The sequence below is a fragment of the Bos indicus x Bos taurus genome, chromosome 1, assembly GCF_003369695.1.
Source record: "Bos indicus x Bos taurus breed Angus x Brahman F1 hybrid chromosome 1, Bos_hybrid_MaternalHap_v2.0, whole genome shotgun sequence".
NCBI lineage: Eukaryota > Metazoa > Chordata > Mammalia > Artiodactyla > Bovidae > Bos > Bos indicus x Bos taurus.
The window spans coordinates 141,346,150-141,407,507 of record NC_040076.1 but is presented as its reverse complement, the minus strand read 5'-3'; the positions used below and the strand labels follow the sequence as shown (position 1 = coordinate 141,407,507).

Here is a 61,358-nt window from a genome sequence, read left to right as displayed (position 1 = left end):
CCACTTCCCTCTCCCTGTGGGCTGGTGCAGCAGGAGGATGTTAGCGGCTTTGGCTTCCTTCTGGGCCCGGGGGCCACGGTGAGTCCCAGCTTGGCTCCAGGACCTAAGTGAGCCATTTACCTGGGAAGGCTGTGTCAGGGGGCGCGCTGCTCCGGGGAGCCTAAGGAGGACAAAGAGAGGTGCACGTTCTCGGAGCCGATAAACGGCTGAGAAGTAACAAACAATCGACACAGTTTATCCATCACCGAGTATCTGCGCACTGCCTGGAGACCGTCACCAACCTGAGGCAGACACCCACACTTCAGGGACCGGCAAACTAATCCGCAGCAGCGGTGCTGGGACCCTGTCCCAGGACAATCTTCGCAGCTGCTTATCCTTTGCCTGCAGGGTCGGCCTGTCCCCACGGTGGGACAGAGGCAGTTCCCAGCCCCAGGCTGGCCCGCAGGGTCAGTGAGCCGTGCTAAATGGCTACGTGGAGAAGGGGACATCTCCTCGCAGCCCAGCACAACCGGCGGGACCGCCTATTGAGATGCACCGGCCGAGGACCCGAGAAGGAGGAAGCGGATTTAGGAATTCTTAGCGAGAAGGACCAGCAGCATCCCTGTCGGTTTCCTCCTCACTGACCCTCCCCTGCTCACTCGTGCTCGGCTCCCAGGCACGTCAGCTGTCTCTTATCTGAGCATCAAGCCCTCGGGGCTCTCCTAACAAAAAACGTTCCGCCTGGAGCGCCTGCGGTGTGCCCGGTGCAGCGCCCGCGTGGGGCGGCCCCCCGTCTGGGCTGACTGATTCCCTATCGCATTGGGCACCCAGGCACTGCGAAGATGCGGTTGCAGGGACTCTCACGATCACAACTTTCCAAGTGTGAGATGTAAGGCTTGCACTGTTATCCACCTAATATTTTTCTTTAAATCAATCCACTTTTATTTTTACCTAAAATGTATTAACAGTGAAAGTTGATGCTTTGATTAAAAGTTCCCAGTGATATAAAAAGTATTGAAGCTGGAGTGAGTTCAATCATTTCCTTGAATATGAATGCTTACAAAATACAGATAAAGTTTCTCTGTTTACTAAGAAACTCACTACAGCTCTTTTAAGATGGAAAATTCACCCCAGTATGCATTGCTTATGTAATATTCTAACAAGGTTTATTGTATTTTAAAGTTAACATTAAAAGTTTTGCATTTCAATTATATATGCCTAACTCATACAGGGGCTTCCCTGTGGCTCAGATAGTAAAGAATCTGCCTGCAATGCAGGAGACCGGGGTTCGATCCCTGGGTCAGGAAGACCCCTGGAGAAGCAAGTGCCTACCCATCCCAGTATTCTTGCCTGGAGAATTCCATGGACAGAGGGGGCCACAGTCTCCTGGGGTCGCAAAGAGTCGGACAAGACTGAGAGACTAACACTTAATCACTTAACCCATACTGCCTCTCTCCCTACTGGTAACCACTAGTTGGTTTTCTCTCTCTATATATATATGAGTCTGTTTTGATTGTAAGTTGCTTTCATGTTTGGAAATACCAACCTTAACTTCCATTAACATAAATACCATAAATGACATAAATAACATAAATACCATTAACATAAATAGTGATTACTCTCCTATATTCCCAAAAGTCTAGAACCCACCTGTCTTCACAGTTCATGTAAAGGAAACTGTTTTCCTTTTACAGATGAAAAACTTGACCCTCAGAGAGGGATGAGTGGCAGACATGAGGACCCCAGTACAGCTGGAGGAGCAGCCGGGCCAGTCCAGCCAGCCCTGGACCGAATCTTTGGCTCCATCTACTTGCAGCTGGGGGCTAGCACTGCAGGGCCCTGTGGGCTCTGGATCCCCAGTTTAGGAGGCCAACACTGAGCCTGCGGCAGACACTCCATAAATATTTGTCAAGTGAAGCAAGCAGGTGATTAAAGAAATGAAATTGGTGTGTTTTATTACTAGACTGGTGTGGACTGTTAGTCACCAAGCCTGCTGAACTTCCTGTAGCTGAGACTCCGGAGTTGATAGGAAGCTGAGAGAAAGGTAGCAGAAGGAGCCCAAGAGGCTCATTTTCTACCCAATTTTGTTTTTTTCCCCCTCAAAACAATGAGCATGTTATATGTTTCAACTTGTCTTTATATATCTTAAATCCCAATTATTTTAAAAATGTTAGTTACATTTGCCATGAGCAAGCTTGAGATAACTATTTGCCATGCTAGTCTCAGGGAGATCAATGTTGATTTCAAGATTATATGGAAAAGGATACAGCCTCCTGATCTTCCCAAGAGGCCCTGGAACAAGCACTGCCCTGTTTCAGTGTGTGAGTACTTGCCAAAGAGAAGATAAAATGGGGATCAGGTACTGGCTGTGAACTAAGATTATGTGCCTATGGGAAGGTAAGGTCTGTGACAGCTAAGGCTTCCACATACTGCCCAAGATCAACCTCTCCTTTTTAGTGACTAACACAAAAATACAGTTGATGTCATTAAAATGCTCCTTCTCATCTCCCCATCCTACTCCCATTATTCATCTCTTTGGCCAAAAATAAATCTCTCACCGCTCAGCCATATACTCGATGAGTGGTATTTTAGGCATGGAAGTTCACAGTCAGACTTCTTGACCTCTGATCCAGATATCTTTCCAAGAGCAGGGAGCATTCAGGAGGGGAATTGTTTTTTCTCTCCCAAAAGTGGAAAAGCATCTTTTCAAATGGTCGCTTCTATATGTAAAAAGATGCTGCTCTCTAGGAAAAGATGAGAACCTCTGCTGTCTTAGGAACGCACTTTAGATTTTCTGCTGGGGTAATTGAAAAACAAGTTACTTTCAAAGTGGAAACTTCCGTGTGAAAAAGTGAGACATGAATCTCCAGAGAATTATGCTGAGTGCAAAAAGCCAATTCCAAAAGCTCCCACGCTGTGATTCCTGTGTGGGAACATAAGGTAGTTTGAGGTGGATACACGAATCTACACAAGTGGTAACATTGTATAGAACTTCTTACTAACAAAGAATATAGGAGAAATCTGAATAAGATGGGCGGATTGTATCAAAGTCAATATTTACTTTTTTCTATTTTTGCAAAATTTCGTAAAGTGATAGCACTTTGGCAGAGTGAATTATTTTTTACAACTGCGTATGGCTCTACGATGATCTAAACACATACGCAGGCCCGCAGCACACACGAGGGCGCCGCCAGGTCCTTCTTTCGCTGGGCGCCGTGCGACCTCACCTGTCCGGTGGGTCGTTCTGCCCAACCTGGTGCTCGGGGGGCGGGGCCGGAGGGGGGCGGGGCTGGCGGCGGACGTGATGTCAGCGGGCGGGGCGCGCACCTGGCACCTGGGCGGCCGCGGCGGCGCGGGGCGACGGCTAGACGCGCGCGATGGAGGGCGAGAGCCGGGGCCCGTGGGCCCTGGGGCTGCTGCGCACCTTCGACGCGGGCGAGTTCGCGGGCTGGGAGAAGGTCGGCTCGGGCGGCTTCGGGCAGGTGTACAAGGTGCGCCACGTCCACTGGAAGACGTGGCTCGCCATCAAGTGCTCGCCAAGCCTGCACGTCGACGACAGGTCAGCGGCCCGGGCGGGGGCGGCTGCGCTGGGCGGGCGGTGGGGAGCCTGGGTTCCGGGCGTTCCCGTTCTCTCCACCCGAGTGGCCTCCGGGGCAGCCTCGGCAGGAAAACCCAGCGCCGGGAGAGGCCGTGAGCCCCCGGCGGGGTGGGCGCCGCTGGCCGGGTGGGAGGGACGCCGGGGGCGCCTTGGCGAGCTCCGGGTCTATCTGACCTCCGGGGTCCCGGGATGCGGCTCCTACGGGAGACCCTCGGGGAGCTGCGTTCGCCTAAGGAGTTGTTGAGTGCCTTGTATTGTTCCCTGGCTTCCGGTGAGCCCCGGATTTTCAGGGTCCCGAGCTCGCCTTGCATCTTCGACCCTCGGTGGCGCGTCCGGTCCGCCCAGGTCCCACCCAGGCGCTGCGGTTTGCTCCCGGCTTAGAAAAATTGCCGTGTGGGGATCTGGGCTTTGTGAGTGAGTTAGACTCCATTCGACTTACTTAGTAATTTACTTTGGAGCACAAATTGGTGGAAGACAGTAATTATTTCGGTCGGAAGCACTGGACTTGGCTTGGCCAGGCTTCCTCAGAGCCCTAGCACTTGAGAGTCGCTACCTGGCTTGGGCCTGGCGGTGGGTCCGGCAGGTGGCCCGGGAGCCTTGTGACAACACTCGGCGCTTTCTGGTCGCACACTGCCTTTTAGGCTGATTTCATGTCCAGACCAGGCCTCTGGGGAGCGGCCTTGCACTTACCTGCTTTGTGGCCGGGCCAGGGCGCCCTCCTAGACCCCGGTTTCTCCATCCAAAGCTGGGAGGATATCTGCTTGTTCCTCGGTAACACGGGCGCTCAAATAAAGACAGTTGGAAAGGACCAGAGCTGCCCCAGTTAAATTCAGCCGGTGGATTATGGTCTGTGTGTACTTTTAGGGGAGAGGGAGGTGGGAGGAGAGTCTTGAGAAGCAGCTCTTTTTGGCTGGGGGTTGTTCACTGTTTATGGTTGCATTTTAATAATTTATAAGCTTTAGTTGAGTGCATCTAAATTACTTAGCCTTTGGTGAAGTTTGCATTCAACATGCAAGTTGTGTGGCATTTGTGGTTTGTATGGAGCCATGCCACACAATGCTCGTTGCAAAGTTGGGGCTCTTTGCAACCCCATGGACTATAGTCCACCAGACCCCTCTGTCCATGGAACTTCCCAGGCAAGAATACTGGAATGAGGTGTCATTTCCTACTTCAGGGGATCTTCCCCACCCAGGGCTCGAACCCAGTGTTTCTTGGGTCTTCTGCATTGACGGGCGGGCTCTTGGAGAGCTGTCTCTATAGTCAGCCCTGAACAGACACAGACTAGGAAGGTGACTCCTTTGCTATCTCAGAGACCTGGTTCCTAATCCTCGGCTTATTGAGTGATGGGGCCTACAAACTCCAGCTCCCCCCGCCTCCACCCCCCATCACCCCCTCCCCAGTGGTGACAATGCTCATTTCCAGGGTGGCCATGTGTACCCCCTGGACTGGGGTACACAGAATCACAGTGCGAGCTGCCACAGCCCGTGGTCCCCGATAGGAGGAAGCCCTGGGCATCTTTTGTGTTTTCATCCTGGCCTAAGAGATTATACAGCAGAGCTACTGGTGGCTTTTTGCTCTAAGCCTCAAATTTCAGTAGAGTGGTGACAAGTGTCATGCACATATCACCGGCTCAAAGGTGAGCAGCCTGAGAAGCTCTGCCTCGGATCCTGGGAGCTTCTCAGTCTGCGAGGGGCGCTGTGGTTATTTTGATGAAATCTGAATCACTTTGAATGCCAGCTAATAGTTGGATACTGAAAGGCAAGACTCTTGCTGCTGTGTAGATTTTTATGCTCTCGGGGACATTTATTTGTCTGCTGGAGTCTTCTGGCCGTTTTCCTCATCAGTGAGGGCTTTTAACATCACCTTATTGTGTTGGAAGAGCAGAGTAAACAAGCAGGTCCCCAGGCTGACTCATCAGCCCTCCCTAGGATCTGTTATTTCCAGCATCCAGGCCCTTGTTTCTAGGGTGGCCCAGTTGGAGGTCGGGTTTCTCCACGTGAGGCAGGCCACTTAGAATCTTGCATGGCCTGGTTGAAAAGTGTTTTGTCCTGTAACTGGAAGGCTTTCCTGCCCTGCCTGAAATAGGCAGGTGGAGGCATGTGCTGGGCAGCTGGGTCGAGGTCAGCATTGCCCAGCAGGAAGAATTCACCTCTTGTGCTTTGCCAGGCTGAGTCAAGCAGGCTGGCTTCTGCGTTAGCAGCAGATTCCTCTGATTGAGAAGATGGTCAAACCCCTGCTCTTTGTAAATAAAACTCTTCAGAGTTAATTATTGACGCTTTGGTTTGAGATTCTCATTCAGAGTTCATGCCCCTCCCTCAGTGGTGCAGGGGGAGCAGGCTTGCATCCCTATCTTGGAATGGTGGAGTGTCCGGCCAGATTTCCACAGGTTGGCTCCATGCTCTTTTGGTGAGCTGCACACCATCCTGACCCTTCTGTTTGCAAGATGTTTCCTGGAGCGGGGAGTTGATTTGACTGAGGCTCCTGGGTGCAGCCCCCAGCCCCGTGCCCCTCCTGGCCAAGTCTTGTCTCACCTGTTTTTAGGCTGGTGCTTCTCACCCCTGCCACGAGGGCCTGACTTTTCCTTCCAAGGGCCTTTTCCACTGGTTACATTGGGACCCACTGCAGGCACACGTGTGGGCTTGTTTTCATCAGCTGCTTCTTCCTCTAGGGAGGCTGGGGTCTCCTGGCCCCAGTCTTCATGCCACACCTTGGCCACAGCGGGGCCTGATCCCCGGCACCCATCGAGGGCTCCTCAGAGGAGCAGGCTGCCCCAGACTATGTGAGCAGGTACTTCTCTGTGAGAAAGTCAGGAGCCGCCTGGTCCCAGACACCCCTTGAAGTTTGCAGCAGGCAGAGGAACACCTGCAAGGTAGCTTCCAAGGGGGACCTGGGAGAACTGATGCCCCCTTCATCTGCATCTCCCCCTCTCATGGGGACGTCTGGTAGTCTGGTAGCTCAGGGGAGACGTGTGTCCTCCCAGCTGACCCTCATTAGGGGATATTGAGGTTTGGGGCAGAGCTTAGTTGAGGGGGGGCATTCCCATTTAGGTGAGAACTAGCCCTGCAGGCCCGTTCCTCTGGCCCCCACCCCTGGCTAAGAGGAAGCCCGGGATAGCTGAGCACCAGCAGCTGCTGGGTGATTGGCCGAGGCTCGTTGGGGCGAGCCTGAGCAAACCTCAGGTTTGTACATACAGAGCCGACAATCCGACAAGCCTGGTTCTTGTCAGTTTTAAAAATAGCAGCGTGGGAACCCCTTGCAGGCTCCCTGGGAACGTAACTGGGTTGGTGCACAGAGAGGAGGCTGGGCCGGGAGGCTCAGGAATGATTAAATGGTGCTCCTGCTGCCTCTTCCCATAGGTGCTTCCCAGTGCTCTCCCTCTGAGGAGCTCTTTGTTACCAGGTGCCTCCCTGCACCTCCACCCTTCCTCCTCTGCCCGCAGTTTCCTGCGGCTCCTTTTTCAGAAGCCTGAGTCCCAGGACCCATTTTCTCCCCTCCTCCCCACAAGGTACTTGCCTCTGGATATGGCTGGATGTCTTTGGAATTTCTGCTGAGACTGGAGGAGAACCCCATGGCTTCTCCAAAAAAGGGCCTTTGGAAATAATCAGTTTGGGACTTCCCTGGTGGTCCAGTGGCCAGGACTCCTTCTGATGCAGGGATGCAGGGAACTGAGATCCCACGAGCTGAAAGGCAGCTCAGCTCAGGCTGTGACAAAAGATCCCGCATGCCTCAACTAAGACCCGACACTGTCAAATGAATATCAAAAGAAAGAAAAAAATGATCAATCTGGTGAGATTTCTCATCTCTCCCCACCCTACGCCTTCTCTGGGGTGGGGGAAATGGGTTTCAGCCAGAAGAAAGATTGTACTGACCTAAATGGTGCTGAATAAGTGACTTTAACAAATTAGACCCCAGCTTGGTGTTCCGTCTTAGAGCAAGAAGGGCGGGGCGGGTGTGCTTTCCCCCATTCCTGCTGGGAAACAGCAACCCTTCCCCAAATGGGAGAAAGGAGATGTGATTGAAATGATTACAGAAGAGAGACATGACGCCAGCCCTACTGAATTATGCCTAATTGTAGACACGCTTTTAGCACGTCACCATTTTGGGGTTTAATGAAGACTGATGTCGGTGTTCTTTGGAAGGAATGATGCTAAAGCTGAAACTCCAGTTACTTTGGCCACCTCATGCGAAGAATTGACTCATTGGAAAAGACCCTGATGCTGGGAGGGATTAGGGGCAGGAGGAGAAGGGGACGACAGAGGATGAGATGGCTGGATGGCATCACTGACTCGATGGACGTGAGTCTCAGTGAACTCCGGGAGTTGGTCATGGACAGGGAGGCCTGGGTGCTGCAAATCATGGGGTCGCAAAGAGTCGGACACGACTGAGCGGCTGAACTGATGTCAGTGGACTCTGGTGGCCGGAGCTTCCCCGCCTCGCTTGGTGGAATGGGATTTGATGGTGAGGAGTCTGGGCACCTGTAGGCCCCTGGCCCGGTCCTACACCTGGGTTCTGGGACCTGTTTGACAGTCTCTCCTGGTCCTTAAGTAATAGCAGCCATTCACAATATCCAATCTCCATCCTTTGTGTGTTGTCATCAGCATAAACTGGAAACACTGCTTCGAGGAAAAGTGCATTTAAATTGATGAAAACACAGTCATGGTTTCATTCTGTGTACGAAGCACTTTCCTATCTTTTCCAGCAGCTCCCGGAAAGGGCCCAGCCCAGCCCAGACTTATTGAACTGCTGATACTGCCAGGTGTGGGGTGGGGTGGGGTGGGGTGGGGTGGGGGGTCCTGGCATGGTACCAGAGGCCTGGGGAAGAAAGACCTAGAGGATAAATGGGACGGACACCTTTTGTGTCGACCTTCCTGAACCTGAACAATGAGGGTGGTTGGGGGGCTCGGTCAGCCCGCCCCCAGTTCCATGTGAGGGGCTCCTTCCGGGTTCCCTTGATTCCCCTGCTGCGTGGTCCTGGAACCCCCTTCCCCTCCCCGGTGGGTGCAGCCAGGGTAGGGTCCTCGGCTTTAAGGCGTTTCTGACTGAGCAGTCACGGAGAAGGTGATTTGTCCCTTGAAACGCAGACTTCATTTCCAGGATATCTCACCTTCCTCCTCCAACTGTCGTGGGATGTGTGGTCAGTGGTCACACTGACCTGTGTCAGTCACAAAGCCTGCCTGGTGTTGCTTCCCAAAAGGGTACAGGCAGTCTTAGAACATTCCAGCCACAGTCAACTCTATGGAGCAGACAGCCGCAGGGCTGCCCCCCAGCCCGCTTAAACAAAGTCAGGTTAATGGGGTCTCAGTTTGGCGGGAAGGGCCCCGGGGCAGGGGAATGAGCTGGGAACCTGCTGACCTCGGCTGGTGGGGCCATGAGTGATCTGCTGCCAGCGGCTCCTCTGAGCCTAACGAACTCTGCCATCAGAAGTCACCTGGGTCTTATGTATTCAGCCCTTTGGGCAAATGGAAGCAAACACTTTTGCTGAGAGGCACAGAGCCGCTCTTTATAAGACCTTCAGCCTCAGTGTAGTTGACAACCTCCTTGGCTGTTGTCAGGCTGGCAGGGGGGTGGGGCTGGGGCTGGCTCTCAGAATGTCCTCTGAGTGACTGGCCTGTAAACTCTGGAACCAGCAGTGCCTGGAAGCCTGCAGGCCTGTGGGGGGACTCCCGGTGAAAGTGTGTCTCTGTCCATCCCGTGGCCAAACATATGTCAGGGCCACGTGAGTGCTGCATGCTGGACTCGTGCTGGTGGGGAGCAGTGGCACACCAGTCACTTTAAAAGAACATAAAGGAAGGCAGGAGGACCAGACAAGTCACAAAACTGATTCTTCAGTAGGGAACAGAAGCAGCCCCAGTGCTGATCCCCACCACTGGGTAGTGTCAGAGGAGGGTGCTTGAACTGGTTAGTGTAGGTGACGTGAGGTCTCCCCAGAGGAGGAAGAAGGGGATGGGCCAAGGGTGCCATTTCCGATCCTTAAGTGACCTGTGTTGTTGTTCGGTCGCTAAGTTGTGTCCAGCTCTTTGTGACCCCATGGACTGCAGCACATCAGGTTTCCCTGTCCTTCACTACTTTTATTTTAAATGATGCTTGATCCAGCCCTTTTCTGGTATAGATGTCCCTCGAGATCAGGTACAGGGCTGGGGTCTGCCTGCAGGTCATCCTGGAACCCAGCGAGCAGCGTGGCTGCAGGGAGGGGCTGGCTGGGACCAGGCATCTGAACCCAGGCTTCAGCCCAGCCTGGGACCCCCACAGGGGCTCTTGTGAGCATCCTGCTGTCTGTCCATTCATTGGCTCTTTAACCAGAGTGCTAAGGAAGTGCATCAAACTAAGGCGAGTTAGCTCAGTTTTGTTTTGTAGTCGTGTCTTTATTTACTCCTGATACCTGTCACACTTGTGTTTGAGGCCAGTAAGTAGGCTTCTCTTGCTCCTTGAACCTGATTAGAACTAACCCACGCCAACCCTTCCTACCTCCCACCTCCTGCTGCTTCCCTGAATGGGGAGCCACCTAGTAATTCCCAGTAGCGTTCTAGGACCATCCTTGTTCCCTTCCTCTTCACATCCAATCTGTCACCAAGCCTTAATGATTCTCATTCAGAAATGAGCCCCACATCGACCAGCCTGCGCCCCGATGACCTCCCTGAGTGGGTCACCCACCCTAAGTGTGTGTATCCCCTCTGCTCCTGTGGTTCCTAGCCTGGGCCGCCCTGCAGAAGTGGGGCTGTGACTTCCTCATAAGCCCTTACTGCTGCCTGCCCTCTGCCCACCCAAGTTAGGGACCCCCTTTATTTAACCTCCCCAGGTCCCTGCTCTTTCCCCTCAAAGATCTTGGATTTTTCAACAACACCTCTTTTTTGGGGTAATTTTCCATCTTCTCCCCTAGAAGGTAAATATCCTGAAGGCAGGGAAGGGTCTCCTTGTCATCAGTTCTAACATGTAGAGGATGCTCAGTAAATATATGTCAATAAATGAATTTTAATTGGATACGGATTAAAATTAAAGCAAATGCTGGGAGTACTGAAGTGGGCGATTCCAGGCTGTAGTGGTTTATTTTAAATTTGGCTAAAAATGCGTTAGCTCTGTTGCCGGGGTTGTCAGGCTTAACCCTTGGCTTTTGGGGCTGGATAAGTCTTGGCCTTGGGGGCTGTCCTGTGCAATGCAGGGTAGGGGGGTGGGCAGTGCTCCTGGCTTCTCCCCACTGGATGCCAGCAGCCCCCAGCTCTGACAACCCACATGTCTCCAGGCAGTGCCCAGTGTCCCTGGAGGCAAAGTTGCCCCTGGGTGAGAACCACTGGTCTACATCCAGAGATCCTGTCCCTGAGACGCCCACTGTGGTGAGTGTTCACGGGGCGGGGGGCTCCCCTCCCCAAAGCAGGGGCTGGACAGGTAGGCAGAGGTGCTGAGATGCTGTCCAGCTGAGCCCACTGGGGGCAGAGCCAGAGCCGGTGTCAGCGTGTCACGGCTCTTCCTTGCTGGTGACCCCACCCTGGGAAGTGCTTTCGTGCCTGTGAGGGGAGCCTAGGAGTGAGCTATGGTCACAGAGAGGAGGCTGGTCAGTGAGAAACAGACTCATTTTTCTTGGTGGTTTCTGATTCTCCAGCAGGCTGAGAAGTGGGACCGGGGGCAGGCGGGGCGGGCAGGTGCACCCAGACTCCGGAAGAGCCCCTGCAGTGGGAACCAGCCATCCTGGGTCTGGGTGAGGTGGCTGTTGTGGGAGTCTGCCTTCTGATGGGGAGGGGTCCCTGCGGCCTCTTGTGCTGCTTTCTGCTTCAGTTCCTAGCCCTCCATGGGCTGTGTGCTTCTGAACTGTCCCTTAGGAGCTTTGGAGAAAACAGATTCCTGGCACCCACCTGGAGCCCATTCCCCAGGAGCAGGGCTGAGGAATCTGCATTTCAGCCAGCTCCCAGGTCCTTTCTGCGGTGGCCAGACGCTGTCCTTTTGGGCCTCAGCCTCGTCTCCTGAATGCACCCTGAGACTTTGACCCATCACACTAACCCTGACCAAGGCCCTGGATGCTAGGCTGCAAGGCCATGGGCTGCACCAGGAAGTGACATAGAGTGGGGTTGGCCGATTTTCTGACAGGACAGAGCGAATGTTTCAGGCTCTGCAGCCCACGGAGTCTGGCCACGCATCTCTGCCTTGAGTGTAGAGGCTGCCCTGCCCCTGGGGACATGAATGGATGGGCAAGACTCCCAGCCAGAGTTCCTTTAGAAAATAGGAGCTGGCCGTGGACAGCAGTTCGGCAGTTTCTCAAAAGGTTAGACATAGAAATACCACATGACCGGGCTACTCTCCTTCTCAGAGTATATCCAAGAGATAGAAGCGGGGACTTGAACCACCTGTGTGTATAAATGTACAGCATTAGTCCCAGTAACTGAAAGGTGCAGACCAGCCAAGTGCCGATCAGCAGATAAGCAGATAAACACAGCGTGTCGGTTCCTATAGTGGAATGTTACTCAGCTCTGAGAAGGGTGACCTTCTGGCGTGTGCTTCAACATGGGTGGACCAGGAAAGCATGATGAGTGAAACAAGCAAGTTACTAAAGGACAGGTATTGTATGATTCCACTTATGTGAAGTCCATAGAGGTTCTGGGAAGTGGAAAGGAGGTTGGGGGCTGCGAGGAGGGTTCCTGTTGGGGTGGGCACAGACACTTTTGTTGGGATGATGACAGAGTTTGGGTGGAGAGAGTAGTGTTGATTGTACAAGCTCGTGAATGGATACTGATGCCTGTGAATTGCCCACTTGTGAATGGTCACAGTGATAAATACCGTGTTACATGTAATTTACTACAGTGGCTTTAAAGAGAAGGAGGCTTTTGGACAGTGGTCTCTGCAGACCCTGCTCGAGACCAGTGCTCTGTGGATTTCAGTGTGGGGTTGCAGTCAGGAATGACAAGGCCGGATGGAGTGATGGGCTTCAAAAAGAAGGGGGCTGAGCTCTTTGGGTGGACAGTTCATTACAGCTTTTAACCGGAACATCCCTTCTGTCATCCCAAGTGAAGGATTTGTCAGCTTCGGCCGCCGCCTCTGAAGCCCAGAGCCTGCACTGGCTCAGTGCTGCCTGAGAGTTTTCAGATCATAATCAGTCTCTGTTTTCACCTCTGATAACCCCAAAACATGTAGCTGTGTTTGAATAACCATGGAACTGAAGGCCTTGGAGGGCCCAGAAAGTCCCCTACATACGAACGTTTAAGTTGCCAACTTTCAAAGATGTGAATGTGCCCCTGTGTGCTAGCTGTTGTGCCATACACTGTAGCTCTCAAGGTCCTGTACTGTAAGGTTAAAAGATGTTTTCTTTCTTAATTTGTGTTTGTTTTTTATATATTATTTCTGAAAAGTATTTATAAACCTAGACAGTATAGTACTATATAGCCAATTGTGTTAGTTGGGTACCTAGGCTCACTTTGTTGGACTTACGAACATGCTCTCAAAAGGAACTCTATCGTATGTAGGGGTCTCACTGTATTTAACACTAAAGTGAGCCCTGTGTGTATGTGTGCACACACACCCATGCATTTGTACATATGTGTACGTGCATTTTAGCAATTTTGTCAGCTGTATGGAGCTGATTGTCTCCTGGCTGCGGTGCCCGTGTTTGCAGCCAGGCAACTGCTGCCCACCATGTTCCTCATGTCTTTGAACTTTTCCAGGGAGCGCATGGAACTTCTGGAAGAAGCCAAGAAGATGGAGATGGCCAAGTTCCGTTACATCCTGCCCGTGTACGGCATCTGCCGGGAGCCCGTGGGCCTGGTCATGGAGTACATGGAGACCGGCTCCCTGGAGAAGCTGCTGGCCTCCGAGCCACTGCCCTGGGACCTGCGCTTCCGCATCATCCATGAGACGGCCGTGGGCATGAACTTCCTGCACTGCATGGCCCCGCCGCTCCTGCACCTGGACCTCAAGCCCGCCAACATCCTGCTGGATGCCCACTACCATGTCAAGGTGGGGGTGCGCGGGCAGGGCTCGTGCTCTGGGGGTGCAGGGGGAAGCTGGACCTCAAGCCCGCCATCCTGCTGGACACCCACTACCATGTCAAGGTGGGGGTGCCCAGGGAGGGCTGGGTGCTCTGGGGGTGCAGGGGGAGGCTGGCCCTCAAGCCCGCCATCCTGCTGGACGCCCACTACCGTGTCGAGGTGGGGGTGCCCAGGGAGGGCTGGGTGCTCTGGGGGTGGGGTGGGGAAGGTGGTGGAACCTCAGGGCCAGTGAGAAGGTGGAAGAGGTTCTCCTGCAGGAAAGAACTTGAAACAGAGGCTCTCTCAGCATCAGGACCCCCACTGTTGTCGTGTGTGGCTGGTCCGAATGCCCCTGATGGTGTAGCTGGAAAATGGGCTCTTAGGAACACAGGTCACACTGCCCCACATTCTGGATCAGGACTCTAGGAGTCCGGGCTTATTGGCCATCTGACAAAGTCAGGTTAGAAAGTGGACCATGGAGGCTGACTCTGTGTGAGGCCCGGTGGGGCTGTGTTTCCCCTTGGTGGTTCCTGGGGTGATGGGAGTCTCAGGGTGTCATGGAGAGAAGCCCTGGAGGGACGCCTTCTGTTGTCTTCACTCAAGGCCTGTTAGTTCTGATCTATTTTTCGGTAAGTTTATAAAGCAGAAAAGCATGAGGTATAATATAACTAAAAACCAGGGGCCGCCCGCTGGGATTGGCCATTGTTAGTGTGTTCAGGTTTGCATTTCTTTGAAGATCTCTGTCAATGGAGGGCACGAGGTGACCTGGGTCCTAGGGCTCACCCAGCCGCCACGGCCTCCCCATGCCTCAGGAAGGCAAGTTGGTGGGAAGACCCGCACACCACGGCCTGGGTCCCCTCTGGCTCCTTGGCATCCTCACTCAGCCTTGGAAGGAAGGCTGGTCCCCCGCACGCCGCACCCACCGCCCGCATCCTGACTCTGCAACAGGCACAGAGCCCTGGCCAAGTCCACCTGTGACCCATGGGGAAATCAGTTTTCACATCAGATGTTTAGTTACAATGTGTCCTTAAGGAGATGTCACTCAATAATCAGATTTTAGCAGAAATTCGAAGTACGCTCCTGCTAAAGTGAAGCAGGGAATTGAGAAAACAGACATCAGGTGGGTGGTTCCTGGTCCACCCAGCTCTAGCACCCCTGCAGTCCTGCTTCCTTCTGGGTGGGGTGCTGGCCTCACGTGTGGACCCTCTGCCCCCTGTGAACATTACAGGGTTGTGACTGGGAACCTGGGGTCCATGGGCACCCAGTCAGTGTGAGACCTTGGATCTCAAACTTGAATATGCCCAAGAACGGGGAGGTGAGGACAGGTCCCTGCTGTTTGCAGAGGACCCTACCTGCAGGAGCTGCCGCATCTCCCAGGGGAAGCACCACATGGACGGTGGCTCCTGCCAAGCTGGGAAAGTTGAGTCAAAGGCCCGTGTTGTCCCACTGTACATGGTTGAGCAGAGGTTAGAACCACATTCAGGCACCCTGGAGCCCTTGGTCCGTCACCGAACCCGCTGCCACACATGGGGTGCTCACAGACATAATGGGTAGCAGGCGTTGTCACACAGGGGTGGAGTGGGCAGTGGTGGTAGGTGCCCAGGCAGCCCCCGGGTGCAGTGTGAGGAGACACTGTAACTCCAGCTCAGGGTGGGGGTGTTCCTGGATGGGGCTGGTCTCCAGAGGGGACCAGTCAGGATTGGGGGGCACACACGGAACAGCTCAAGATGGGGGTGTCACTGGGTGGGACTGGTCTCCAGAGGGGGACCAGTCAGGATTGGGGGGCACACACGAAACAGCCTTTTGGTGGAGGAAGTCATGGAAAGTTCTGGGTTTTAGGGGCAGGGGAAACAGACATAGTTGGATTAGAGTACAGGGTGTGGGAGGGTTGCTGAGACATCGCTGGAATAAAATGCGCCTTTCTTAGGGAGTCCCCAGTGGGCACAGCCCGGCCTTCAGAGCTGTCTTTTCAGCATCATGGACCACAGTGGGCCCGGCGGGGCTTATATTTCAGCCCATTCCCTCCCCATGGTGCAGGTTCCTCTGCTGATAGCCGCGTTTGGGCCAGGAGGCCACGCCCTGTAGGACCATGATGACCTTCCTCCCAGCACCCTCCTCAGCAGCACAGCCTTCCTGTGCTCTGCCCCTGGCGGGTGGGGTGATGGCCCTGTTGTTGGGTCGCCGCGCCTGGCCCATGGAGTTGGAATGGCCAGGACACAGTCCCTCTGTTCTGTCCATACCAGATGTTGACCTTCTTACAGGGATGGTCCTGATGCTGGGCCCACAGTAGGACCGAACACTCGCCCAGCAGGGTGGAGAGTGCCACTCGCCGGCACCCGGGGCTGGTGTCCCTGTGGTCTGTGTGTTTCTGCGTTGGCTCTGAGGCTCCTCGGTTTGAGCACTTTCTCCCTCCGCTTTCTTCTTCCTCCACTTGGCAGCCCCTGGCTTGGCAGGCCTGGCACTTTTGACAGTTTTAGGAAGTGGGTGAACATTCTGTCAAGGACCATGCGGCTTGTCATGGAGGACCTGGGATGGCTGGGAACAGCGGGGGAGGGATGCTGCCACTTTGAGGACACAGCCAGGGTACCGCCCCGCTTCCCTGGAGAGGTCAGGAACGGACTCCTCCATGACTCCCTATTTATGGGGCGGTCACCACACACAGCCCCAGACCAGCAGAAAATCTATTTACGGGCTGCGTTTCTTTCATCCTCAGGAATGGCTCAGTGGGAGCTTGGTCTGAGGTTCTAAGTCATCCACTGGATTTCTGGGCAGTTCTTCGTTGATGGTCATTTGCAGTGATATAACTGGAATCTGCAATCTTGAAATACGATGATAAGTTAGTTGTCACTCCACCCCCTTCCCTTGATCCCTCCAGACTCATTAATGTCCATAGATAGGAGGATTGGAACTGAAAATTTCACAGCAACCAGTATGTTTTGGAATGAGTATTCAAGACGCTTAATATTAAATGAATACTTGATATTAAGTATACGAAGTGTCACTACTAAAATATTAATTTTAGTATAAGCAGTAAACCCATTTCAACTTCATAATGAAATAACTCGACTTAAAACCTCAGGCCACACTTGAGGCCCAGGTTGCTCAGCCCAGACTGTGTTCAGAGGGACACCCAGGGTCCTGTCCTCTGTGGCCCACAATGGCCTTCTCCCCGAGGTGGCGCAGCCCGCCCTGCCCTCGGTTACTCTGTTAGCCTCGTCCAGCTGGGCCCAGCAGGGGAGGGGCTGTGTCTCGGGGCCTGTGTGAACACTGGCTCTGGGCAGTACCACAGTGGACACTAAGTGTGAATTCATTTGTGAATTGTAGACACTTACTGTTCACCGGGATTGCCACACTGTCCCTCTCTCCAGGAACCTGGGGACAGACGGGGAGATGAGAAAGGTCAGGTGGAGAAGTCTGGCGGGCCGGAGGGTCAGTGGGCATCAGAGGATTCTCATTTCTGAGTTTGATTTTGACGCCAGGGCTTTCACATAGAATTATGCGTATTTTCTTTTCACCACGTATATCATGAAGCAGCCTGCTGTACCTGAAAACAGCAGAAATAAAAAGAAAGGGCAGCCAGCACGCTTCTGAGTCTGGTCCTGACACTTTCCACTCGTCCAGCTATTACCTTGTGTTGCTGTCTCCTCCCGAGCCGCGGGGTTGGGTGATGGGTCTGTTATGGGGAGCTGGCGCTTTGCTCTTCAGAGTGGAAAGCGTCTTGGAGGCCAGAGAACGGAGAGCTGCTGGAAGCCCAGAAGTGGCCAGACTGGCCTCCTTTGCATGGACCCACGCCCACCCTGGCACAGCCTGGCTGCAGAAATAGGGGGCTGGGTCCAGTCTTGCAGGCTTTCTTCCCATCACCCTCCCCACCCCCGCAGATGTGAGGACCGGGTCCCCAGTCATGAACTTCCCTTGCTCAGCGGTGATGACACCAGGCCCCTGGCTCGCCTTGTGGGCAGGTGAGCCCAGAACTAAAGGCCTGACTCAGCCGCATTTCCGATCACTCCAGAGGTGTGTTTGAGGAGGAGCCCAGAATTAATTAGAAGGCTTAGAAAAATCCACGAGGCTCAGAGGAGAATTTATAAAGGGGCCATTTTCCACCTGCCGGCAAGTGTGGCTTAACTGCAAGGGGCGTTTAACACCACCAAGCTCTGACTGACAGCCGGGGTCGGGGCCGGAGGGCGGTGGGTCCCTGCAGTGACTTCCCCCTTGTGGCTTCCCCAGACCTTCAGGGTGGGCACCTTTGTCCCAGGAGCCGAGGAGGCAGGGGGCTGTGAGGGCCAAGCCCCTGGGAACAGGTGCCCTTGGACTGGTGGGCTGGGTGGTGTACGAGCCGGCTGCAGGACGCTGGGATGCTGTGTGCTTGCAGACAGCAAGTATCTGTCCCCAGAACGTTCTGCGTGGAGGACAGATTGGTCGTGTGTGTTCTGCTCGCTTTAAAGGGCTTCTGAAGACATATTTCCTTTTAAAGGACGTGCCACCACTTGCCCGCTTCCCCAGCTGCGAGATTGCATAACTGCTTTGCCCCAACACCTGAAAACGAAGGGCCGCTTCCTCCCTTTGTGTGACGGGGCAGACACAACGCCCCACAGACAAGCCGTAATTCTTCAGTTCCCTCTCCCAGTGGATTCCTTCCTGATAGTGTCATCTTTTCCCGAGCCGTCAAGCCCTTAATGTCTTCAGGCTTGGTTCTTCCCTGGCCGGCCGGGCCTTCCCGCCTGCTCGGGGAGTGCAGCTGACGTGAGAGCTGTGGTCCTGTGAAGGGGCCCGCACAGCCAGGCTGGGGGACCGCGCCCCCCAACACTGCTGAGGGGACATGATGATAAACGTCCTCAAGTGGCAGCCGGGCCAGCTCACTAGGCTCGCTGCCAGCCAAGCCTGACCAGCCCCCTCCTCGCCGCTCTGTTCCAGATTTCCGACTTCGGGCTTGCCAAGTGCAACGGGCTGTCCCACTCGCATGACCTCAGCATGGATGGCCTGTTCGGCACCATTGCCTACCTCCCTCCGGAGCGCATCCGGGAGAAGAGCCGGCTCTTTGACACCAAGCATGACGTGTACAGGTGGGCGACAGGTGTACAGCCCCGGCCGGCTCTGCAGCTCCATTCCTCGGGTTTGGACGGGGTTTTCCCAAGGGCTCCTGGGTACCGTCAGATAAGAGGTTCAGTCCAGATGAGAGGGCGTTTAGTCGGTGGGCACAAGCCACCCCAGAACTTTCTCTTTTCTTCTCTTTCCTTGCTGCGCTGTGCAGCATGTGAGGGTCTTAGTTCCCTGACCAGGGATCGAACCCGTGACCCCTGCAGGGGGAGCTCAGAGTCTTAACCAGGGACTGTTAGGGAAGTCCCAACCCCAGAACTTTCTTACAAGAGGAACTTCTCTGCTGTGAGTGATGCCGCTTAGGATGGAGGTCATGAATGGCTGGTGTCAGTCAGAGCCGGTTACGTAACGGATGGGCAGCCCCTGCCTGGTGAGAGCTTTGGTGTTTGTAGGAAAGGTAGGCTTCCTCACGTGTCTGTTGAGACCACCTGCTTTCAGTGGTCTGTGCGGCTGTCTGCATGTGAATTCAGGCTCCCAAATCCAGTCCCTCTGGCTCAGAACTTACCCTTCCAAGCATCACTGACCTGTGACAGGAACGTGGACACCTGGAGGCTGTTCCAAGGCAGCATTGGGGATTTCTGAGCCAGAGAACAATCGGGAATCACGTGGTAGCATCGTTTCCCAAATTGTCATGGTCTTAATCCCTCAGACTTCTTGAAGAAGAAAAGCAGGCGGGCGGGTGTGAGTGGCACTTAAGCCCTGTCATTGTGGTTCTTGTCCACGCGGATGACTGTCACCCTGAGCCCTGCCCTTGTGTCATCGCCGCTGCCTGGGGTCCCGGCCAGCTAGTTTGACCACAGCCGCCCTGTCTGTGCTCTGCTGGGCTTCTTCCTGTCCGTCTGCAGGCGAGCGGTACGGGGGCACTGGGCCCGGCTCGTAGGGTTTAGGGAGAATAAAATTCTCTCTTTATTCAGAGTTGAGAGTTTCAGTTTTTGAACTGGCAGATTTCAGTTAATTTTCACTGAGGACTTTTGGGTCTCTATAAACAGGTGCTGTTAACCCAATGCAGGCTGATAGCCCAAGTTTGGACTTTTTTTTTTTAATTTACCAGATTGAGCTCTTTGGGGGGTATATCCAGAGCAATTATATAGATAGATTGTGTGTGTGTGTATACACATGTATATATATATATATGTGTTGTGTATGTATATATTATATATATAGATAAATATGTGTACATATATAAAAATATGTGCATACACACATTTATGTATGTATATTTATATGGTTGGATAAAATGTTCATTCCTGTATTCTGTAAGATGTTACAGAAAAACCCAAATGAACTTTTTGGCCAACCCAATTTGTATATGTATTACCACACAAGTATATATAGCTTCTAATCACCACCAAGGGCTGTGGGAAGCTCAGATGGCTGCCTGCTCGTCTCTTCCATGCACTTGGATGACATCAGTGGGCAGGTTACTCAGTCACCAAGAGCTGTAGTCAGCATCTTGTGGACGTGTCTGCAAGAACGTGGTGTGAATGAAGCAGTCACGCCGTTCTCCGCACAAGCTGATGGTCCGGGGACAGGGTGGCCCCCTCTCAGGGACCCCTTCCTGCTGTTTGGACTGACAGTCCAGTCTGAGCTTCCAGCATGCCTTGTCCCACAATAAGAGTATTTGCCCATTTAAAAAATTCATGAAAAATACCTCCATGTCCTCTTTCTCTCTCTCTCTCTCCCTGTCTCTTGAAGACTCTGGTTGAGGGGGTGGTTTTACTGGGCTTGTCGCAGTGTCAGGGGAGTGGGGCTCTGGCTTTGTTTGAGAATCTGACTTGCAGGCACTGATGTGCCCGTCTCCTTGCAGCTTTGCCATCGTGATCTGGGGCGTGCTCACGCAGAAGAAGCCATTTGCAGGTGAGTGGACATGTCAGGGGTGGTGCAGCCGTCTCTCCTGGCCCCGTGAAGGGGGTGCTTTGTGGTCCTTTCTGTGTAAGGAGGGCCTGCCAATCGCAGAGGGGGCTGCCCTGGCTTGTGGAGCTGGTGGGCTGTCCAGGCAGGTGGGGTGGTGAGGCTGCTCTGTCCAGCCCAGCAGGTCAGCATGGAGACCCACGGCCCACCTCATTGTGGGCTTTCCCATATGTCAAAAAGGTGATCTCTCCATGCAGTTCACATACAGGGAAAGGCACAGATCCAGTGGGGTCCAGTCAGTGGATCTTGTTAGGTACCAGTTCATTCTTTTGTGTTGTGTGACATACATAGCATATAATTCCCATTACAATTTTTTAGAAGTAATTCTTATTAGCATTTAGTTGCTAAAATTCCCATTTTTAATCACTTCAGCTATGCATTGTGGTGTTAAGCTCACAGTGTTGTATGATCATCACGACCTGGACCCCCTGGCGCTTAGGCAAGTCATTCCCAACCCCCCGCCCCCAGCCCCTGACCACCACTCACCTGTTTTCTGTTTCTGTGGGTTTGTCTGTTGTACTTATTTCCAGCTAGTTTTTTTTTTTTTTTAATTTTGTAATTTTTGGTTGTAAAATACATGTCTAACAGAAATGACTACTAGAACTGTGTTGAAGTGTATGGTGCAGTCGTGTGAAGGGTGTTCTTCTTCTGGGGCAGCCAGTCTCCAGAATCACTGTGTAGATGCTGCCGCAGAGGGGTGCCCCCAGGTCAGAGTCCCTGGGTCAGCCCGCCCAGCCTGAGAGCTGGGGGTTTCCTCTTCCCCCGCACCCACCAGGCACCCACCACATGGATTTCTGGCCTTGAGATTTCAGTACCTTGACTTGGTTTACTGGAAAAGTCAAGTACTTTTTCTCTTTATTTTGGAAAGCTTTCCTCTTCCTCTCCAAGCCTATCTGGGCTACTTCATCTTTTCTGGTTTGACCAAAAAGTTCTAAAAATGCAGATCAGAGTCAGTGTGCAGCCCTAGGTCTGCTGGTTGAGAAGCAGAGTAGGATCCTTGTAGGGTTTTGCCCGTAGTCGTTACCCTGTCTCCATGGCGCTGCCTCCTCCACGGAGGTCCAGGGTCTGGGTTCTTTTCAGTGTGGCCGTGTGCCTGTCTGACTGCCACCGTCTGCTGGACATGGCCCCTGGGGTCAGACACACGATGGGAAGGAACGTGGGAGCTGAGGTGCCCGTGCTTCATCAATTGGTCGACGGGCCATCCAGGGTGCGCAGAGGCGGCTTATGAACCTGTTCCATCTGTGTTTGGCAGCAGAAACCCTTCCAGGTGTTTAGGTGACTTACATTTTATCCAGAGGACCTGCTGGGTTTTGGAAGTCTGAGTTATTGTGGAGATAACATGTAGATACCTGAGCTCGCTATTGCATAAGGTTTAACGGGAAAGTGGAACAAAATATCAGGGCAGACTCCTGGCAGCCATCGGTGACTTTGGGCCAGTTTTCCACCCCTGTGGCTTGGCATCTTGGGAGTCCCCTGGTGTGGGCGTGGTAGGAACCAGAAACTTGCACTCCTGCTTGGTCGCTGGTGTGGTTTTAGGCTGATTGAGGAAATCTGGGCCCTGAGGGTCGCCTTGGGCCCCTCATTCTGTGACCAGGATGATGATGGTGAGGGGTCCACGCCTGCTTCTGAAGGGGGTTAGAAAGGAGGCCAGGTGGGGCCCCACATTACGAATTGCAGGAGAAGGGTCCCCGTTTACACAGCCCATGTGTGAAGAGACTGAGAGCCATGTACCATCACTGGGGCTGGCTCATCGCCAGGCACATGCGCTTTGGGGTAGGAATTCAGAAAGACTTTTTCGTCATTGCAGGGAGCTATGGGTCACTTAGGGGCTGGCAGTGTGACTCCACGGTTTATCAGTTTTCCTCTGTTTGGGCCCCTTTGGAATCTGCCCCGTTAGATATTTTGCTCCTTTGAACTTGATTTTTCTTTGAGTTCGTGGCACAGAAAGATCTCTGTGGTACCAGAGAGTGATTCCCCTCGGTAGATCACAGGTGGTTTCCAACATCTGGAGCATAGAGGACAGGTGTGTCCGGCAAGGTTAAGGATTTCAGAAACCTCCGTGCTTTGAAGAGGAAATAATACCGTGTCTCCCAGGAGGGTGCCCAAACTTTCCCACGGTCGTCGTCGCTCCTCCTGAAGATAAGAAATCCGACCTCAGCCCCTGGGAGCTGCCCTGACTTGTGCGCCTTCCCTTTGCAGACGAGAAAAACATCCTGCACATCATGGTGAGAGTGGTGAAGGGCCACAGGCCGGAGCTGCCGCCTGTCTGCAAACCCCGGCCGCGCGCCTGCAGGAGCCTCCTTCGCCTCATGCAGCGCTGCTGGCACGGGGACCCCCGGGAGCGGCCCAGCTTCCAAGGTGAGCGCCCACCCTGGGATCCGGGAGCCCTGCTGCCTGACGCTTATGCTGTTGTCCCAGGGGATGGAGTTGATGGCCAGGAAGGGGACAGGCAGCAGCTGGGACGAGGAGGCTGTTCACAGACAGGAGTGCCAGAGTGAGCCCGCTTCCTGCAGGCTGTATCCGCCCAGGGCCCCGCCCATGGCCCTCCAGCTCCCAGGGCCAGGGAGGGGCGGCTGGAACCACTTGGTCATCTCCAGCTGTCCACCTCCGGCCGCGGCCTGCTGTCCCGAGGAGCCTGGTGTTCTGGGTTCAGATACAGTAGTGCGTCTTTTGGGGACCACATGACCACTGGCCTGTGGCCTTCTTTGAATTTCTCTTGGGGCCTCGTCCCCAGGGAACAGCTGTGTCCTTTGGTTAGGAGAGTGATCCTGATGCTGTTGGAATTGACCATGACATTTCAAACATATGAGGAAAATGAGTGTGAACGAAGTGCTGGCAGCCTGGTACTGGCAGCCCAGGCCGTCGGAGTACGAGCTCTGGCTGGGCTGGCTAGTGGGGCTCCCTGGACGAAGGCTTCTTGGGGAAACAGAGACACGGTGGCTCCTTTTAGAGTCTGGCCAGACCCTGCATGTGGTTGCTGATAGGGGTGCCGGGGGTCCGCTGTGAGCTCAGCCAGGGGCCAGCAGCGTGGGCAGCGCTGACAGGTCAGACTGAACACCGCAGGCGCTGGTCCCCTCCAAGGTCACAGGCTTAAGTAGCTCATTTGCTAATTCATTGTCTGAGTGACACACCCGTTTGTATTTTCCTCCAAAGAAATCACTTCTGAAACCGAAGACCTGTGCGAAAAACCTGATGAGGAGGTGAAAGAGACGACTCAAGACCCAGATGTGAGAGACCCGCCTGATGCTGAGGCCGAGGTAATGGGGACCCTCCCGGGGCCTGGTTTCTGCCACACCAGCTTCAGGGATTGAGTCTCTGCTTCCTGCAGACACCCTGCCAGCCTGGACCACCCACCCGGCTCTCAGGCTTGGGCCGGCCGCAGAATTCTGTCTCAGGGCAGGGGTAGGTCCATGGTGTGCTGGCCCCGGATTGGTTTCCTGCCTGACGGTATCCCATCCCCACCTGCTGTCTGTGCTTAGGGAAGGGCAGTGTGGGCCCATGGCTGACATTAAGTAGCCGCCGCCTGGATGCTGTGTGTGTGTGTTTTCTGACTGCGCTGAATAGCATGTGGGATCTTAGTTCCTTGACCAGGGACAGAACCCGCACCCCCTGTATTGAAAGGGCACAGGCTTAACTATTGGACCACCAGGGAAGTCTGGGCCGGATGCTCTTTGAACCAGGGGAGCTGCTTGAAGACCCTGCTGGGCCACACTGGGGAGAGGGGTCTGGGCTCCAGGGGTCTGGGTGTCTTTCTGCACCTCGAGGTTGGGGATTGGCGCCTTTCTAACTGCCCATAAATGTTTTTCCTCTACGAGTGCCACACAGGTTATGTAAGATGTGGTAAGAAATTCTAACTATGCTAACTAAATAAATACATTTAAGGCAGTCGGACTTGTAAAGTGGAGGCTGATAAACTGACTTTATAAGGTGTTATCTGGTGTTATCATCCCTGGCCGGGGTGTAAGGCCGGCAGATAAGTAACCGTTTATGGTGTGTCTGCTTTCTGAGCACGAGGGCTGTGTGTGTCAGGTCCGGGGGCAAAGCGACGGTGGAGGGGACCTGGCCCCTGATAAGGAAAAGAGCGGCCCAGCACATGGGTGTGACTCAGCGCACCAGGCCACGGGGTTGGAGGATTCAGGGAAGGGCCGTAAGTCCCTTGCAGGCTCTGATCCCTCACCAGGACCTGCCTTTCTCCCTGCTGTCAGGACAGAGCCTGTGAAGGGCCTGTTAGCACGGGTTGAGCTGGAACGCCGTGCCCTCCCCAGGGCTGAGCCCCACACCTCACCTGTGCACCCGCAGCTCCCAAGCCAGCCTTGCATGGCCCCAAGGAGGGTTCAGCGTGTTAGGACCCTACCCAAAGCCATCTCCTTCCTCCGTTTCTCTTTAGCACCAGTACCGTGTGGGAACAAGAGTTGAATTCTCTGTGTGGCTCATGTGGGGGGACCCACATGTTCCCCTGATCTTGCCCCATCCGGTCATGGATGGAGCCTCATCTCTTCTGTCTGCTTGTCTCCACAGGCCCCTGTGCCCACCCCGCTGAAGCGTGCGTCTGCCCCCACCTTCGACAACGATTACAGCCTCTCTGAGCTGCTGTCCCAGCTGGACTCTGGCATCTCCCAGACCCTTGAGGGCCCGGAAGAGCTCAGCCGCAGCTCCTCCGAGTCCAAACTTCCGTCGGCAAGCAGTGGCAAGAGGCTCTCGGGGGTGTCCTCTGTGGATTCTGCTTTCTCCTCCCGAGGGTCACTGTCCTTGTCTTTCGAGAGGGAACCTTCAACGAATGGTGAGCAGGGACCCCCACACCAGGGAAATAATGGGTTTAATTCTGAGGGGGCAGGCATGGTGTGAGCAACTGAAAAGGATCAGGCGTCTTGTTTCTTGGCCCGGCTGTAGTTCTGTGTTTTCTGCAGCCCTTTGCTTATGGGGTTTGGGTGTCAGTGCACACTGGGGGGGCACACGGGCTGAGCAGGTGTCACTTAGGTGTAAGTGGAGTGGGTCATGCCCCTGGCTGTGTGGAGGGTCTCGCCTGTGCTGACACCGTGTGCAGGGACTGACCTCAGGTGTGTAGGTTGAAGAAGCTGGATTGTACCAGGTAGCCCAGTGAATGGATGGACCCCCTCTTCCTGGAGAGCTCTCTCTCTTTTGTAATGTCAGCCCTGTACCCTCTTTCTCAGGCAACGCTGGGTACACACCCCATTCTTTCTTATTTGTGGGCTCCCGTTTCCTGGGCCTACACTGTCGTTGGAAGTCATAACTGCCTGGTCCTGACTATACACCTTGGGTTTTCTCTCTGGAAGGCACTTTTTCCTGCTCCGGCCCTGTCCCAGTTGCTGGCCCTTGGGCATGGGGGCCCTCCTGTGAGGTCCTCACTGCATCTTCTGTGAGGACGATGTGTGAGATTTCCTTTCCATGAGGAAAAGATGGATGTTCATGTGTAGGGCTGTAGCACAGGGGTGGCCAGAGGGTTGTGGGGAGGGTGCAGACCTCAGGGGGAAGGGGAGCTTGCTCCTCCTGGGGAATTGGGAATTCTTCCTGGAATGAGGACCTTGCCTAGATGCCTTGGCCCTCCTGGGATTTTTAGAGTGGTGTGTTTGGGATTAAAGAGAGCATTTTGAGTAAGGAGACACCTTGCAAAGATGCAGATGTAGGGAAGGCCTGGCTGCATTGGAGGTGAGCAGTCAGCGCTGAGGTTGGAAAGAAAGAAGCACCTGTTTCCCATGGAGAAAGTCATTAGAATGCGCTCTTTTCAGGGTCTGGTACCTTCAGGTAACGTGTTCATGCTTAGACCAGTCACTGGTCCGTCTCAGGAGCCTGTGCTGAAACACCAAGTCCCAGCTGCATTTACTCTGTTGTCTTAGCACCCCCAGCACCCCCTCCTCCTATGCAAGGCCCCTTGAGTGTGTTTCCCATGAAGGCACCTTATTTCATGCATATCAGAACCCCAGACAACATAGTGGGGTTTTTCTGTAAATCAAACATTTACATGTTTACATCATGAGTAACAGTCCTTCTGAAGTGGGAGTCTCGGTCCTTGGAGGATTTTTCTAGAAAACATCCTAGGTGGTGGTACTGGGACAAGAGGCACTGTTTGGAGGTTGGGCTGCAGGCAGCTGCTTGGCCCTGGAGGGATGCCCCAGGGTGGGAGCTACCAGATCTCCAGTGGCTCGGGGGCTCCTGCCTGCTCTGTGTTCACTGCCTTCTCTCCCTTGTTAGCAGTCACTGCCATTGCTGAGCACCAGCAAGGGCCTGAATTTTATATCCTTTATTTAATCACAACTTCATCGGATAGCTGGAATGATTTTCATTTTGCAATTTGACAAAAGAGCACCTTGGGGATATTCATTGACCTTCCTGAGGTCTCCCCACTAGGTCTTAAACCACATGGACAAACACTTAAGCGATTTCAGGTAAACAGTAGCTACGTTCAAACACCGGCCAGACCTCGGGAGCCGCCCCGTCTGACCCCTGCATCTGCTGTCCCCGCAGACCTTGGCACCACGGACATCCAGAAGAAGAAGCTGGTGGACGCCATCGTGAGTGGGGACACCAGCAGGCTAATGAAGATCCTGCAGCCCCAGGACGTGGACCTGGTCCTGGACGGGGGTGCCAGCCTGCTGCACCTGGCCGTGGAGGCCGGGCAGGAGGACTGTGTTAAGTGGCTGCTGCTCAACAATGCCAACCCCAACCTCACCAACAGGAGGGGCTCCACCCCGCTGCACGTGGCCGTGGAGAAACGGGTGCGGGGCATCGTGGAGCTCCTGCTGGCCCGGAAGATCAGTGTCAACGCTGCAGATGAGGACCAGTGGACGGCCCTGCACTTCGCGGCCCAGAACGGGGACGAGGGCAGCATGCGGCTGCTGCTGGAGAAGAACGCCTCCGTGCACGAGGCAGACTGCGAGGGCCGGACGCCCATGCATGTGGCCTGCCAGCACGGCCAGGAGGGCGTCGTGCGGATCCTGCTGCGCCGTGGCGTGGATGCAGGCCTGCCGGGGAAGGACGCCTGGGTGCCACTGCACTACGCCGCCTGGCAGGGCCACCTGCCCATCGTCAAGCTGCTGGCCAAGCAGCCAGGGGTGAGCGTGGATGCCCAGACGCTGGACGGGAGGACACCCCTGCACCTGGCTGCCCAGCGCGGGCACTACCGCGTGGCCCGCGTCCTCATTGACCTACACTCCGACGTCAACGTGTGCAACCTGCTGGCGCAGACGCCGCTTCATGTGGCCGCGGAGACGGGCCACACGAGCACGGCCAGGCTGCTCCTGCACCGGGGCGCCCACAGAGAGGCAGTGACTGCAGAGGGCTGCACTGCTCTGCACCTGGCCGCCCGCAATGGGCACCTGGCAACCGTTAAGCTGCTGGTGGAGGAGCGGGCCAACATGCTGGCCCGGGGCCCCCGCAGCCAGACGGCACTGCACCTGGCTGCTGCCGGCGGGCACTCGGAGGTGGTGGAGGAGCTGGTCAGCGCCGACGTGCTCGACCTGTCTGATGAGCAGGGCCTCAGCGCACTGCACCTGGCCGCCCAGGGCCGACATACCAAGACAGTGGAGACTCTGCTCAGACACGGAGCCCACGTCAACCTACAGAGCCTCAAGTTCCAGGGCGGCCCCAGTCCTGCCGCCACGCTCCTCCGGCGGAGCAAGACCTAGCCTGCTGACACGGGAGACGGGGCCCAGCAGGGTTCCTGTCCCAGCATCGTGCTCTGCTCGTCACATCCGTGGCCTGCGGGACACTGACCGAGCTTAGGCGTTACCCGCCCTCCCGATGAGGTTGATCAGTGTGCTTGGCCGCTGCTAGTGGGCACCGGTGTCGGAGGGATGGTGGGCCGGAGGCATTTGGTCGTGTCCCTCACTCCTGATCTTGGTCCCTCGGTGACAGAGCCGTGAGCCCACCTGTCCTGAGCGGCTGCCTGGAGTGCATGGGAACGCAGGTGTGGGAGGAGCTGAATCTTTTGTCTCCATTTGCAGCAGTGAAGAAGCTTGCTCCACAGAGTTTGAGTGGGATTCTTGCTTTATAGAATGTCAGTAATGGATGAAGAGTGTCGGCTATCGCTTGAGATCTGTTAAAAGCACTCACTTCGGGGACTTCCCTGGTGGTCCGGTGGCTAAGACTCCACGCTCACGGTGCAAGGGGCCTGCGTCTGAGCCCTGGTCACAGAAGTGGATCTCACGCGCCACAACTGAAGATCGTGCATGTGCAACTAAGACATTGTGCAGCCAAATAGATAATGAAAATTTAAATAAAAAGTAGGTTAATCTAGTTTGTGGGCAACGAGCATAAACTGATAAGTTGGTTTTTTAAAACAAAAGCAGTCGTCTCACCAGCCCTTTTACACCCAAGTTTGTTTGTCCATCACTCTGTCCTTGTGGGTGGCCACACATGGATGCCAGCCGTGTTACCTGCCTTTGTTCATTTCATGTTGCATAAAATATTTGAACTCGAAAGTCAGCTGTCCAAAAGTCAACGGACAGCCTCAGTTCTGGACTCAGAACAGTGTTATTGAGTTCAGTGACCCACCTTTCATGTCATTTTCTCTCCAGTTCTTATTTTTGGAGAGACGGTGGTTTGTGGCGAGTGATGCTGTGTTGGGGTCTCCCAGGGGGCTCCTGACTTGCTTTACAGACAGCTACACTGTGCAGGGGCCTCAGCTTTCGGGGTGTGACCCCCGAGACGACTGCAGGAGACAGCCTCATGGTCTCGGCTATAAAAGCACTGTTCTTTCATCATCAAGGGTGTCTCGCACCTCCCGCTGATGCTGTTGTGAGAGTCAGTTTGCTGAAGGGCCGCAGCCTATACGTACACATGCCCCTTGGCCTGGTGTATGAAGCAGAGATTGATATTAATGTACCGTGTATGTTAATGTGAATCTGTGGGCAGGTTACTTCTTTTCTATAACAGGAAATATCCCGACTGCTTAGAACTGGCTATGTTTTAATACGCCTTGTGCTTTACTACGTTGTATTACTGTTGGATGTAGAACGCGTGGAAGAAAGTCTGCTTGATGTCAATAAAGCTGAGTTCTCTTCCTACTTCTCTGAAGCCCTTGAGACTACATCTTTTTATACATGAGCTCAAATAATCGGATTTCTGCAGACCAGAGGTTGAGGCGGTCACACGTGGTGTGGAGACGCCCTTTGGAAGGGCAGCCTGGAGCTGAGGTCAGAACCAGGGGTGAGCTGGCAGCAAGCTTTCCCTTGTTACTGACCAGGATAGCCACAGTATCCGCGTGCTGTGTCTGCTGCGTCTCAGCCCCAGCCTTGGAGACGTGGTCCCGTGGGCTCAGGTGTCTCATGACTTTGTTGTCACCGTGTCCCCCCTAGAGACGTGCCTGCTGCCTCACTCCGAGCAGAGAGGTCAGACCCCTGACCATGACCGATATAGCCCTTTCATTTCTGTGGTTTCTAGACTCCGTGTCCAACAACTGTGAGGACATTGTGAGCCGGGTGCAAATTTCTTCTGGATCCCCATTGGGGTGAGGGCACCGCCCGTCAGCTCCTGGTGCTCTTGCCCCTGCACGCGGGCCTGGGCACCATGGGCTCCTGGTTTTCCACTTGAGTGCTCCACACCCAAGTGCTGACTCACCCAGAGTTGCCGTCTTCTTCCAGGTCACTGTGCCTGGTGCCGGTTCTTCAGGGCCTTGGCTGGAGGCATTTCACTGCCCAGCCTCAGCTACTTGGGTGTGGCGGGCAGTTTGATTCAGGACTCCTGTTGACGCAGCAGCAGAGCGGAAACCAGCGTTGGAGAAGCTGACATTCAGCAGGGTCCTTTCCCTGAGCTTTCACTTCGAGGGCCAGCTTATGGAAAACTTTGATCTTAACCCTGGGCAAGGGTCCCTCCCCACTCAGCCACCCCTCTTCTCCTCCCACTTTCCTCATTCATTTCCCCCTACCTACCTCTCTCCCTCCTCCTTATCCCCCTCTTTTCCTCTCTTCTCTTGCCTTCCTTTACAATTATCGTTTGAAGTCAGGGGGTCAGGACCTGCCATTCCAGCACCGGCACGACCTTCCCAGGTGCTGGAGCTCCAGGCTTCCTATTGTATCCATGCATTGACATCATGATCAGGGACATGTGGCTCTGGTGGGGACTGTTGAGTCAGGAGAGGCACCACATGGGCAGGGTACTATGCAGGGGTGTTAGTCATCACTCTGGGCCCAATTGGCAAAGAAAAATATGCCACACCATGATCCAGTGTGAACAATGGCTGGATCCAGTGTTCACAAGTGTCACACTTCCCCACTGGTGGTTTCATTAAGGTGCAAGCAGGCTCCATGCACAAAAACACAAATGGCTCTGACATCTCCTAGCTTAACCTCAGCCCAAGGATCCCAGTAGAAAGAGTGTTCTCGTCATCTCTGCCCCTTCTCAAACCCCAAATTCAATGTTATTCATAGGAACTTGGGCTTCCCTGGTGGTTCAGATGCAAAGCAGGAGATGTGAGTTTGATCCCTGGGTCAGGAAGATCTGGAGAAGGAAATGGCAACCCACTCCAGTATTCTTGCCTAGGAAATCCCATGGACAGAGGAGCCTGGTGGGCTACAGTCCATGGAGTTGCAAAGAGTCAGACACGACTGAGGGACTCACACACACGTACACAGGAACTTACTTTTTTTCCTCCCCACATTTTAACAGCTCTTGCGAGAGTGGATGGCATCTTACAGTTGAAGTTGGCAACATTTTTTTCTCTTTTGGAGGTGCTCTAGATAAGGGTACATTTTATCATTCACAGCATCTCAGAATTGATGTAGTACATTGGCCATTCCCCTTAGGAACGGCCTGGCTATGCCCATTCCTAAGACCAGCTGTGGTGGCCAGGGCAAGAGAATGGTCGGTCTTACCCAGAACTTGGGGTGGTAGTTTGCTAAAGGAAAACCAGGACACTCCTGCTGAAGAGGTGGATTAGAGGCTGGGTAGTGATGATTGCTTCTGGGCAGGAAAGCTATGACAAAGGTAGACAGTGTGTTAAAAAGCAAAGACATCACTTTGCTAACAAAGGTCTGTATAGTCAAGGCCATGGTCTTTCCAGTAGTCATGTACGGATGTGAGTTGGACAATAAAGAAAGCTGAGCACCAAAAGATTGATGCTTTTGAACTGCGGTGCTGGAGAAGACTCTTGAGAGTCCCTTGGAAAACAAGGAGATCAAACAATCAATCTTAAAGGAAATCAGTCCTGAATATTCATTGGAAGGATTGATGCTGAAGCTGAAGCTCCAGTAATTTGGCCACTTGATGCAAAGAACTGATTTATTGGAAAAGACCCTGATGCTGGGCAAGATTGAAGGCAGGAGGAGAAGGGGGTGACAGAGGATGAGATGGCTGGATGGCATCACTGATTAAATGGAAATGAACTTGGGCAAACTCCAGGAGATAGTGAGGGATAGGGAGGTCTGGCGTGCTGCAGTCCATGGGGTCACAAAGAGTCTGACACGACTTGGCGACTGAACAACAACTAACAGACACGGGTTTCCCCACACAGAGACCCCCCACAAAGAGCCCTCAGAAGAGCTGGACCCGCCTGGGGACCTGAGATGCCAGTGGAATGTGTGTCTGGACATCTCAGGAATTGGACAGAAGTCTCCCTGATTCAGGCTCTTCTTGAAGCCCCGGAGAATAGCAGGGATGTTCTGGAAGGTATTGGCCTGGCTTTTGGACAGTTACCCAGTGGCTTCCAAGCCATAGCCACTGGGTCAGAGAGAGTATCTTAGGGTCACCCACTCAATGCATCAGAGGTGGGGGAGGAACCCCTGTTCCCAGGCTCTGTGAACTCTCACCATATCTAGAAGGAAGAAGAGTCATCCCTAGTTACTGAGACCCTGTCCTCCCTAAGCCAAGCTGGATCTAAGAGGGTGCCCACCTGATTGAAGGGGATGAAGCAATCGAGTAACAGAAAGGTGGCTCAGATGGCCACCTCTGCAGGCTACGGGAGGGAAGAACAATCAGAACCTCCCAGGTGGCTGAAGGCCGTGATGATGAAGGGGTTACACAAAGAATAAGTGTCCTCCGTGACTATTGGAAAGTGCTAATATCTGTAATAAAAATGTTTGCACTAAAAGTAACGTATGTGTGTGTGCGTGTGCATGCTCAGTCGTGTCTGACTCTTTGCGACCCCATGGACTGTAGACTCCTCTGTCTATGGGATTATCCTGGCAAGAATATTGGAGTGAGTTGCCATTTTCTTCTTCAAGGGATCTTCCCAACCCAGGGATCGAACCTGTGTCTCTTATGTCTCCTGCATTGGCAGGCAGATTTTTTTTTTACCATCTGACCCACATTTTTCAAAAAAGCATTTAGCTGCTCGATGAGGATGAGGAAACACACAGTAGGAGACAAGCCCACCTAGGGCAGGAGGCATCCCTGCCGGCCATTTCACACCTACAAGTACACGTAGGGGAAAAATAACTGTATAGTTGTATGTGGGGTTCCCAGGTGGTTCAGTGGTAAAGAATCTGCCTGCCAATGCAGGAGACCTAAGAGAAGCAGGTTCAATCCCTGGGTCGGGAAGATCCCGTGGAAAAGGAAATGGCAACGCACTCCAGTATTCTTGCCAGGATAATCCCGTGGACAGAGGAGCCTGGCGGGCTATAGTCCATGGGGTTGCAAAAGAGTGCATGCAACACAATTTAGTGACTAAAGAGCAATAGTTGCATGTAGCTCCAGAAGGATGCTCCCAGAGTCTGTGGGGTGCTGGCCCAGAGCATGAGGGTCGAGGGTGCTGGGGGAGGACACTCAATTTTTAAGACTCGTGTCTGAGTTAGATGCTGCTGCTACTTGGCTCACAGCCTGAAGGTTTCATCAAGCCTGGGCGCCTCTGTGGCAACCAAAGGGAATGAGGTCTCCTTCCTTGCTTCCTCCCTCCTGAGTCACTGCCTGGGCTGGCTGGGCCACCGGAAAGATGAGCCCCTGGTGAAGTGGCACCTGATGGGGACAGTGAGTGTGGCTGGGGGGGAGGTGGCCCCTGCTTGAGAAAAAACTGGCTCTTGGGCAGGCCGCTGCCTCCTCCGTGGGCTGTGGTGGGCTGTGGCCATGGGACCTCCTTTTTCTTTGGTCTTTCCTGGGCAGCTGTGTGAACATGCATGTTAAGTCACTTCAGTTGTGTCTGACTCTGTGACCTCATGGACTATAGCCCTCCGGGCTCCTTTGTCCATGGGATTCTCCAGATAAGAACACTGGCATGGGTTGCCATGCCGTCCTCCAGGGGATCTTCCTGACCCAGGGATTGAACTTGTGTCCCTTGTATCTCCTACATTGGTGGGTGGATTCTTTACCACTAGAGCCACCTGAAAGAGCCCTGCTAATTAACCAGCCAGCTCCCCAGGAGGCAGGGCATCTCCCTGCCCGTCCATCTCTCCCTGTGCTTCCAGGAACAAAGCCAACTGGATGTGTTGAATCTGATATTAAAAATGTCAATCTTCAGAGGTGAAGGTACCAGACTCTGAAAGGCAGAGACAGACACGTGGACTGCTTAGCGCTCTTGCCAGGAACCCTTAGACCCAGACCTCTCCCTGCCCTGCCCCCTGCTCCATCAAAGACGGGACATGGGACACGTTTGAACCAGTTGTGCCTGGACCTTGTGACTCTCTATACTCACAAATAGGAACTGCGCCTCTCCTGCCCCGCCCCCCAGGCCTCTCTCCCTTCTCTCAGCACTCAGCACCTCTAGCCAGGAAAAGCTCTCTGGCCCTGACAGTTAAAGATCCCTGCCCTCCGTCATCCTGCAGAGACACCTGCTCATTGGTAAGCCCTGCCCCTGAGCACAGGGCTTCCAGACTTCAGTTACTAATCACGTTGGGAAGATAACAGTGAGCCTCTCACAAGGAAGACAAAGAAAGACACTACCCCCAACCAAAAAATAAAAGAAAGAAAAAGAAAGACATCACCCCCAACTAAGCCAACAAGCAGAGAAAACAAAGTATGGAGCAGGGGAAAACTTTAAAATATACAATTACCTCAGAGAGAAAGCAGAAGACTTCAAACAAACGGCAATCAGAACAGGAGTGTGTGCATGAACATTTCGAGAACAGAAATTGAAAAAAATTTTTAATGTGGTGGGAGAGATGAAACCCTTAACAGAAGGAAAGAAGGTCAGAATCATTCCAGGAGGCCCAACATCCCAACGAGAGAATGTCCAGAAGCAGAGAAGGAAGCAAAGACACCCAAAGTAAGGACAGGAGCCTCAGCTACAGAAGGGCCATCACACGGTGCAGGGCAATGTCTGGGTGGACAGCTAGTCAAAGCATGGCACCCGGAAGGTCAGGGTGGGGATGCAGAGGTGGTGCTGGAAACTTCCAGGGGGTTGCCGGGGCATCGGGGTGGGGGGTTCTAAGTCAGGTGGCATCGGACTGCTAGACAACAAAGGGCAAACTAGAAGACAAGAGAGCGATGCCCTCAACATTCTAAGGAAAGTGTTTTTCTTCCTTCCTTTCTCTTTTTGACTGCCCAGCAGCATTTGCTCTTAGTTCTCCGACTAGGGGTCAAACCCATACCCTCTGCAGGGGAAGCGCAGAGTCTTAACCACTGGACTGCCAGAGAAGTCCCCGGGAAGGTAGTTTTTCAGTCTAGCACTGCTGTGAATTTTCTCCTTTAATTGTCAGCTTTGTTTGTCTCTCCATCTTTTTCTCTCCCTTCGCTATGGTCTACATCATTGGCCCCTATATAGGAGCTGTGCCTTCCAGTTGCAGATTGGAGCTGACTTTGTGAGAATGGGGCTGTGTCTAACCTGTCATTAACTTATCCATTGATATTGTTATTCCATCCATTGTATTTTTTATTTCTATAAGTTCTATTTCACTCCTTCTGAATATGCCCCCCCCCCTTTTTTTTCCAGCAGTACCTGGGTTCAATTCCTTGTTTTTACATCTATAATCATTTTAAACATGTTTGTTTAAAGCTATTATCTGATAGTCCTATTACCTGAGGTTCTTAGGAATCTCATTTCCCTGTTTATGGGATCTGCTGGTGGATTGTTTTCTCATGTCTTACAGTTTTGGATTGTGAGCTCATTTTCAGTAGGGCTCTGCCTGTGGGAATATTTTGTACTTAAGCTGAGGATGTGTTTTTCCTGAGAGATTTTGTGTTTGCAAGATTCTCATTTGTATTGGCAGTCAGTGATTATTTTCATGCTAATCTCAGGGCTTCGTGAGTCCTAGACTATGCAGGTAGTACACGTTTGAATCTCACACCTGAAAAGGACAGGCTCACCAATACAAGTTCTCTAGATTGGTTTTGTTTTTGTTTTTTTGCTTGGTTTTTTAAACCACCCATGGCACGGGCTGACTTCCCTCATGGCTCAGCTGGTAAGGAGTCTGCATGCAATTCAGGAGCTGTGGGCTTGATATCTGAGTTGGGAAGATTCCCTGGAGAAGGAAATGGCAACCCCCTCCAGTATTCTTGCCTGGAAAATCCCATAGACAGAGGAGCCTGGCAGACAACAGTTCATGGGGTTGCAAAGAGTCAGACACGACTGAGTGACTTCACTTCTCTCTTCTCTGGCGCAGGCTGAGATAGGTATGTTTCCAGGTCTTTTCTCTTTGTTGGTGGGTAGACATATTCCTTTGCAGGGAGCTGTCAAGGGTCTCACTCACAACAGCTGCCTTGCATGGGCCCCAGCCTTATCTTGTGTCCTGGGATGTTGGACCCAACTCCCCAGGTATGGAGACTGGCAGCCACATTTACCAGGTTGGTCTTCATTTCTCTCTTCTCCTTTGGTGCCTAGAAATTTTGCTCCCTTTTTTTCTGGTACATTTAGATAATCATGTAAAGGGATTCTCACATTTTATACAACATTTCTAAATGTGTATTAGGCAAGTCTTCATATCTGGTCCACATAGGATAGGGGCAGGTCCAAGCCTATTGACCTAGGCATAATGATGTACAAACAGTGAATTTTAATTTCATTGTGGCTGTTGACATAACCACCCTGGGTGACTGTGCGTGTGGGTGGGGCTGTTATGAAAGGGCTCAATCTTCATCTTTTGTAGTCAGAAATGAAGACTTAAACAGAAAACAGCAGTGAACAGCAGTGACCACTTAGGACAGGATGAACACTAAAGATTTGAACTTCAAGTTTTTAAAAAATATATTTATTTATTGGGCTGCCTCCGTCTTAGTTTCAGCATGTAGGATCTTTGGTGCAGTACATGGACTCTCTAGTGGTGTTCGGGCTCCAGAGCGTGGGTGCTCAGAAGTTTTGATGCACAGTCTTAGTTGCTCTATAGGACCTTAGTACCCCAATCAGGGATTGAACACATGTCCCCTGCACTTCAAGGTGGATTCTAAACCACTAGACCACTAGGAAGTCACGAACTTCAGGACTTGAATGTGGCTGCCCCACTGTGTGAGAGCTGGATTTTGGCAGTGGGCGACCAGTAAGGCAGGGGACAGTTGTGTTCTGCTTCCTTGTCCGGAGCTCTTTGCTTAATGCACCGTGTATATTTACTGATCTGATTAAAAAACACACAAGGAATAATTTGGCCACCTGATGTGAACAGCCAATTCATTGGGAAAGACCCTGATGCTGGGAAAGGTTGAGGGCAGGAGAAGAGGGCGACAGAGGATAAAATGGTTGGATGGGATCACTGACCCAATGAACAAGAGTTTGAGAAACTCCAGGAGATGGTGAAGGAGAGGGAAGCCTGGTGTGCTGTGGTCCATAGGGTCTCAAAGAGTTGGACATAACTTAGTGACTGAACAGCAGCAACAACCAAGTGAACATGCCTACACATGTTGATTTGCTGATGAGAGGACCCCAAGGGGCTTGGGAATGAACAAGGCAGGGTATCTTGGCTGAGACCCAGCTCTCTGAAAGATCCCAAGTGCAGGATTCTGGGGGTTCTGCTTTCACTCTTTAAGGCAGCCCAAGTTTCAACATCCATCCAACAAGCATTCCTCAGCCCTTCCCAAGTGCCAGCGCCTGAGCTAGGAGCTGAGAACCTCTGGCCTTTCCTGAGGGAGAATGAAAAAGGCACACCAGTGATGTCCATGAAACCAACCCTGAAGACTTCTCTATTGACTTAAGATCTAACCACTGACTTTGTAATTAACCCACACAGATTTTCCTGTCCACTCAAATCCACCTTCAGAGGCTGATGGTGGCTTCTCGGGATGGTGGCATCATCAGGGAACTTTCCTTCTCGTTCTTTTAGCCCCGAGTGGAAATAACGATGTTTACCTGCCACTGACTAACTGGGTGAGGCTTCACTCATGAGCCTGCTCCTCCCGCTCCCCTCCCTCCCTCCACCCAGACTTGGGCTTTGCCTCTCTCCGTGGGACGCTGAACCTTGATCTCTGTCTGAGGGTAACCAGGTTTCCTCTAGCTGCCCCGGCATGTGGACCAACCTGGTTATTTCATGTGGCGCGGGTGGGTGGTGGCAGACTATGTGGGCCCCACCTCCAACAACATTGCCTGCGGCCTGGCCTGGTGGGTGTTGCCCACCTGCTAAGGCAAGAAGACACACCTTCTGTTCCCTTTCTTCACCATCAGAGAAGCCTGAGCATGGAGGGAGAATGGCATGCAGTCTGGAGACCCAGGTACAAAGCCGGCCCTCTGCTCCTGACTGTGGGCTAGCGAAGCTATGATGCCTGAAAACTGGATATCCACAGTCCTGTGAACTGTGAACTATTGGTGGTCTACACCCCAAGAGTTGCAAACAGAGACTCAGAGAAGTGCAAGCACACCTGTGCTCAGAGCAGCTCGTTCCCAACCAGCAAGGGGGAAAGAGTGCAGGGTCTGTCAGTGGGTACCGGAATCAACCCAGCGTAGCATCTCCACACAGTAGCGTGTTATCCAGGAAGGAAGGAAGGATGGGTGCCTGCTACCACGTGAGTGAGCCTCTAAGTCTCTATGTCCAGAGAAAGACAACAGACACGGAGGTCACATACTGTATATTCCATGGATAGGAAAAGTCCTGGATGTGGTGGCCAGGCCTGGGGGGAGGCTGGGGAGAAACTGCTGAGAGGTCCAGGCTTTTCCTTTGGAGGGGAGGAAACACGGGGTTGAAACAACATTGTGAATGTGCTAGATGCTTCCTCAGCTGCCTCTAACGTGACTAATCTTATGCTGTGTGTATTCATCTCAATACATTAAAAAAAAGGTCCCTCAACAGAAGCAAGTCCTGCAGCTGCCAGGCCCTGAGCCAAAGGCAGAAAGGGGCCCCTTGTTTGTGTTTTCCTCTTCCAGGCCCGCTAAGGACCTGGGCGGTGCCTGGTGCATCCTTATTTTACACTGACTCTGTCTTGTTTTATGATTCACTGCATCTCTTTTGTAGATGTAATGAAGCTGTGCAGCATGGACATGTCAGATTAAGGCATCCCTTCAGTCCATCTTTTGTTCCTTCACTTCCTCCATCGTTTGCACAGACCAAGCTCCCACCGAGCAGTGTGGGTCACCTCCTGGTCTCAAAGGACACCAAGCCCTCTAGCGTCTCTGACACTTGCTCACCTTCTAGAGGACAGTGGGTGACAGAGCCGGCCCAGAGGAGAAGGGGAGGGAGGCGGCCTGGAAGTTCCTTGCCTGGGGACCCAGCCCTCAGGTGGCTAGGGAATGGTGTTGGGAGGTCAGGGAGACCAGGAAAGCCCCTGCAGGTGGGAACAATGGACAGAGATGTGTCATGGGCTGGTGTGCTGGGAGTGATCTGGATGCCGGCCAGAAACGGGGGCTGTGGAGACACGGGGAGCAGCCCATGCTGCCCCTTTTGGAGTCAGTTAGGCAGTAGCTTAGAACACTATGGTCCCAGCGTGGGAGTGAGCCATCCTGGGCTCTTCCCAACAAGTTGGATGAGCTCCTAGGACCAGGCCTCATGGGCTGGAGAGTTGGGCTTGGGGCTGGGGAGGCTGTCCAGGGGCCCCCACCCCCACCCTACCCTCCACCATTTCCATCTTGGCTGGCAGGGCTCCCTCCCCAGGGAAATGGCTACAATGGGACCCATGCATGACCATCCACTCACAGGACACATCTTCCTGAGGCAGAGGCATCTCAGGCTGTGGGCCCCCAGAGCTGCACTTTGGAGCAACTCTGTAACAGCAAAACAGAGATGCTCCCAAGGAGTCAGAAGAGGCCTGGCTGTTGTGGAATCCTGTGTCGGTGCCGGGCTGGGTGGAGTTTCCTGGTGATTATTGGTGGTGGCAGTAATGATCTCCACACCCTGGCTGTAGCCATGTTAGGGATGGAGGGGTGGGGCTGGCCCATGAAGGAGGGGCTGGGGGAGCTCTGCCAGTTGTTTGGCACAGATCTGGCCCCTCCAGAAGGCTTCTCCCAGCCTTGGTCGAGCCTGGAGAGCTGTGTGTCTGATGCTTGTCAGCTTCTCCTGGTCTTGGGGGAGGGAGCAGGCCTGACACGCCCTGCATTCATCACATCTGTCCAGAGAAACAGAACAGTGGGTGTGAAAATGTGCAAATTAAGAGATTTATCATGAGGAATTTGCTCATGAGATTATGGAGGCTGGCAAGTCCCAAATCCTATGGGGTAGACCAGATGGCTGGAGACCCAGCTGAAGTCTAAAGTTCATCGGTTGCAGCAGCCCTCTTTTTCGTGAGAAGGCAATCTTTTGTGCTATTGGGTTCTTTGACTGATGTGGTGAGGCCCACTCACACCACAAAGGGCAATCTGCTTTACTCCAAGTCTACCAATTTAGATGCTGATCTCATCCAAAAGCATTCTCACAGTAACAACTGAAAAATGCTTGGCCATATGTCTGGCACCATGGTCTAGCCAAGCTGATGCATAGAATGAAACATCACATTCTCCTCACCCTTACCAGCAGCCCTGGGTGCTGGAGCCCCCTCAGCATCATAGGTTCCCACGGAACCCTGTTCAGTTGGGTGAATGTCACTTACCTTGCATACAGGTAAACTCATAAGACTGAAGGTATTGGCTTGCCCAGGGATGCAGGGTGGCCTGGCAGTCCCACTAGGGGCCTGGACCACACATCCTCTCTGGAGATGAAACAACAGGAGGGAAGAGGTTAATGTAGACAACCACAGCACCGCCGAGGAGACCAAGTCACAGGAAACCGCTTCTGCTGATCTGGCCACATTCTTCCTTCATTCATCAAAGGCAGCAACGGCCTGCTGGGACCTGCCACAGGAAATCATCACCTCAATCTACCTGAACACACCTTCCTGGAGTGGCCTCCCCATCGTCCTCACTCACAACCCAGTTCTCCCTCGACCTTCAGCCCTGGGAACGACTCCCTGTGGTCCCAAGTCCCCTTAGGGGGGGCTTCCAGGATGACCTGAGTCAGAGCATCTCAGCCAGGGGCCAACTTCCCTGATCATGTTGGTTAAAACCAAGGTCAGTATCATCACTCCCAGGGGACAAGGAGGATCCTGATTAAGTGGGGATGGGAGTGTGTATACTGGACTACAACCTTGGATATGAAACAGTTGAGGCCCCAGAGTGGTGAAGCTATTGCCCAAGATCACTTTTTAATATCCCAAATATTGCACAAGACATACTTACAATAAAAAGTTAGCCATAATATAGTTTATTAATTTTTTATTAAAATGTACAATTCTCAATTTTACTAATGTTCTGTTTGAAAATTTAAAAATGATTCATAATTTTTAGCACAAGTATACCCTAAATATTGCATGGACTTACAAAAAATGATGAATAGCTCACAAATGTTTATAATTTATACTTGTACTTTATTGTTTATGACCGTGTGTATGTGTGAAAGTCGCTCAGTTGTGTCCAACTCTTTGTGACCCCATGGACTATACAGTCCATGGAATTCTCCAGGCCAGAATACTGAAGTGGGTAGCCTTTCCCTTCTCAAGGGAATCTTCCCAACCCAGGGGTTGAACCCAGGTCTCCCACATTACAGGCAGATTCTTTACCACTTGAGCCACCAGGGAAGCCCAAGAATATTGGAGTGGGTAGCCTATCCCTTCTCCAATGGATCTTCCCGACTCAGGAATCGAACCGGGGTCTCCTGCATTGCAGGTGGATTCTTTACCAACTGAGCTATCAGGGACTACTCATACTAAAAAATTGTTGCTGATCTGAATTTCACATTTAACTGGGTGCCCTGCATTTTATCTAGCACCTTACTTACGTAACATCCTCTTAGTAATTCTTGGTTCTTTGAAGAGTATAAAATTTTGTTTCTATTAAATTTCGAATTTTTCCTTGTTTTTTGTTTTATTGAAGTATAGTTGATTTACAACATGTTAGTTTCAGGTGTATAGCACAGCGATTCAGTTTTATATGATATATAAAATTTTTTTCTTGTATATATATATTCTTTTTCAGATTCTTTTCCATTATAGGTTATTATAAGATAATGAATATAGTTCCCTGTGCTGTACAGTTGCCATTTATCTATTTTGTATATTGTAATTTATATATTAGCATATATATATATATATTTCTGCTAATTCCAAACTCTTAATTTATTCTCCCCCGAAAGTTTGTTTTTAAATAGTTCAATATTTGAATTTCTCTCAAGTAAGCTTATCGTATAGGTTTTACTGCAACCCACAGATGTCATTTTGTTGTTCAGTTGCTCAGTTGTGTCCGACTTTTTGGGACCCCATGGACTGCAGCATGCCAGGCTTCCCTGTCCTTCACTGTCTCCTGGAGTTTGCACAGACTTGTGTCCATTGAGTCAGTGATGCCATCCAACCATCTCATTTTCTGTTGCCCCCTTCTCCTCCTGCCCTCGATCTTTCCCAGCATCAGGGTCATGACCATTAACAAAGAGATGATATTTCTTGCATTACAAAGACAACGTGCTTTGCTATTTGCAAAGCCAGCCAGGAGATGAAGGGAACAGGACTCTCTCCAATCTGCCAAGTTGCTTGTTCTTGTCCCTGGCCACCACTTCCGGACCAAGGACTTTGGGGGAGGTGTGGCGGTTCCTGGCTCCATCTGCAGGTACCCCTGGTGGGTGTGGCACTCAGTGGTGAAGCACCTGGTGTGGAGCCAGAACCCAGAAAGCGCCCAGGAGGGAGCTGGGAGAGTGTGGGCTGGCGGGGGAGCTGGCTGGAGTACCTGAAGTCCCGGGTGCAAAGTGCAGAGGACTCTATTAGGTGGCTGTGAGTGCTCACCAGGGCACCTGACAGGAACTTTGGCCTCTTCTGTGCTCTGAGCATGAACTAACTCATGAGGTTAATTCAGGACACCAGCCAGGAATGTCCCTCTGAGAGGCTCCAGGCCTCCTTCCATCTTACCTTCTGTCTTCTCTCCCTTCAGCAGCCAGTGGCCTCTAAAGGAACTTGACTCTCCTTCCCAGGCCTGATGCCCCCAGGCCTTCAGTGGTCCTTTTGCCTCCATGAAGGCCGCTCACTCTAGCCTGTGTCCAGCCCCACTTTCAGTTACCCTCCTGGGCCTCCGTCCTGGCCCCTGAAGGGCTGGCAGCCCCTCTTACACATCCGTGCCCCTCCTTCTGGAGCTTCCTGGCTGGCCTGCTGCCCACATCCCTCCTCCTCCACACAGTCCTGGCAACATTCTCCAGGAAGTCCTCCCCACGTCCAGGTGTGACTGGGGCCAATAGGACAATGCCCTGCCTCACCTGTGGGACTCTCCCAGGTGTCTGCATTGAAGGAAACAGTGAAAGCATCTCCCCAACACCTCTCCCCCAACCACCAGAACAGGCAACAATAACACTCATAACAGGTGACATGCCCCCCACCCCATTGAGAGAAGAGAGTGCCAGGCAGGTGGGTGCAGGAAGCAGTGGCGGGTTGGAGGTGGTGAGGAGGAAAAGGAAGGGTGAGAATAACATGTGTTACACGACTCCACTCATATGAAATGTCCAGAACAGGCACAGTCATAGAAAAACAGTAAGTGTTTTGGTTTCCAGGGCCTGGGGGCTGAGGGAAATTGCAGGGTGTTACTGAAAGGGTAGAGTGTTTCTTTTGGAGGTGATGAAGGTTCTAAAATTGACCATGGAGATGGCTGGGAGATGGTTGTACAACTCTGTGAATGTACTAAAAGCCATTGCATTGAACACCTTAAATGAATGAATTATGTGGTATATGAGTTCTTGCTCAGTTGCTAAGTCATGTCCAACTCTTTGTAACCCTAGGGACTGCAGCATGCCAAGCTTCCCTGTCCTTCACCGTCTCCCGGAGTTTGCTCAAACTCATGTCCATTGAGTCCATGATACCATCCAACCATCTCTTTCTGTGTCACCCCCTTCTTCTCCTGCCCTCAATCTTTCCCAGCATCAGAGTCTTTTCCAATGAGTCAGCTCTTCACATCAGGTGGCCAAAGTATTGGAACTTCAGCTTCAGCATCAGTCCTTCCAATGAATATTCAGGGTTGATTTCCTTTAGTACTGACTGGTTTGATCAGAGGCTGTATTGGGAGAGGAAAGTCTGGATTCAAAGGTGGCAGGAGGAAGGTGTGAAGCACAGGGAGGAAGCAGGGTCTGGGGATGGAGGTCAATGAGAGGGCCGCTGGGCTGGTTCCCCGTGGCTGCTGTTACATGTGGCTTAAGACAGCTTGCATTTATCAGCTCTTGGTGCTGGAGGTCAGAGGTCTGATGTGGGCCTGGCTGAGATAAAGTCAAGTGGCAGCAGGGAGGTTCCTTCTATAAATCCTGGGGGAGAATCCTTTCCCAGCTTCTAGAAGCTGCTCATCTTTCTGGCTCTCTGGCCCCTTCCTCTAGCCTCAAAGCCAGCCATCACTTCCCTCCCTCTCTGCTTCCCTGAGGGTCTCCTTCACTGATTCTCTTCCTCTGGGATGACATTGGGCCCACGTGGATAATCCAGAATGATCTCCCAGCTCACATTCCTTACCTGAACCACAGCTACAGGGTCCCTGCTGCCAGAAGAAATGACACAGGTCTCAGGACCAGGATCATCATCATCCCTGGGTGGAGAGGGGTGGAAGGGGGGTTTATTCTGCCCACCATAGGCATCCCCACCTGAGAGCAGAGAAATATGCTCCACAAATATGTGTTGAATGAAAGAATAGGGGTCAGATGAAACCCAATCTAGGCCTGATTGTTGGTCCTGGAAGTGGGGTGGATGATGCATTCAGTGGGCATCTCATGAGTGTTCGTGCCGATCTGCCTGCCTGCAGTAGAGACTTGGAGCTCAGCAGGCAGGTTGGAGAGTTCTAGAAATAGAACCTTTACACCTCCAGCCGTGCTGCCCAGGTCCAGTCCTGTGGAGGGTGAGATTAGGGGCAGCTTCCCCTTGGCCCACCCCTGCCGTTCCAGGGGTGCTAAGCCAGGGTCCGTCTCTGCCACGGGGGCTGCCCAGCCCCTGCTAGGCGCGAGTAGGAGTCAGAAGGAAGGGACCTGTGACAACTCAGAAAGCCATTCCAGGCAAGCCCGTGTCCCCAGCCTTAGGGAAATAATTAGACTATTGTGTGCGAAATAACAATTAGGCCATTAAAGAGAAGGGCCTGGAGAATCTGCCTTCCCACGCCCTACTCCTAGACTAACCTTCAACCCCACTGTGCAGTCTGTTTCCTTTGCAGGTGTCCTGGTCTCCACGGCAACCGGGAATCATTTCACACACAGAAGGTTATGGTCGTGTGGGAATGGGGAGCTGGGGACATGTCAAGGGGCAAAGTTTTCATTTATAGTACCTGGGTAGAAAGGTGTCAGAACAGGTCTCAGCTAAATTCTACCCAGATGACTAAGCTGGCCTCCTGACCATTTATTTGTCTGTCAACAGAATGGCTGTGGTCATAGGGTGCTTTTGGTCATAAATAATAGAATCTCTAACTCTCAGAAGCTAAAGCAAAGCTTTCTTTAAAAAATTTCTTTTTTTTTTTTGCATTTTAAAAATTGAAGTGTAGTTGATAGCAATGCCTTCAATCATTTCATGAACTATGCAGGGAGGGCACTGGGTTGGTGAGATTTTTCTTGGCTTGCCCCTCAGTGGCAATATGGCTGCAGGGGTTCCAGGAATCACATACTCCTAGGCAACACCCAGTGCAGGGAGGGGCAGGTGGCAAAGGGCTTCTATTCTCACAGCTCTTGTGTCACCTTGTCCAGAAGCCGTTGGCAACTTCACCTTCCTGATCACTCACAAAACAGAGTCACACAGCCACTGTCAGACACTCAAGCATTTTAAGGAAAAGGAAACAGGTGCAGGGAGCTTCCTGAAGTGTCTGCTCTCTGCGGCGGGTGGCCTGTGTCCCCTACCACACTCATGTGCATACGTACACACTCACATTTGGTCCAAGCAGTTCTGAAGGGGTGAGGTTAACCCCTTCTCAGGAGTGGACACCCCCGCAAGAACTGAATCAATCAGGACTTCCCCTTCCCCAGGCCCTGGGGAATGAGCGAGGGGTGGGCTCTGAGATCCTGCCCCACACTTTACTTTTCTTTTAAAAATATTTATTTATTTGGCTGTGCCAGGTCTTAGTTTTGGCGTGTGGCATCTTCAATCTTCGTTGAGGCATGTGAGATATTTAGTTGTGGCATGTGGGATCTAGTTCCCTGACCAGAGATCAAACCCCGGCCCCCTGCACTGGGAGCATGGAGTCTTGGCCACCGAACCACCTGGCACAATCTGGAAGGAGGTGCCCACTGCATTTAGCCAGTGGCCAGGACCTAGCTGGAGCTTCAGGATACCCACTCTTTTTTTTTTTTTTAAAGTTTGAAGTCTTTTATTGAATTATATCAAAAGTACAGAGAGTTATTTTTTTGTTTGTTTGTAATTTTAAGGTTAATATGGAAATAAGTGAAAAATGAACTCTATGATGTCTGGATCAACTACCTGAATTTGTGAAGTGAATAACAAACATGCAATTATCATTTTATTGGCTGACTTTGGCCAACAAGTGAAAAACACATCATTCTTTTAGATGACTGCTGTGGGATGTGTGTAGGTAATAAAGAGTGTATCAGATTACAGAGTGACAGATTTATAGCAGAAGCACTGATTACAATGATGGATGTCTCAAATGGCAGAAGGAGCATTTTGCCAGGAGATGCAGAGGAATGGGCTTTGCATGAAGACAGCCTCCTAGAAGGGTGCCTACCCCCCACCCCCAACCCCGTGGCTTGCGTGTGGGACCACTCAGCTCCTGATTTCCTGCAGACAGTCTGCAGAGGCACCCGGAGAGGACAAGTTCTCATTTGCTTATAGCCTTGCAACTCTTTCCTAAGGGGATGGATACACGCCCTTTCCTTAAAAAAAAAAAAAAAAAAGAGGTTGTAATCCACGCCTGGTCTTGTGATCTTCGTTTTCCTTTTGGGAAGAAGTGGAAGTTTTGTCAGGGAATATGCTTCTGTAGCCGATGTTAGTGGCGTTCCTACTGCACATGTGCCCCTTGGTGGGTGCAGTTCAGCCTCTCCACCAGAGCATCCTGAGTCTTCCTTGTCTCCAGGTGGGTAGCAGCCTTTGCACCTGGCAGGGCGGTCCCCTGTACAGTCCTCTCATCCAAAGTAGCCGATTCGTGAACTGCCTTTGAACCACTCTTTCCAGTCACTGCTCTCATCACAGCCCCATTTCTCCAGGCACTGACCCTCATCAGCCCCTCAAGACTCCCTCTTGAGGGTTAATGATTCACATGGCCTGGGGCTCACAGCTGCCAAAGTCCACTCCGTCCCCTCCCCCATGCTGGCAGAATCTGCCCTTTGGTCTCAGGTGCCAAGGAGGAGAGAGTAATTGTTACTGGAGTCATTAAAATGTTTTCTGTGAAGTAGATGTGAGTTGAAAAAATTAGAAAATAGAGAAAAGTATAAACAAGGAAATAAAACCATCTGTAAGCCCACTAACCAGAGACAAGGGCTATTAACAATTTAGTGTATTTCTGTCCAGGTTATTTTACCTGAGTATAACTCAGCATCCCACTAGGTATACAGAAACCCCTCTAAATGTTTAAAGCATGGTATTTAATGGTATTTAATGTGAGGAATAGCCCAGCTGAGAGCCCATGAGAGCCAGTGGTAAGATTCAGAACACCCATTAAATGTGAATTCGAGATAAACACAAATAATTTGTTGGTATAAGTATATTGTATGCGATATCTGTTTATCTGGCATCCAAGCGCAAGTTTAACTGGGCATCCTGGTTTTGTTTTTTGCCCTGTGTAGGTTTGAATGAGAACCAAAGCAGGCAGTTCTGAGGATGTGTGGCTCTTCCTCGTCCCACTACATGCATATGCACGCGTGCACACACACGTGCACACGCTCACACACCATGGCAGGGCCCCCTGCAAGTCTTCCTCCAGGGCACTCCCTCTACTGATGTCCTGGCACGGTGTCAACAAAGCACATAAAACCAAGTCAACCTGGGCCTGGCTCACGAGGGTGCGGGCAGCCCTGCATTCTGACCCTCACGCCTGCTGTGTGGATTTTGCTGAGATGCCAACCCCCCTGAGCCCTGGGGTCCTCCTCTAAAAATGGGGCCCACACATGCTTGCCCTGCAGGATCCTGGACGGTCAATAAAATACCACAGAAGGAGCCCCAGCCTCATAGCAGGTACGGAATAAATGGGTGTTTTCATCATCTCACACCCAGTTTGCATTCATTTGGGAGGGCCGGTCAGGAAGACCCCACCACCAGCTGGGGGTCAGCTGGTGACTGTAGGGAACAATCTGGGGCCTTCCATGGCTTCAGAGAGGAGTGCTTCCTGCCTCCGTGAGTCAGTGGAGGCAAGGTGGCCTCCCCCATCCCCGCCTGCCTCCGACTGCTCTCCACGGCCTCCCCTGCTGGCTGAGGCCTGGTTCCCAGGACCCAGACTCAACTGCAAGGGCCTGCCCACTCGCTTATTACAATCTCTGCCCCTGCAGTGAAGGAATGTCGTGGGGGACTGGTATGCCCAGCGCCTCCTGTGCCCTGTCCCCCGGGTTCCAGCTGCTGCTGTGGGAGCAGGTCTGGGGGAACCCTGTTCACTTCCTGCCCCTGGCTTCTCCTCGTGGAGCCTACCTGGCATGCAGATGGTGCCGGGAGATGTGGGAGTGACTGCTTGAATATGGGAGCCGGGGGGGGATGGGCAAGGCTGCTCCCTGTCTGACCTCACCTGACAACTCTGAAGCTCTGGGGCCCAAGTCCTCATGACCCACCTCCCCTGTGTCTTGCAGTGTATTTCCTCCTCCAGTTTCACCTTCTTCCTCCCCTTGCTGGGGCTCTCTGGGGCCCTCTCCTAACAACGCCTGCCCGCGGGCCCTCTTTCAGGCCCTGCACAGGGGAGCCAGGTGCTGACGACTGCTCCTGGCCAGCCTGGGGGGCGCCTTCCCAAAGGACACAGGAGGACGCCAGAGAGAAACCTGGAAGAGGAGGTGGACTGCGAGGATGGATCAGCCGTGATCCTGCTGAGCCCGATTTTGGGAACAGATGGTGTTGCCTTGACACTCAGATGTCTCCATTTCTAACCAGAGTCTAGCAGGCTGAGACCCCTGCCATCCCCAGGCTGCTTCTGAACAAAGGCACTCAAAGCGTCATGTGATTCTTGAGTCATGTCAGCACAGGGAGGACGGATGGGCCGCAACGGACAGCCTTGTCTGTGTTTTCTCCGGTACCAGGTTTTAAGGTTGAGGCTTCCTAGCCTCAGAGGCCAATACCTCCAAAGCCTGAGACCTGGCTGGCAGCCTCATGGGCTGTGAAACATGGATGGTGCTGCTGAAAGGACCCGCTGCATTGCAGACGGTAACAGCATGCTCCATCCACAGAGCCAGGAACAGGCCACGTGTAACCTTGAACCAATGCTTCTCTTCTCCTGGGAAAGTCACTAGGGCCCACCTGCCAGGGGTTGGGTCTCCCCAGGCCTGTGCCCCGGGAGCCAGATGCTCTTCCAGGGCCCATGACCTACTGCCCCACCTGAAACTTGACCCAGACTGGATGGACTTCAGACCCCAAACACTTTTGAGACAAATCACAAAAAGTCATCAGCCAACAAAGGTCCATATAGTCAAAGCTATGGTTTGCCCAGAAGCCACGTACGGACGTGAGAGTTGTGACCGTAAAGAAGGCTGAATGACAAAGAATTGATGCTTTTGAACTGTGGTGTTGGAGAAGACTCTTGAGAGTCCCGTGGACAGCAAGGAGATCAAACCAGTCAATCCTAAAGGAAATCAACCCTGAATACTCATTGGAAGGACTGATGCTGAAGCTGAAACTCCAATATTTTGGCCACCTGGGATGGGATGGCCCACCTGGGATGGGAAGAGCTGACTTACTGGAAAAGGCCCTGATGCTGGGAAAGATTGAAGGCAAAAAGGGAAGGCAGAGGATAAGATGGTTAGATAGTATCACTGACTCAATAGACCTGAGTTTGAGCAAACTCTGGGAGATAGTGAAGGACAGAGAAGCCTGGCGTGCTGCAATCCACAGGGTCACAAAGAGTTGCACATAACTTAGCAACTGAACAACAACAGAAAAACAACTTCTTCAGGTAATGTTCTCACCACTGCATCTTTGGCACCATCAGGGTTTGTACTCTGGCTTTGTATTTTAATTCTTTTGCTCTGTCTGCCCTGCATGTTTCATGGGTACAAACCACAAAAATGAAGTGGGCATGCCTGGAGCAGGCTAGGCTTCTCCCCACATCTTCCCACATGTCTCTCCTCCCTCTCCCACCTCTGCTCCTCCAGGAGAAGCTAGTGCTATGAATTATTTATGTGATCCCCCAAAGACATGTTGGGGTTCTTATCCCCTATATCTCAGAACATGACCTTATGGGGATTCAGGGTCTTTATAGAGGTGATCAAAAGAAAATGAGGCATGGCAGGCGCCATGTCGGGCCTCGAAGGAGGCAAGAAGCAGCCCCTGAAGCAGCCCAAGAAGAAAGCCAAGAAGATGGATGAGATGAGTTCCAGCAGATACAGAAGGAGGAGCAGAAGAAACTCTAGGAACTAAAAGCGAGGGCTGTGGGGAGAGGCCGCTTGACCACAGGTGGAATTAAGAAATCTGGCAAAAAGTAAGCTGTTCCTTGTGCCTAAGGCAATGGCGATCCTTCATTCCGTTCTTGTTTAAACACCTGGATGTCCTGCCATGACGTCTGTTGCCACCTAGAGCTGATAATAGAAGGAAGCGTTGTCTTGGAACCTATTGTCCATTGAATAATAAACTTGTGTGAAAAAAAAAATCATACGCTGGCTCATCTTGTCTTTAGTACTTCTCAGCCATTCCTACCTTAGCTGTGAGACACACAAAAACCCAGCCCAGAATATTCCTGCCAGAGTGTTCTTTAGTCTTTGTTCTATCCTGAATTCTACACCACCTGGAATTAACCAATTTATTTGCAAAAAGGGGCTTCCCAGGTGGCATAGTAATAAAGAATCTGCCTGCCAATGCAGGAGATGTAAGACATGGGGGTCTGATCCCTGGTTGGGAAGATCTCGTGGAGGAGGAAATGGCAACCCGCTCCAGTATTCTTGTCTGGGAAATTCCAGGGACAAGAGAGCCTGGTGGGCTACAGTCCATGGGATTGCAAAGAGTCAGACACAATTGAGCAACAGAGCACAGCAACATAGCAGCCTTTTAGAAAAATGAAAGAAAATGAGGCATTGTGTGGACCCTACCCTGATATGACTGGCATCCTTAAAAAAGGGAAAATTAGACAGACAGCTACAGAGGGAGGCAGTGAGAAGACACAGGAGAAGACGTCCATGTGACTGGGTGATGCATCTGCCAGCCAAGGATGGCAAGGATGCTGGCAGGGGCCAGGAAGGACCCTCCCCTGGAGACTTCAGAGAGAGCGTGGCTCTTTTCGTGCCTCAATTTTGGAGTTCGAGTCTCTAGAGCTAAGAGTAAGTTTCTGTGGTTCGAGCCCCAGTTCGGGGTGCTTTATCTTTCTAGTAGTAGTGTACGGATGTCAGAGTTGGACTGTGAAGAAGGCCGAGCGCTAAAAAATTGATGCTTTTGGACTGTCGTGTTGGAGAAGACTCTTGAGAGTCCCTTGGACTGCAAGGAGATCCAACCAGTCCATTCTGAAGGAAATAAGCCTTGAATATGTAGTGGAAGGACTGTGCTGAAGCTGAAGCTCCAATATTTTGGCCACCTAATGCAAAAAGTTGATGCATTGGAAAAGACTCTGATGCTGGGAAAGATTGAAGGTGGGAGGAGAAGGAGGCAACAGAGGATGAGATGGTTAGCTAACCTCAGTGACTCAACGGACATAAGTTTGAGCAAACTCTGGGAGATAATGAAGGACAGGGGAGCCTGGCATACTGCAGTCCATGGGGTCTGAAAGTGAGACATGACTTAGTGACTAAACAACAGCAACAATATTAAGGCAGTCACAATAGGGGGAGTTAATTCATCAGACATGGGGGAAGAAAGCTTTTTAAATAGTACGTTGATCAAGGGGTAATATTATACCTGATTTTATGTTCTCATTTATGAAATGGTTGCACACCAACCAGGACTTTTTGAGAAACTGAATATACTTTCTTTTTTATTGGTTTTTGTTTTTTTTTTTTAATTTTTTAAACTTTGTGATGGGTGCTTGTCTCAGTGCTTGGGCTCTTTTCTAGTTGTGGCATGTAGGCTTAGTTACTCCGGGGCATGCGGGATCTTAGCGCCCCAACCAGGGATTGAACCAGTGTCCCCTGAATTGGAAGGTGGGTTCTTAAACTTTGGACCTCCAAGCCCCGAGAAACAGTATATTTTTAAAACTTACAAGGTTCGCTTGGTAAGAACTTGTCTCACAAAAGGAACTATCCCTTTGTAGACCAATTTTGTAGACTTGTTTTATCTACATTGTCATTCATTTGGTCTTTTCAGAAATAAGAAACATGTGATTTAAATGTCACAGAATACGAAAAAAGTGTGAGGCTAGCTCCTCTCCCATGTTGGCACCATGGTCCTGCCTGACCTACCTCTGGAAAGCGTTTGGAGCTGCAGTGTGAGATTCAGGGGCCTCAGTCCTGTTCAAAAAGCTCCCCTTTGCCGCGGGCAGGCTGCACAGGGAAGACTAGGAAAGTCACCATGATTTCCCTTGTCATCTGTGCTGCTGCCTGCTGTGGAAAATGTGATGATGTTTATTGATTCTGGCTGCAGACTGGGACTATTTTTAGCAGCTGGACTGGCCTATAGTAGGCCCAGGGACATCCTCTGCATGGGGTGGGGGCAGGGCAGGGCCCTCCTGGAGCCGCCCCATGGAGCCAGAGGAGGAACAGTACCCACGTGCTCTGGCACCTTCCTCGGCAGCCTGTGCTCTGCGTGAGCATCCCCAACGTGGGCTGAGTGAGTCACCTTCCTAACTGTGCTTGGCAAACACCTGGAAGGCTGTTGTACTGGAAGTGAGCGGAGGGGCTTGGACCCTGCCACACTCTGATCCTCTGATTCTGCCTGGTACTGGGCTCTGACCCCCTGGCACACTGTTGGCCAAGGGCGAAGGTCTGAAGGAAGCATGCCAATTTCTGTCTTCCTCTGCAGGCCCCCGCTGCACATGGAGACCTTGCACCCCTCCTTCAAGTGGTCTCGTGAAATGGACACAGTCCGAGTCTGAACCAGAGCTCGCCTTCATGATGGTGGCTGTGGTCCCTTGGCTGGCATCAGGCCCTGTGGGTGGGGGCCACACTGTCCCCAGGTGGGAACTCAATGTCCCTCCCCAGCGGGAGCTGCCCTTTCCCAGAGGGTGTGGACCACAGGCATCCTGTCCTCCCTCCTCATTTCCTGGCCTGGAGAAGACCTGAGTCAGTCCACGAAGCTGGTGGAGGAGGCTGCCTTTTGCAAAGAAACATAGATGCCAAGCAAGGTGACTGCTGCCCAGGACCGCCTCTAGAGAGGGCGTGGCCTAACCTCCTGCAGATCGTAGACTGTCTGTACCAGGGCTTTGAGATCATCAAGGGTGACGTGTGTCCAGCCTGTCACTTGGAAAAAGTCTGGGAGGGAGAATCCTCTTGGATAATGTCCTGCAGGACGTTGACTCAGGACCGTGACTGTTCATCTTCTCAAGGACTCAAAATACAGTTAGAGAGTGCATTTCCCATGTGTATGTGACTTCAACTTATATATTATTATTTTTTAGAAAGTAACAGAAATATTTTATTTTGCTAAACTGATTTATTTATTTGGCTGCCTCAGGTCTGAGTTGCAGCATGCAGGGTATTTCTTTGATGCGTGGACTCTCTAGTTGTGGCACAGGGGCTCAGTAGTTGCAGCCCATGGGCTTTGTTGCTCCACGGCGTGTGGGATCTTAGTTCCCTGACCAGGGATCGTCCCCTGCATTGCAAGGTGGACTCTTACCCACTGGACCACCACAGAAGTCCCTCAACTGCTTCCTTGGTGGCTCAGATGGTAAAGAATCTACCCGAAATGGGAGGGACCCGGGTTTGATCCATCGGTTGGGAAGATCCTCTGGAGAAGGGAATGGCAATCCACTCCAGTCTTCTTGCCTGGAGAATCCCATGGACTGAGGAGCCTGGTGGGCTACAGTCCATGGGGCTGCAAAGAGTCAGACACGACTTAGCAATAAACACTTTACTGGGATACAACTGGCATAGGGTAAAACTCAGTTCTGCACGAGTTTTGACTCATGTACCCAGTTGTGTTACCACCACACAATCCAGAACAGACGTCTACCACCCCGAACCGTTCCCTACCCCTTTACAGTCAGCCTCCTGCTTCCGCCCTAGCCCCTGGCAACCAGTGACCATTCCAGTCTCCACTGAATGAATTTCCAGAATGCCATCTCAATGGAACCTCCCACTTCCATTGGGAGGATGTGGCTGTTGAATGTGGCATTTCCATGCAGCGTAATGCATTTGTGTCGAGTCCGTGTTGTTGCACATACATGTCTGTAGTGTCTTCCTTGTCATCCAGCTGATAGATAGACTGTTGGTTTGTCTAGTTTGGGGTGATTATGAATAAAGTTGCCATAAACATTTGTATACAAGTTTTGGTGTAAACATTAGTTTTATTTTAAAAATATTTATTTATTTAGCTGCATCAGGTCCTAAGGGGATTCCCAGGTAGCTCAGTGGTAGAGAATCTACCTGCCAGTGCAAGAGACACAGGTGTGACCCCTGGTTGGGAAGATCCCCTGGAGGAGGAAATGGCAACCCGCTCCAATATTCTTGCTGGGAAAAATCCAATGGATAGAAGAGTCTGGCGGGCTGCAGTCTGTGGGGCTGAAAACAGGCAGACAGACCTGAGCATGCGTGCACATCAGATCTTAGTTGCTAGCATGTGGGATCTTTCATTGTGGTGCATGGACTCTCTAGTGCAGTGAGGGGTTAGCTGCTCCATGGCCTGTGGGATCTTAGTTCCCTGACCAGGGATTGAACCCTAGTCCCCTGCATTGCAAGGTGGATTCTTAACCGCTGGGCCACCAAGGAAGTCCCTGTAAACATTAGTTTTTATTTCTTGGGTGAATATCTAAGATTAGACTTGCTAGGTCATTTGGTGAGTCTATATTTAACTTCATCCTGAAAGTAAAAATGAAAGTCACTCAGTCATGTCGGACTCTTTGCGACCCCATGGACTGTACAGTCTATGGAATTCTCTAGGCCAGAATATTGGACTGAATAACCTTTCCCTTCTCCAGGGGATCTTCCCAACCCAGGGATTGAACCCAGGTCTCCCGCATTGCAGACTGCCAATCTGGGACTTCCCTGGCAGTCTAGTGGTGAGGATTCTGCACCTCCACTGCACGGACACTGCTTGGGGAACTAAGATCCCACAAGCTGCATGTCACAACCAAAAAAAAAGAAGTGAGAGACAAACTACCAACCTGTTCTCCAAAGTGGCTATAGTATTCTGTGCTCTTGTCAGTGATTTATGCAAACTTCATTTGCTTTGCAACCTCACTAGCACTTAGCATTGTGAGTTGTTTATTTATTTTTTTAAAGAAATTGTATTTATTTTGCTTTTTGGCTGTTCTGGGTCAACAATGAAGATTGATGCTTAACAGAAGAAAAAGTTGTCAAAGAAACAATGCAAATAAATTTACTGGAATTGCAGGACATGATTTTCCTGATTGAAGGTGTGAACCAAGTTTCTCAATAAAACATGAAACAAGGTGCATCATGTTGAAATTTCAAAACACAAGGGGTTAAAAAATTCTAAACATTTATAGAAGAAAAACAGTGGGATATTCAATGCATCAGAATTTCTCAATAGTGTTATAGTATTAATAATATTGGAAAGCAGAAAATAGTGGGGGCAATGCCTTCAAAATTCTAAAAAGTTTTACTTGGAATTCTTTATCTGTACAAACTGTCAAATAAAGGACAGAATAAAGATGTTGAAAATAAGTAACATTTTTAAGAACTAAAAATTGCACCCCACATGCATCCTTTCTTAGGAAGCTACTGGAGGGTGTGCTTCACTTGAGTAAGAAAATAAACCTAGAAAGAGAAAGACATGGGACCCAGGACACACTGTATATAGCACAGAAAAATGCAAAGACATTCTCACTGAAGTTGAAGGGAACTCTTGGGAGGACATCTATGCCACAGCCAAAAAGTCAGCCAGTCCAGATACAAATGGGAGGACAGGGAGCTCCAGTCAGGATGTCTCCACCGGAGAAACAAACAACAAAACGAGACATGCATGCCTACCTGATGTGCATGATTTGGTTGGGATGAGTTTTTCAGCTTTGTCAGATTCTAACGTTGGGGACGGAGAAGGCAATGGCACCCCACTCCAGTACTCTTGCCTGGAAAATCCCATGGATGGAGGAGCCTGGTAGGCTGCAGTCCGTGGGGTCGCTAAGAGTCAGACACGACTGAGCGACTTCACTTTCTTTTTTCACCTTCATGCATTGGATAAGGAAATGGCAAGCCACTCCAGTGATCTTGCCTGGAGAATCCCAGGGACGGCGGAGCCTGGTGGGCTGCCGTCTATGGGGTCACACAGAGTTGGACACGACTGAAATGACTTGGCAGCAACACTGGGGAAGAAGTGGTCCATGTATGTGTGTTAGTGGCTCAGTTGTGTCTGACTCTTTGCAACTCCATGGACTGTAGCCTTCCAGGCTCCTCTGTCCATGGGATTTTCCAGGCAAGAATACTGGAGTGCGTTGCCATGCTCTTCTCCTGGGGATCTTCCTGACCCAGGGATTGAACCCAGGTCTCTCACACTGCAGGCAGATTCTTTACCATCTGAGCCACTGGGGAAGCCCAAGTGGTCCATAGTACATAAAAAATTAAGTGTATGAAAAAAAATGAGTCAATAATTAACTTCAGGAAAAACAAAAATTTGCACAAGAAAAGAAAGAGTATCTTAGTGCTGTAAGAGGCTTTCTTGTGACATTTACGGAGTCATAGTAATGCCAATCCTAAACAGTGATTTGGCCAAAGATTGTGATATAATTGTGAAGATGATAAGTAGTGTGGAAGAGTCTGAGAGTGTACGGAGGATGGTGGAGGGTACTTTAATAAGTGAGCTAAGATGGCAAAAACAAACAAACAAGAAATAGTGTAGTAATCATGTTAGTTAAAAATGTGAAGGTAAAGATTAAAATATAAAACAGTTAAGACATTTGAAAGTAACTCAATGGGGAGGGAATGGTAGATGGGAAGGGGTGTGGTGACAAACAAGCCTTGCAACACTGACTTTTAAAAGAATGTTATAAAAATTAATTAAAAAGGGAGGAAGAATCATCTTCATAAAAATTACAAACTCTCCTCTCAGGAGAAAATATGAACACTCCCTCTGAGCTGGCTTTAGAAACCCAAACCCAGCCATGTGGACATCAGGGCAGGTACCTTAGGTTGCCTGAGATTCTCCTTTTTGCTGTGTCCGGTGGCGGCGATGACCCTGGCCACTGAACCAGCTGAAGTCTGAGCACAGGCTTACGTGACTAAGTTAGAGTCACCTCCTGGCTTTGGCAGGTTTATGGGTTGGTACAGGTGGATTTATGGCTGTGCAGTCAGCCACCCGGTAACAAATGAGGGGTTCCAGCATGTTGGACTGATGACACAGACACCTGGGAAAATGGAAACCATCCACCCAATGCTCTGTTTCCTGCTGTTTTCTGCAGTCTTTTTATTTTCTTTCCCAGTGGAACCTAAATGCTGGTATTTAGGCAGCAAAGGAGTTTGGGAGCTTCTCTGACCAGACAGAGGTTTCCTATCCTGTCCTGACACTCCTCGGACACGCCTTCTTTGGTAGTGGACAGGAGATTCTCCAGCAGATATCACCCCCACCCCCCAAGGAATTCTTCAGGTCCCTGCTGCCCCAGGGGTGAGCGTGGAAGGGAGGGGTAGCCTGTTCTCATCCCTTTGCTCAGACCACAAGGTCACATCTGATTTTTATGTCCAGTTCTGAGATGTCAGAGCCCATCTGCTTAATTCATGTATGTTTCCTGTGGTTGTCATAACAAATGATACAAATTGGTGGCTTAACCAACAGAAATTTATTTCCTCACAGTTCTGGAGGCCAGAGGTCCGAGATCAAGGTGTGGGCCGGGCTAGCTAGTTTCATCTGAAGGCTTCCTTTCGAACCTGACTCCTAGCTTCTGGCGGTGACTGCAGTCCCCCGTGTCCCTTGGCTTGTAGATGGCTCACTGAGATCTGCTTCCATCGTCACGTGATCGTCTCCTCCATGTGTCTCGTCACGTTGTCCTCCCTCTGTCTGTGTTTACATTTCTTTTTCCTTTTAAGGACACCAGTTCAATTGGGTTTAGAGCTCATCCTAACCTGGTATGACCTCATGTTAACTTGATTACATCTGCAAAGACCCTGCTTCTAAATAAGGTCACGTTCACAGATACTGGGGCTTAGGGGATGGACGTATCTCTTAGCAGGACACAATTTAATACTCTCTTGGCTGGCTCCACCCTCAACGGCTGCTCAAGACTTCTTGCACTGAAAAACCCCTTCTTCAACATGCTGGCCCTAGAAGCTAAACTCTTGTCACCGTCTCTCTTCCCTTGTCATCGAACTTCTTGCAGATGTCCTTCTCTTTTCCCATCAGGAGCATCCACCCAGCCCATGCCTTCTTCCTGGTTGTGCTCCTCACCCGTGTCCGCTGCATGCCCAGCACAGCACAGGTGCCCAGTGGTGACCCAGCTCTCCTGTTACTGGCCTCCTCCTTAAGGGCAGGCAGCTGCGACCTCTGCAGAGCTCACTCAGGGGTGGGACAGACCACGACCAGGAGCCTGATCTAAGTCACCCAGCACGGACGGGTACTTCCAGAGCCACTGTTTGGGGTGGGAGCTCCCACTGGGCTGGAAACTGTAGCCATTCTCCAAAGAGTGCCAGGAGGTGCTCCGTCTGAGCTTGGCTTCCAGAACAGGCTTAATTTTTTGTTTAAAGAGTAATATAGACTAACTGACTCAATGAACATGATTCTGAGCAAACTCCAGGAGAGAGTGAAGGACAGGGAAGCCTGGTGTGCTGGAGTCTGTGGGGTCACAAAGGGTTGGACACGACTTAGCGACTGAGTAACAACCGAAACAACACGGACTAATTGGAGAAACATTACGGTGAATCTATAGAAAGTGAACATTATTATTTTAAAACATGTAGTTTTAAATTTCAAAGTAATGTGATTAGGATTAACCTAGCAATTAAAGACAATTTCCAATAAAAATGTATGTTTATGTTAAACTCCCAGTTGTCTCATTGTAAATAGTTATTTTTACAGTCAGTAAGAGTCAGTAAAAAAAAGAATGCTTTTCTAAGCAGCTTGTATACATATTGTGGAGTCCTATTATACTCTATTTAGCAAAAATTTTTTATAGATAGTGAAAAGACAAATTCTAGCCTTACCCTGAATGAATTATCACAATTTTTAAAAAGTACAGACCAGCAGGGTTGAACTTCTCTGGTGATGCAGTGGATAGGAATCTGCCCGCCAATGCAGGGAACATGTTCGATCCCAGGAGCAGGAAGATTCCATATGCCCTCAAGCCACAACTTTGAAGCCCACACATTCTAGAGCCTATGCTCCGCAACAAGAGAAGCCACCAAAGTGAGAAGCCTACGCGCCACAACTACAGAGTAGCCCCTCCTCTCTGCAACTAGAGGAAGCCTGTGCAGAACGAAGAAGATCCAGTGCAGCCAAAAATAAATAAATAAAATCTTAAAAACAAACAAATGATCGAGGTTAATTACATCAAAACAAAATACAATAAATTGGTTTACTTGGACTTCCCTGGTAGCTCAGTTGATACAGAATCCACCTGCAATGCAGGAGACCCCAGCTCCATTCCTGGGTCAGGAGTATCCACTGCAGAAGGGAAATGCTACCCACTCCAGTATTCTTGGGCTTCCCTGGTGGCTCACCTGGTAAAGAATCCACCTACAATATGGGAGACCGGGGTTCTATCCCTGTGTTGGGAAGAGCCCCTGGAGAAGGGAAAGGCTACCCACTCCAGTATTCTGGCCTGGAGAATTCCAGGGACTATATAGTCCATGGGGTCTCAAAGAGCCAGACACGATTGAGGGAATGTCACTTTCATTTTCAAGTAGTAAGGATAAATATTTGTTATTTTCAAATAATAAACTTTTCTTAAATAACACCTATCTCACACTCCCACAGAATAAATGACACACAATCTCTGTTGTTTTTATAAAAACAAGACTTTGACGTTTTTACAAAAACAGGACTTTGACATTTTATAAATCCATAGATAAATAATTCTTAATTAAACCTTGAATGATTTTTGCCATTAATTTAAAGCATGTTGTGTTTTAAGAAGCTGAAAAAGGAAAAGGAAAATGTAAATTTCAGTTCTGTTGGTTTCATTGTCCTCTTTCTTACATTGCTTTCAAAATGTAGTGAATAGGATATTCTCAAGGCAATAAAAAGTCAGAGATACAGGTCAAATGATTTTGGTGGGTGATAAAGTTTAGACATTTCTATATAACAAAAGAAATTATTTTCTACCAAAGTTCTGAACTTGAGCTTGCCCCTTGCACCCTCAAAGGTCAGAGGTCAAACCAATGTGCTAGAGACTGAGAAGGGCCACGGAGGGGGCTTCCCACCTGACCAATTGATGCTGGGCAGGCCCCCTGGCCCTTGGAAACCTCAGTTTTTTCATCTGGAAAGTGGGAATGATGGTTCTTTCCTCCTTGGGTGACTGCAAGAATTAAACAAAATACACAAAATACTCAGGCTCAGTGCACGGCTGATTATCCATTAAACGTCGATTTCCCGTAAGCAGTGGCCTCCTGTGCCCCGCTGTGCATTCAGGGTCACTCGCTTCCTGCAGGGCCTACTCTGGGGCTCCTCCCTGGGCTGTGGTGACGGTGCTTCTCTGCAACAATGAAGGCAAACAGGTTGGCACCGTCAGCTGGGCTCAGCCGGGTCCTCCTGGGAAGACCAGTGGAAAGGGGGCAGTTTTCAGAATGCAAGCCCCACCCTGCTCTGATTCCCAGTACAAGGGACTGGGACTGTGGGGTCAGGTTGACGGAAAGAGCTTAGAACTTGGAACTGGAAGCCCTGGGTAGGGCCTTGGGGGCTGCCAAGTTGCACCGTGGACCTATCTGGCCACTCCCCTGCCCAACGCCTGGCACCGGGACACCCATTGCCTGGAGGGAGACTTCCTGGGCCTCCATCTTCCTCACCTGCCTCCCACACGCGTCCCGGATTCTGCGGTCTCTCTGTTCCCTGAGCCAAGCTGGTGTCACGTGGATGGACGTTCACTCAGGGGTGGGTGGAGATCAGTTTGGTGCGTTATTCCTCTTGTGAAGGCTTTATTTGTTGAACTGTGATAAAGATACACAAAACATGAATGTACCATTTTGACTGTTTTTAACTGTACGGGTCAGTAACATGAACTCTGTTCACACTGCTGTCCAGCCATCGCCACGGCTCCATCTGCAAAATGTGTTTGTCTTTCCAACCCGAAGCTCTGCCCCCATGAACTGCTCACTCTCACACCCACTCCCATCCCCTCCCGCAGTCCCTGGCCCCCACCTTCCAGCTTGCTGTCCCCATGAGTTTGGCTCCTCTAGGGACCTCGTGTAAGAGGAATCATATTTGCTCTTTCATGGCTGGCTTCTGTCACTGAGCACTGTGACCTCAAGGTT

General features: G+C 51.5%; 1 protein-coding gene and 1 pseudogene across 1 annotated transcript; both read left to right on the top strand.

The window, feature by feature from the left end:
• Positions 1–3,310: 3,310 nt before the first annotated feature.
• RIPK4 (receptor interacting serine/threonine kinase 4) lies at positions 3,311–29,556 on the top strand. Its single transcript, XM_027546626.1, has 8 exons — positions 3,311–3,538; positions 13,222–13,513; positions 18,436–18,584; positions 20,426–20,475; positions 22,729–22,887; positions 23,683–23,786; positions 25,048–25,309; positions 27,013–29,556. Exons 1-8 carry the CDS (start codon positions 3,357–3,359, stop codon positions 28,170–28,172), a joined length of 2,358 nt encoding a protein of 785 aa, XP_027402427.1. The 5' UTR covers positions 3,311–3,356; the 3' UTR covers positions 28,173–29,556.
• A 20,199-nt stretch (positions 29,557–49,755) lies between these two features.
• On the top strand, positions 49,756–50,507 carry LOC113895468 (annotated as a pseudogene).
• The last annotated feature ends 10,851 nt before the right edge of the window (positions 50,508–61,358 follow it).

Coding starts and splice junctions, on each gene's coding strand:
- RIPK4 (XM_027546626.1), top strand. CDS start 3,357: ATGGAGGGCGAGAGCCGGGGCCCGTGGGCCCTGGGGCTGCTGCGCACC. Junction 20,476..22,728: donor GCAGAAGAAGCCATTTGCAG/GTGAGTGGACAT, acceptor TTCCCTTTGCAG/ACGAGAAAAACATCCTGCAC. Junction 22,888..23,682: donor GGAGCGGCCCAGCTTCCAAG/GTGAGCGCCCAC, acceptor TTTCCTCCAAAG/AAATCACTTCTGAAACCGAA.